The 60,948-nt window shown below is 44.6% G+C and overlaps 2 protein-coding genes across 2 annotated transcripts; both read left to right on the top strand.

Annotated features, from left to right (window-relative positions):
* Positions 1-1,319: 1,319 nt before the first annotated feature.
* On the top strand, positions 1,320-3,733 carry LOC144265772 (disintegrin and metalloproteinase domain-containing protein 20-like). The gene has a single exon (XM_077818742.1). It carries the CDS (start codon positions 1,320-1,322, stop codon positions 3,666-3,668), a length of 2,349 nt encoding a protein of 782 aa, XP_077674868.1. The 3' UTR covers positions 3,669-3,733.
* Positions 3,734-10,279: 6,546 nt separating this feature from the next.
* Positions 10,280-26,021, top strand: SYNJ2BP (synaptojanin 2 binding protein). Its single transcript, XM_077818741.1, has 4 exons — positions 10,280-10,475; positions 18,404-18,540; positions 22,693-22,788; positions 24,174-26,021. Exons 1-4 carry the CDS (start codon positions 10,412-10,414, stop codon positions 24,312-24,314), a joined length of 438 nt encoding a protein of 145 aa, XP_077674867.1. The 5' UTR covers positions 10,280-10,411; the 3' UTR covers positions 24,315-26,021.
* The last annotated feature ends 34,927 nt before the right edge of the window (positions 26,022-60,948 follow it).

Genomic DNA, 60,948 nt, shown 5'->3' with positions numbered 1-60,948 from the left:
ATTAGTAGCAACCACTACAGTTAGTCCAAAGGAGTATCAGGTGTAGATATGGATACATGCATGGGTGGCGGGTATCAGAGGCAAGGATAGGCTGTGCCTTCCCAAACAGCCTAGCGTAGCCCTGCCCACACTCCACCCCCAGGTCAGGCCCCCTCCTGAGGTTTACCGAGCACTGGCTGCTCTGCCTTGGCTGGCCCAGGCTTGTTGGGGCTAGCAGGCCTGCAGGAGTCAGGGCAGCTGGTGCTGGGGCCATGCCGCTGGGAGCACTGCTGCCCGGAGCTGGCTGTGCTGCCCAAGCACCTGTAACACAGTGGTCCAGGAGCACTGCTGCCTGGCACACCGGGGCTGGGCACGACATCTGACCGCCCAGAGCACTGGGGGCTGGGAGAGCTGCTGCCCGGAGCAGTGGACCTGGCCGCACCGCCCGGAGCACTGGCACTGGGGCCTCACCCCGTGGCCACCTGGCGCGCTGGGGACCACGGTGGGGGAGCTCTGGGCTCCTGTGGGGGAAGGCAGAAGGGGGGGCAGATGGGCACAAGGGGAGGGGCCAGGAGCTAGCCTCCCCCAACAGCTGGGTCACCGGCTGCCCATGGATACATCCATGTATGAAGATGTTGGTGCATTGCTGAAGCATCCGTATGTATATGGTGCAGCCCTAGTGTCCAGTTAATGCCTGGTTTAAAACAATTGACCATACTGGAGTTACACTAGGCATTAATTTAGTCCACTAGGTTTTATAGGTGCTGGGGGTGCTGCTGCACCCCCTGGCTTGAAGCGGAGATCATCATATAGAGGGTTTACAGTTTGGTTCAGGCTCTCAGCAACCCCACTATACAAACTGTTCCAGCCCCGCTGCTAGGTTTCTCAGGATCATCTTTTTTCTTTCGCCTGGGGGCGTCGTGTGCTGTCAAGAGCAGCCTCAAGCCCAGGACTGAGCTGGCGGGCAGGGCTAGCCCGCCCGTGCTTGCTGGAATGGGCGGCTGTTATTTAAAGGCTATTTTTATTGGGGGTGGGGGGACGGACCTTTTTCAAACTGCAAATTGCTCCAGCCCCACCAGTGCCGTTTGCGTCTCTACCCGGGCTGCGGGGGTGCGAGCGACGCTGAGGGGCAGAGACAAGGGAGGCGAAGCCGGCTTTGAGGCTTGTTGCTAGCAGGGCCTATTGATGAAAGCGAGGCCAGACCCTAGCTCCATGACAACTGGGTGGGGGCAGGGGCGTGCCTGGCCCCTCCCGCCCGTGCTTTGCCCTCGCCACGCTCCGCGGCCCCCGGCGCTCTTGCCCCGGCTTCAAACGACGCCCTCCTGGTTCTCACCCTCACAATGGGGCGCGCGCGCAGGGGCGTGGCCCGGCCCCGCAGCCGCTTCCCTGAGGAGGCGGGGCCACAGCCGCCCAACGGTGCGATGGGGGCGGGCGGCCCCTGGCTGGTGCTGCTGGGCTTGGGGAGCCTGGTGGGTGGCGCGGTCGGCTCGACCCCACCCGGCGGCCGTGGCAACGCCTCCTACGCAGTGATCGTGCCGCGGCTGCTGGCGCCCCGCGCCGGGCAGGAGCCGCGGGAGGTCTCCTACCTGCTGGAGGTGGAGGGGCGGGGCCGCGTCGTGCACCTGAGGCAGAAACGGCTCTTCGTGCCCGAGCACTTCACCCTCTTCACCTACCGGCCGGGCGGGGCCCTCCAGCGGGACCAGCCCTTCCTGCGCCGCGACTGCTTTTACCGCGGCTACGTGCAGGGCAGCCCCGCCTCCCTGGCCGCCCTCAGCACCTGCTCGGGCGGGCTCCGCGGCCTGCTGCGCACGGCGCAGGCCAGTTACGAAATCGAGCCGGTGCCGGACTCCGCCACCTTCCAGCACTTGTTGCACCGGGTGGAGGAGGGGGCCACCGGCCTGCGGTGCGCCTTAACCGACCAGGAGCTGCAGCGCCAGGCAGCCTTGATCCCTGGCCTAAGGGGCCTGTTGGCCAAGGAAGCGTCCCAGGGCGACTGGTGGACGCATACCCGCTACGTGGAACTCGTCTTCGTGGTGGAGAATGAACGATTCATCAAGTCAGGCAGCAACGAAACCAAAATCCTGCAGCAAATGCTGGACATAATCAATATAGGAGACACCATGTATGATCCGATGGGCGTGCGCTTGTTCCTTGTGGGGCTGGAGATCTGGACACAAAACAACCGTATCCCAATTAATAGTAGTGTAGGTGTGATGCTTGACAGTTTTAACAACTGGAGAAGAGTGGACCTGTATGACCGGCTGCGCCATGATGTAGCTCACTTACTCACATATCAAGGGTATGGAATAACCCTTGGGTTAGCATATATAGGAACTGTGTGTTCTCATCATTGGGCGTCAGCCGTTCTTTCTTTCAGGGCTCTTGGATTGTACTCTTTTTCCATTGTATTTACTCATGAGTTGGGCCATAACCTCGGCATGATACATGATGATCGTTATTGTAAATGTAAACGCAAGGCCTGCATCATGGCAGCGACCCACAGCGTCACTGATCTGTTCAGTAACTGCAGTTATAACAACTATTTCAATTTCATGACTGGCGGTGCACAATGTCTGCTTGATCCTCCAGCACCGGGGAAAGTTTATACACGCAAGTACTGTGGCAACAAGGTGGTGGAAAGTGAAGAGCAGTGTGACTGTGGCTCAAAATTTAATTGTGAAAAGGATCCTTGTTGCCAACCCGATTGTACATTGAGTGCAGGTGCAGCTTGTGCTTTTGGAGAATGCTGTGAAGACTGTCAGATACTTCCAGCAGGAACACTGTGTAGAAAAAGTACTACTGAGTGTGACCTTCCTGAATATTGCAATGGGACTTCACAGTGGTGCCAGAAGGATTTATATGTGCAAGATGGAGCCCCTTGCAAGGATGATGCCTACTGCTATCATGGAAACTGCTCTAGCCATGATCAACAGTGCAAAATGATTTTTGGTAAAAAAGCAAAAGTTGCTCCATTAGTTTGTTTCAGAAAATTGAATACTCAAGGTGACCGTTTTGGCAACTGTGGTCTTAAGAGTGATACTACTAAATATAAGAAATGTCAAGGAGAAGATATCTTATGTGGTAGGGTCCAATGTGAAAATATGAAAAGTGTACCATCTTTGGAGAACCATAGTACCATACTTCAAACTCCAGTTGATAATAACTGGTGCTGGGGTACAGACTATCATCATGGGATGGATATAGCTGATATTGGAGCAGTGAGAGATGGCACATCTTGTGGTCCTGACAAGATTTGTGTTAACACAAGTTGTGTCACTGTGTCACTCCTGAATTATGACTGTAATATAACAAAGTGCCATAAAAGAGGAATATGCAACAGTCATAAAAACTGTCATTGTAATTATGGCTGGGCACCTCCAGACTGTCAACATAAAGGATATGGAGGGAGCATTGACAGTGGACCACCACCTAGGAAGGCCTTCTGGGGCAGTGCTATCGGAATACCAATATTCCTTGCTGTTACTGCTGCTGTTGGGATTGGGCTTTGTGTATATTATAAAGCTGTACTAATGCGATGGCTTAGAAGATCAGTGGCCAGATTCCGCCCAACACAGCAAGCAGATGCTTCCAGTGGGGGAAAGGGAATCCCCAATAGCTCACATGAGACAACTGCTACTGTGTCAAAACCTGTGGTAGAGTCCACGGAGAACGCATGGGATTTTTTGTAATGTTAAATAATGTATAAACAATATATTTACCTCTTTTAAGAATAAATTCAGTCTGTAAGCATTGATACAGCCTTTTAAAATTGTGTCTTGAAGGACTTGGTCTCTGCCTAAGCTCAGGGAGTTAGGAAAATACTAGGAGTATCTATATAGCCCCTTTCATCTCCATGCTCTACAAACTCTCACAATGCCTTGTGAGGTAGGAAAGTATCCCTATTTTACTGATAGGTAAACAGACGCAGCTGTGGTAAAGTAATTTGTGCAAAGTTACGCTTTAAGAGGAGGAAATATTTTGAACACTACCACATGCAACAAAAGATCAAAGGAAAAATTCTTGCCATTTTACATTCATTGTAGTGACTCACTCAGATATGGGTGGGAAGCAGGCCTTCCACTCAGATGCACGTGTATAGGGAGAGGAGAAGGGACCATAAATCCTAACCAGGAGCAGATGCGGAGAAGGAGGAAGATCATGACTGACCAGAGGCGTGTTCTTTGAAGAGTTGGGTAGCCAGCATTCTGCAACAGGAAGTTTTACACTTCATGGGATGGGAGAGACATAACTTCCACGTTCACAGCTGATAAACTTCTGAATGTTTGGAAACTGATCAGTAGCTTAATTGACATCAAGCTTGACATTTCACAAAAATATCCTTTTTTGGGAATGTTCCATTACCTTTTGTGTGTGGCTGGGTCAGAAGCTCTTGGTGCCTTATTTTCAATGGGAGTAACTCTTAATGAGCATGCAAAAGTATAAATGAGAGCAGAATTTGGCTCAAGGTCATTTACCCCATAGGGTATTATAATAGTGGGGCCTGATCCCCCTAAACTCGCCACACGTAGAACTCTCACTGAATTTAACAGAGTTCTATCTACCTAAGTATCTACAGGGGCCCCTTTACTACATAATGTATCCTCAGCACTGTGGTGGGGTAATGAAAGTATTGTAATCTGCATTTTACAAATAATTAAACTGAAGCATAGAGGCCGTGATTTGCCCCAGTTATACAAGCAGTCTGTAGTACCACTAGGAATAGCATCCCAGGGGTCCTATTTTTATTTGTTACTGTATTCTTTATATGACAGTAGTGTCTAGAGCCCATTTTGGAAAAATCCCTGCCACAAAGCACTAACAATATATGTTGAAGACCAGATACAGCAAGTAGTTATAACAAATGGGGTGTGGCATGGGAGGGTTGGGGGGAGGAACAGTAATACAAACTCTTTTTTCCAAAGACTGGCTCTGTGCCCAGTTTGTAGGTATTGGAGGAGAGCTTTATTTCTTATTTTGTTTTTTGGATAAATAAATGTATCAGTAGCAGTATGCCCAGCTGTTGTTTGCTAACAGAATACTACAAACATCGTAGTAGAAACCTATACTCCTGAGACCCAGTTGTGTGCTCTAACCCCTAGACATTTCTATACACTTGAGCTATCCTCAGAGTGAGCTAAATAGTGCCCTCAATTACACTATGCAACTCCACTGATGTCAATATAGTTATAGAGGTATAAATGAGGGCATGATTTAGCCCAGAGTACTTTGTTTAAAGCTAGACTTGAAATGTGAAGCAGACAGGACAAGTAGGTCTGCATTTCTGGTTTCCTTGGTTCCCTTCTCCTTACTCCTCAATATTTTGTGCTTAGAGTCACAACCCATTAAGGTCTTTCAATTAACTTGAATGGATCAGGCCTACAGAGCACATTACTCGTATCCCCATCGTGGGGAATGCACCTGGGGTTTCGTGGACCACAAAGGCTAAGACAGCAGTTATACATGTGAGCCCAACTAACCTATTTGATATTTAATAAAAATTGCGTGCAGCAAGCTATGCCATCATTTTATGGTTTGTGTTCTTGACAATACCAGGGCTTCTGTTTCCACCTCAGTTACAAGTAGCTGGATGTTTCTGGAGGCTCCTCAGAGGCATCACGCTACCACTATGTTTTTTATGATATGAAGGTGTAAGCGTAATTTCTGCCCAGGCTCAACATCAAATTCTGTAGTTTCACTTTCCTGCTCTACTATAATTGAATCTAGGCTAACATTTATTTTAAAAAATGGCTGCCTAATATTAGGTCCCTTAAGTCAGCATTTAGGCACCTAAATAAATGGCCTGTTTTTTGAAAGTGCAGAATACCAAGTGTCATAAGAACCAATGGAAGCTGGGTACTAGGCACTTCTGAAAATCAGGCCGCTTATTTAGGTACTTTAATATGCACAATCGGGTGTACATTTAGGCAGCCTTTTTGGAAAATTTTGGTCCTACTCTACATTTTACTGCTTAGGATTGACACTCTTTTGTCATGAAAAGCTCAAATACAATCATTTTGTCTCGCTAGAGCAAGGCAGTAGTAACCCTGCATATTTCTGCTGTTCCTACAATCCCCTTTTGGTTTTGTGAACACTAAAATAATCCCAACCAATATCAGGGCCTGTTGTACTAAGTATTGCACATACACGTAGGAAGAGACTGTCCCTGCTGCAAAGAGCTTATCAGCTGAATAAGCAAGGCAGACAAGCTGGGAGAAAGGAATTATTACCATCATACCCAGTTTGCAGATGGGGAACTGAGGCACAGAGAGATTAAGTGACTTGTCCAGTCACAAGTGGCATTAGTGGCAGAACTAGAAATTGAACCTAGGCCTACCACGAGACCATCCTGCCTCTCAATATGAATTTGTTGCATGTTAAAGGCTTCAGAGGATTTTCTCATGTGGTTTATTTCACTGGAGTTTCTTTATAGTCTCTTCTCTATGGGGAGGCCTAAAATATGCACATCAGCTGGCCAAGGTAGCTAGCTGTGATCCTAACAGCAGACATTTGCACATGGAGAATTTTTGAATTCAACTTTTTTATTGGACCTGAGATAATTTAAAGTATGAATTAATTCAGTTTTCATGAGGTATTTATTTACCAGCTTGTGACTGTTACAGAGAAGTTGCAAATGTAGGTGAGTCAGAAAAAACTCTGTCTTGCTGTGACAGGGAAGTGGATCTAACTACCACATAGAGCAAGGGTGGCCAACCTATAGCTCTGGAGCCACATGCAGCTCTTCAGAGGGTAATATGCAGTTCCTTGCATAGGCACTGACTCCAGGGCTGGAGCTACAGATGTGAACTTTCCAGTGTGCTGGGGGGAACTCACTGCTCAACCCCCACTCTGCCCCAGGCCCTGCCGCCACACCACCGCTTCCCCCAAGGCCACTGCCCTTCCCCCAAGCCTGCCATGTCCTCGCTCCTCCCCCTCCCCCACAGAGCCTCCTGCAAATGCAAACAGCTGATTGTGCCAGGTAGGAGGCGCTGACTGGTGGGGCTGCTGGCAGGCAGGAAGCACTGGAGGGCGGGAGCTGATGGGGGGCTGCTGACGTATTACTGTGGCTCTTTGGCAATGTACATTGGTAAATTCTGGCTCCTTCTCAGGCTCAGATTGGCTACCCCTGACATAGAGGTTGGGAATGGGAAATTGGTGACATTGATTGGATCTTCTGAAGCAAGCACTCTCCGGGGCAACCTTTGAAAGGAATACTGATGAGAGCTGACTCATCCAATACATCAGACCATTTCCTCTTCTGGGCTCCCTGAGTCAGTGGAGATCCAACTGATTAGATCAACTTGGGAGAGGAAAACAGGGCTCTAGGTGCTGCTACTCTGCCTAAGAGCAATTTTACGCCTACTTCCTTCTTTAGCATCTCTCCTTTGACCTGAATTACCCAGCCTTCAAGGAACATTCATGCCTCAACATTCCATATGATAGCTTCCCAAACAAATCTGTCACAGAGCCTTCAGGCCTCAGCATTACATCCATTAACTCCCCAGTATTGCTCTAATTAGAACCCTGCAGATGGTACATAAACAAAATATGAAACAGTAAAAATGTTATTTACTTTTTCTTTTGCTCATTTCCTTATTGTCCCCTCTCTCATTGGAGCTGGCCAGGAGTGAGGGGGAAAAGAGAAGATTCCAGTCTCTACATTATTTCTGCAATTTTGGACAGAAACCCAAAAACGCTTTTGCCTAAAATAGGGGGATATAAATGGTATACTCTGGTTTAAATGTTTAATGGTCATGAGTTTAGGATGGTTGCAATGCACACAGGTGATAAAATTGAGTGAGTTACACAGAACGTCTCAAGTGCTGCTAACACCTTCATAGCAGACCACATGGTCACCTACTCTCCACATGCCACATATTTTGTACAAGAAAAACTATTTTAGAAGCAATTTAGAGATTTTTTTCATTGTATTTTTTGATTGTATCTGATTTTTTTTATTCTGTCTCTCCACCTGTAAAGTCAGACTGTGTTAACCTCATTAGTACAACTATACAGCCTTCAGAGAGAGAGGAAAAATATAACAAATATAGTTTAGAAAGCTTGATGAGGTATCCAAAAGAGCTTTTCTGTACATTAAAATGTAATTGTAAAATCTGATATCCTGGGACCAAGTTTAACAGGAGCCACTTGCCAATTATCCTGCAAAGAGATGACCCCCCAACCATGGAAACTTGCATAGACTGAGATCTTGGAGTCCATATTCATTTTCAAAATATTTAAGTATAGGTGCTTCTGTGACAACTATTTCTGATTCTCAAAAGTTTATCTCTTGCCACTCATCCCCAGTGCCATTTCATACTGTCTTCAAGCAACATTCTGAGTGGAGCACTTAATTGTAACACATTAAGGATGAATTTACTTAACTATATTAACATTTCCATGGCCGCCTTTTTTATGAGCTGCTCATTTGCATAATTATATACCTCCCTTGGGTCCACTCAAACTCCTACTGTCGTGTATTTGCACAGTGCCTAGCACAGTGGGGTCCCGGTCCATGACAGGGGCTCCTAGACAGCGCAATAATACAAATCAATAATCATTAACAATAGTGGTGATTGGCCCACAATAACAGCCTAAGTAGAACAGAATTGAATAGTGTGGTAAGATTCACAGGACTTAGGGCCTGTGCTGCAGTGAGCTCTGATTTGGGCCTTAAGTGAAAGACAGTCCACGCCCTTTACTCTAACTGGTTGTAAGAGCTGGAGAAAAGCAAACTGAGGTCCAGATTCTGGGGCAGGGATCCACTCATATGCATTCATTTTCAGGATTTAAACCTGACTTTGAAAAGTTTCTTGTTAAAATGAAGGATGTGAGAGCTAATTTCATTTCATTTGGAGCCCATCTGAAAATTATGAGTTGTAAGTTTAGAACAGAACTTGATGTTTTTGAGGTTCAAGTTCTGAGTGGCTCTGGCACTGTTGGAGTTCTGATCTGCATATTTCATTGATGTTTTTTAAATATTTCCATGACATCCCAGAATTTTTTTAAAACAAGTATCTTTACTGTTTTTTAAAAATATCACAGGCTTCAATTTAGATACATATTTTAAAACACATTCCCCTGGGAAAACAATGGTTCAAATTAAGACACTGAAATGTTTGTAAAGCTTGGAAAAAGTCACAAAATCTAAACCCTTTAAAAAACTTGTTTAGCCCCTTCCTGTATAAAATTGCTTAATTCATTGATTTTTGAAAAGTATACAGTAGATATATTTAAAATAATTAATGGGGTTAAAACGAATGTGTATTAGATTTGCAGGATGGGGAAGATTTGGGATAATTTACCACTAAATCCAGAGGCAGATTCATTTTTTCATTTGAAGGTAGTTTAGCTTCGGACCCTGGTATGCCTGTTCATTTACCCCCACAAAACACATGGTTGGGGGCGCTGTGGAAGGAAACCAGCAAGAATGACAGGTTTCAGAGTGGCAGCCATGTTAGTCTGTATCAGCAAAATAAATGAGGAGAACTTGTGGCACCTTAGAGACTAACACATTTATTGCGGCATAAGCTTTTGTGGGCTAAAACCCACTTCATCAGATGCATGCAGTGGAAAATACAGTAGGAAGATATATACACACACAGAACATGAAAAAATGGGTGTTGCCATCCCAACTGTAACGAGACCAATTAATTAAGGTGGGCTATTATCAGCAGGAGAAAAAAAAAGCTTTTATAGTGATAATCAGGATGGCCCATTTCAAACAGTTGACAAGAAAGTGTGAGTAACAGTAGTGTGGGGGGGGAATTAGCATGGGGAAATTTTTTCTCCCTAGTGTTACTCACAGCTTTTCAACTGTTTGAAATGGGCCATCCTGATTATCACTATAAAAGCTTTTTTTTTCTCCTGCTGATAACAGCCCACCTTAATTAATTGGTCTCCTTACAGTTGGGATGGCAACACCCATTTTTTCATGTTCTCTGTGTAGCTATATCTTCCTACTGTATTTTCCACTGCATGCATCCAATGAAGTGGGTTTTAGCCCACGAAAGCTTATGCTCAAATAAATTTGTTAGTCTCTAAGGTGTAGGGTGACCAGACAGCAAGTGTGAAAAATCAGGACAGGGGGTGGGGGGTAATAGGAGCCTATATAAGACAAAGCCCCAAATATCGGGACTGTCCCTATAAAATTGGGACATCTGGTCACCTTACTAATATGCTACAAGTACTCCTCTCTTTTTTCCCAGCAAGAATGAAAGTGAGCGGTAATTCCAGATAAGGACTACAAATCCCAGAGATCTTAGCAGGGTCTCCTCCCGCCCCGTTCAGAGGCTGATGAAACTGAAAGTGCCGCAGTAGCGGCGGCTGCTTCAGGCCCCAGAGATTCTTTCACCTTCAGCAGCCGTGCGGAGAGGAGGGGAACCGGCGGGTGGCGGGAGGCAGACAAAGAGCGTGAGCTTTAAAACAGTGCGACATGAACGGAGGAGTGGATTGTGCCCTCTCGGAGGAAGTGATCGATCTCACCAGAGGACCATCAGGTACAGAGTTAAAGATGGGGGCGGGAGGTTGGTTTGCTGGATGTGTGTACTTGTGATCTGGCGAGGAGCCTGGTCCTGTGTAACTCACTTGGCTTCACAGCTGCCAGGAGAGCTCCGGCCTGAGGCCTGTATAATCCTGGTACTAGTTTCTAGTAGCAAAGTCATTTGCAAATACCTTCGGGGTGGAAGAGAAATCCAGGCAGAAGGAATCTGTCTTGTTTGGTTTTAATAATACCCACAAAACTTTGCTTTTTAAAACGTACTTGCAGCTTCTCTGGATGCTCTGGGGGAGGGGCTAATGGTGCATTGCACTTTGATTCATATGCTTATAAAGAGATTTGCTCATTGCTCAGTTATATTAGCCTTGTACAGTGGTGTTGGCTTGTACTGCAGCTGAAAAGAGTCTATAAATACAGTCCCCACAATTAAAAGGGGCTGGGGCAGGGGAAGAGAATGCAGCTGGATTTTCTTCCATGGAAATACAAGTATGGCTCTGCTTTTTTAAAAGGAAGAACTATGGGGTACTTGAGGTTTAACCAGATACTGACTCTAAACTGCAAAAAGAAAAGGAGTACTAGTGGCACCTTAGAGACTAACCAATTTATTTGCACATAAGCTTTTGTGAGAAATGAGCTCTAGCTCACAAAAGCTTATGCGCAAATAAATTGGTTAGTCTCTAAGGTGCCACTAGTACTCCTTTTCTTTTTACGGATACAGACTAACACGGCTGTTACTCTGAAACCTGACTGTAAACTGTAATAGGGTTCTTCCCCCTCCCCCCCGAGATATATTGTTTGTTTTTATCTCCTAGAAAACAAGGCTGAAAGGGAAGCCCTGGTGTTGAGCAGGCATGTAACTGTGTATTTGTGCTACCAAGCCATTAATGAAGGGGGGAGGAACAATCCTAGAGCTGTAAGATAATGCAGCCAGTAGTGAAGTAGTCCTACCTTGCTTGAAGAGATGAGAGAGATGTTGCTGTTTGTTAATTCTTGGCACTTTGGCCCTGGTTTTTAAAGGTATTTAAGTGTTACTGTACTCAGTGTTATGCCTAACTGATTTAGGAGTCTAAATCTCATTTCCAAAAGGGATTTAGGCACTGTCAATGGGATTCCTAAATGTGTAAGTCATTGGCAAATGAGATTTTAGGCTTCTAAATCAGTTAGCACAACACTGAGTGCAGCAACAGTCAAGTGCGTTTTAAAAATTCAGGCCTTTGGCTTTGTCCAGACAAAGACCTGGTCTATGCTACACAGTTCGGTCAGTGTAAGTTGCCTTGTGTCAATCAAGCTGTGGAACTGTCTTCACTTAAATTTTGCTCCTGCTGATCTAAGTGTCTCTCTATGCCCATTTAGTAACCCCACTTCCACAAGCAGCGTAAAGTCATGGTCGATGTAGTTAGGTCAATGCAGTGTCAATGCCTATGTCGCTTGTTATTGGCTTTCAGGAGCCATCTCACAATGCCCCACACTGACAATACAAGCGCTCTTAGTGCGGACATGCACCGTGGATGCAAGGTGCCAAGTGTGCACACATACAAACAATTTAATAATTGCGGTGGCAATTTTTCCACTCAAAATTGCCCACCAAACTCCTTGCGGTAACCGTACAAAATACCCTCAGACACGCTGACTGTTGGGCTTTTCTTTTTTAAAGCCTTTATTTAAAGAAATTTAATAGTATGGCTGAAGTGTCAATTGCAGACAAATTTACCCGTAACATACTGGTAGCATAAAGAACGTGGTGAATATTGAAGCAAAACATGACTGACATTTCCACAGCAGACAAGGCCCAGAACTTTCAAAAGTGGCCCCTGCTTTTGGGAAAACAACACGGGTTTGTCTCTCAGACGTGCGGCGCACCCCCAGCTCCTGTGGAATTCAGCTGGCTGCACAGTTGCTCTGCATTTCTGAAATGGACACACTGGGCACCCAAAATCAGTGGCCACTTCTGAAAAAGTTGGTCAGGGTGACAATGTACCACACTAGCTGCTTTGTGTTTACTGTTGCTGTTTGGTGGGTTAACTAAGTAGATAGCTAACTGTAGTGTGGGTAGTAAGGGAAGGGACAGGGAGTGGGGTGGAGGATACAGAAAAATTAGCTTTTCTGTTACAGCCCTGGGTGCTATCACTGGGTCAATCAAACTTTTTTTTTTTTTCCCTTCAGAATGATTTTTTTAATTGCATGATCAAAACTGCAGTTAGCTATGTGCCTGACTCAAACTCCTTAATCCAAAGAGTCACAAATATTGGGGGAGTCTTGACTCTGGAACTGGACTGCATGGCTCAGGGCTCATCTTTAATTAACATAAGTATGAATGAAAATCTGCCAGACCTTCAATCCATACCAATGCTGTGTATAGCTAGTGACCAGTTTTGGCTCCAGTCATCCTTTGCAGAGACTGGAACACCCACATCTGTTGCAGGTGTCAGTGTTGTTTTTCATAGTGAATCTAGTTCCAGTGAAAGGTACTGTCTTGAGACCCTGGAGAGATGAAGTCTTCTAGCTATCCCTAGAACAGGTACCACATAAGTAGCAGTAGTGAAAACTTCCCTCATCTTGTCCTTCTGGTATGCTGTGATCCAAAACTGAAGTGACTGACTACAGAAGGTGGTACTTCAGTCTCTGCAGTCAACCCCTCATGAGGGGATCTGAACATTTCAAAATCTTTTTTTCTTGATTTCTCTTGGTGGTACCATCCTACAGCCATAAGAACACTTCATTGTATAGAATTGAAGGGGAACAGAGTTCAGGAAGACTATAGAAAGCAATCATAACTTCTTCATGAATATATCAGAGGGATAAATATGGGAGAGGGAGAGGAAGTATTTAAGCTCCGTACCAACGTGGACACAAGAACAAATGGATATAAACTGGCCACCAAGAAGTTTAGACTTGAAATTAGATGAAGGTTTCTAACCGTCAGAGGAGTGAAGTTTTGGAATAGCTTTCCAAGGGAAGTAGTGGGGGCAAAAGATCTATCTGGCTTTCAGATTAAACTTGATAAGTTTATGGAGGAGATGGTATGATGGGATAACATGGTTTTGGTAATTAAATATTCATGGTAAATATGTCCAATGGCCTGTGATGGGATATTAGATGGGGTGGGATCTGAGTTACTCCAGAAAATTCTTTCCTGGGTATCTGGCTGGTGAATCTTGCCCATATGCACAGGGTTTAGCTGATTGGCATATTTGGGGTCGGGAAGGAATTTTCCTCCAGGACAGATTGGAAGAGGCCCTGGAGGTTTTTTGCCTTCCTCTGTAGCATGGGGCACGGGTCACTTGCTGGAGGATTCTCTGCTCCTTGAAGTCTTTAAACCATGATTTGAGGACTTCAATAGCTCAGGCATAGGTGAGATTTTTCGCAGGAGTGGGTGGGTGAGATTCTGTGGCCTGCGTTGTACAGGAGGTCAGACTAGATGATCATAATGGTCCCTTCTGAGCTAAATATCTATGAAGTTAGTTCATGAGCACCACTATTTTCTGGATTTCCTTAAAGTAGAGGATATATATGTTTTTTGGGATTTGATTTTTGTGTTTTTTAAATGAGAGAGAAAGGGGAAGAGGAAATCTTAGGTTTTTAAACTCCCTACTGAAGGTAGGTATGACCTGAGTCTAACAAGTTTTCACATTGACTTATGGCAACAACTTGTTGTCACTACTAACCTGTCTAATATTTCTGTCCAGGACTTTGTACTCTGCTCATAACATAGTATCTAGGTACCTGACCTTGAATATGGGCAATCTGATGGTCAAAAGATGAAAGACACCATATCTCCAGCTCAATTCAAGTGTGTGAGGCTAGTGTACAGTTGTTAGGCTTCTCCTTATCCTGGTTTTGCTTCAGATGTCTTAGCACTGCTGCTTTGGTGTCGGCATCAGGGCATGATTCAACCTGCTGATCAAATTCTAATTTGCTAGATGTATGCCTTGGGGCTCATGCTGACTTGCAGTTATTCTTGTACATTAGAGAACACTCTGACCTGAATTTATTTGCTAGCACTTGGTGTCTTAGGGCCTCTGGCTCTTAGCTATGATTGTTGATCCATTTATAAGGGATAGATATTTTATAGAGTTAAATAGCAAGATAATCTGTAGGGTCCAAGGTGTCTTCATTTCCTCATAATATCAAAGCACTTATCACATAGTTGATCATTCACTTATTTGGCAAAGTTCAGGTGCCTGTACAGTTTAATCCTTCTCTAAATTTGAATGTTGACTGTGCTTGCAGACTGTTAAGATGGGTACAGTTGCATCTCTGGCAAAAGTTTGTTGAATAGGAAGAAGTAGTTAAAATGGCAGAGCAGTATGTTTACACTGCTCAAAAATCACATTTTATGGAATGCCAAATTATATTCTAGATTCATCTGGAAATATTTTGCCATTTGGTGTCTGTCTTAGCCTGTAGATCAATGTTGAATTTCTCTCCTTTGAAAAGGAAGAATTGTGAAACCTGCACCTGTTATGAATACAGTAGATTCTGCTTAATAGCAACCTGGATATTAACAACTTCCAGTTAATAGCAAAATTTTCTTGTGAACCAGTTCTCTTCCGTTGATTATAATGTTGATGGGATTCAGATACAATAACTTCTCACTTAACATCGTCCCGGTTAACGTTGTTTTGTTATGTTGCTGCTTGTTTAAAGTTGCGCAATGCTCCCTTGTAACGTAGTTTGGCTGCCTGCTTTGCTCACTGCTTGCAGGAGTCTCTGAAAGAGCAGCCTGTCCTCGTGGGGGTTTGGAACCAGGGTGGGCCAGCAGCCCCCCATCAGCTCCTCTAAGTTCCCTGTAAGTAGGTGTGCGGCTGGGCAGGCGCCAGCAGGCTATCCATTGCGGGCAGTTCAGGTGTCCCTCCCCCGCTGCCATGTGCTGCTCCTGCTCTCTATCTTGGAGCAGCTCCCAGGGAGCCTCCTGCTTGCTGTGCAGAGGGGAGAGGGAGGGGGTGCTGATGTCAGGGTGTCCCTCTTCCCCCACTCCTGTACCCCATCTCCACAGAACTGGGGGAGGGCAGGGGACACAACAGGCTGCTGCTTTGTCTGAACATGCTGATCTACTTAAAAGGGCAGCGTACTTAAAGTGGCATCAGCGTACTTAAAGGGGCAATATGTCTCTGTCTCACACACACAGAAAAACACACATGCACCCACTGGCACTTTAGAAAGTCAGCGCCTAGGCAGCTGTGTATATGCTGCCCAGAGGAGGGAGTGGTGCGCTCCAGCAGGATAGCATGGGTTCATCATCCCTTTCAGTTTCCGCAGGGAAGTGTTTGCAGCCACTGCCATGCATCTATTTGTTTCCTCCCTCCTGCCTCACACTATGCTGCCTTGTAGAGCGTAAGGCTACATTAACAACAACGTGTTAAGCCTTGAGGGCTCAGCTGAGTGCTAGTTCATCATTTAGCAGCAAGGCATTCCTTGGGAAATATCCCACCCTGTGACTCCTCCACCTCAACCAAGCTTCACAATCATCATCACTGTGTACAGTATTAAATTGTTTAAAACATATACTGTATATAATGTCTTTTGTATGGCGAAAAAAATTTCCCTGGAACCTAACTCCCCTATTTATACTAATTCTTATGGGGAAATTGACTTAGCTTAACACTGTTTCGCTTAAAGTAGCACTTTTCAGGAACATAACTACAACGTTAAGTGAGGAGTTACTGTACTGGCAACAGCATTCTACTTATTAGCAATTTTTTTTTTTTAAGAAAGGCTCCACCTACAGGCAGGTTTGTGGGGCTGAAGGTAGAGAGGGGAGTGCAGGGAGCACCTGGCTGCCGCCCCACAAACCTGCTTGCTGCTGATGCTCAGCTCATCCCAGCACTTCCTTCTGGGAGAGCAGGCCTGCAAACTTGCCAGCAGATAGCTCTTACCTCCTTTTGTGGTCCCTATGCATGGGCAGGATTGGGGAAGGGAAGCTGTGGGCAAAGGGGGATAGCTGCAGTCCAGATGCTGGAACTGCATGGTACCTCTCTCTGACGCTGTGCTCCCCCAACTGCACCCTGCTGGGGGACTCCATAAGGAGGGAAGTACTGGGATGTGCTGAGCTCCCTCATCTAGAGAGTACATGGAGAAGTATCATGCAGCTCCATGGGCTGCCAGTGCTCCCCATTCCCTGGAAAGCCCTGGCGTTTCAGCTGCATCTCTGCTCCCTGCTGCTGTCCTACTCACAAGCAGGTTTGTGGGGCTGCAACCAGGGAAGGCCTGTCCCAGCACTTTCTTCCCTGGCTACTGCCTCACAAACCTGCTTGCCACTTATTGGCAACTGCTGGTTAATAGCAACTTTTTGCTGGCAACTGAGGAGCTGCTAATAAGTTGAATCCACTGCACTTGTTTCTGGTCACCAAAAATATCCCTCCTCCACATTTCCCAAACTGTGTCCTCTGATAAAAATGAGTCTTCTATATTTTGCCTTGATTGCTGAAAACCTACGAAAATCTCACTTTTTTTTTTTTTGTTCATTTGTGTTTCTGTCACTAGAATGGGATCCTCTGATGTTTCTGGTAAATCTTAACTTCCTCTCAAATTTTCTCGGTCACTGATTTTTCTCTGTTCCCAGATTACTAAGCTTCAAACAAGCTGACAAAGCATTTCCCATGGTTTTTGCCACAAAGTGTGCGGTATCTCATTCAAGTATCTTTTAAACCAGACGTTAGTGCATTAGCAACATCATTGCCTCGCTTCTCCCAAACCCTGCTAGCAATTCCATCCTCTCCCCCATTTGTCTGAAGCTGACAGGAAAGGGAACAAAGACTGGGGAATGTCAAGGCTGCCATTAGTGTTGCTGTATTTATCAGCCTGTAAGGGCACTCTCTGAACACTATGGCTCACCCCAGACCCTCTGATCTCCTATAACTGAGCTAAAAAGCCACTTCCAAGGCAGAACAAGCTAGCTTTTATTTGCCATTCTGTTCACCAGTCTCCTGTCTCCTATTCCTCTACCCAGTGCATCGAGGGAGAAAGCATCAGCCTGGTTAAGTGTGCATCTGGGACTTGGTTTCAGACCATGCTTGGAGTAGCTTCTAAGTAACAGGATCATGTCAGAAGGAGACTGTTTTCTCCCTTTCCTCCCTCAGATGTTTGGTATGTCTGCTCCTGACTTCCCAAGTTTCATGCTGCTGGATCGTCTCTCTCCTTATTTATTTACAAATATTTTGTTGCATTGTGGTACAGACTGTGCTCTAGCAGTCTATGGGGCTCCAGCCTTTGAGTTCAGTCTGTTCTTCTGGATTAGACTAAACAACAAGTCTGAATCTTCCAATGCATTTTAATCTACCACCTGGTTACAGCTAGAGTTCTGTAATCAACTCTATTTTTAACAAACAAACAAAACTCCAAACTGCCTCAATCAGGCCATAATTTCCATTTCAATTTTTTGGTGTGGTTTGTTTTGTTTTGTTTTTTTAATCCCCTAGTCCTTTGAATTGATTTCCTGTCCTGTTTCAGATTCCAGGGACAATACAAAGTGCTTGCACAGTTGCTGCTGATGCTTACATAAAATGTGAAGTGGCTAAGAAGTCTGTCAATTCAGTATGTCCTTGGGTAAAACTCTGCACTCCAATACCCTAGGGCCTGATCCAATGACTTGTAAACATTAAATCATGGTTAAATACAGGACTGTAAGTTGAGTGATCTGGGCTCAGGTAACCTCTTGGTGCCTCAGCTTCCCCATCTATAAAATGGGAATAATACTTCCTCCCTCACAAAGGTGTTGGGAGGCTTGATTCATTATTGCTTGAAGCTAGACCTACAGAAGGGTCTATTGTGAAATGTAGAGTCTTTTTGTTGAAAAACAGTTATTGATGAGAAGGTGTCCTGGGAAGTGAGGACTGGAGAAGGTACTGCTGCATTCCCCTCTTCCCCCCCCCCCCCCAACTACAAGAATGTCTTATCTACTTGACATTCTCTATTTCCTGTGTGTCTCAGGATTGGGCTTTAACATCGTTGGTGGGACAGATCATCGGTACATTGCTAACGACAGTGGCATCTACGTCAGCCGGATCAAAGAAGATGGGGCTGCCGCCCTTGATGGCCGATTACAGGAGGGAGACAAAATTTTAGCGGTAAGTCACTCCCTGGGAGGCATGTGTTTGAGGGATCAGGGAGAGTTTTGGCCAGCAAGGAGATGAGATGGGACATTCTGTGGACCAGAGACCATCCTCATCCTGTTTTGCCAGAAACATTCCTTGGCCTCTAGGCTTGCATAGCTACGTGATGTGCATCTCAGTGTTTTTTTATGGTACTGATGGCCTAATTATTTCCCCCTCTTTCCCCCCCCTCCCCCCATTCTGGTAGTTCAGTACTGTAGCTCCACTGACTTTTCTGGAGTTGCTTGTGATTTATATCTGTGTGGATGGAGAATTCATCTTTCAGTTGCTAGGTTTCTGTCCCTGGCATACTAATCAGTGTTGTTGGGATTATTAACCCCCTTTGCTCAGGAGGAGCTGGGCTTCCTATGAAGGGTTTCACTGTAACCCTGGCTGCTTTCCTTGCCGGCACCATGGTTAAGGTGGATCAAATGTGGTCTGAAGATTTTCTTCTACTATTGTCAGTGATACAAGGTGATAGCACGTTAACAAGCAAAGAAGAACAAAGAATTCGGCTAAAATATGATGCATCCTTTGTATGTTTAATGGATTTTCATTTTTTTTAATTTGTTATGTTCCTGTTTTAGGTTTATATAAATAAACTGAGTGGCTTGTGTAAGTTGGCGCTTGATTGCTGAACCAAAGAGTGATGTATAAGTACTTTATCTTAACAGTGTAATAATTCTGGATAAGCAGTTGAAGGATGTAAATTCCGAGAAAGGGGAGGAATAGTTCAGTGAGATCCAATGGGGTATAACTAGGAGTAATGGGATGAAATTTAGCAAAAAAAAAAAAACTTATGCGAAGTATCAGGAAATACTTCATGATGGTGAAATCCACAAGGCTTTGAAACATTCTTCTGTGAGAAGTAGTAGCAGCCTCATTACTGTAATTATTTGAAACTGGACAGGACAAAGCACCATGGAATATATTGTAGGTAGTAATTTTGCATAGATCCCCTGGTTGGGTTGCTTACCCAGTGGGTCTTATCCATTTTTTCAAACCTTTTTTCCAATAAAAGTGTGTTATCTGTGAAAGCCAATAAAAGGGCCAAGGCATTCAGTAACTGAAGATGCAGGTTTTTATTTCAGATTGCATGTTGAATTTGTTAATCAATATTCATCCATTAAGCATTAATACATCACATGCCACAGCATTTGACAGTAGATTAAGGTCACTGTATAGGGCAACCTGTGCATTCAGTGATCCAGCAAGACCACCTGCTCTCAGGCCTCCAGCTCCCTAGCCATTGCCTTTCTTAAGAGAGACAGGGGTCTCCACCTCCTTCTGACCTAGGTATTTCCAGACTGCATAGTCCCCTGACTATACGTTTCCCAAGCATTCCTGTTTGCTTTCTCTTCAGAGATGGTGGACAGTGTGACTGCCCACAGTTATAGGTACCCCACAGCTCTCTTTGTATAAGCCCACTTGATTCTCCGGATAAGAGCACTAGAGCGAGAACCTACACACATACTAATACACTTACCAGAGATCACCCCAACTCTAACATGGGCTTTGGCTGGAGCAGTCCTTCTAAACCCCACCCAAGGGATTTCCTTGTGCTTCCAAGTTCATCTACAACTCTGAACAACCCCCCGTCTTATGTGGCCTCCATAGGCCTAATCCCTCCAACCCTACCCTAAGGACTGGATCTTTCCATGGGTCCTGTCCATTAGCTGGATCAGGAAGAAGGCCCTGAGCCAATTTAAAACCAGGCTGTTTATCCAAAAACATTTTCTGTGTCTGTGGGTTCCTGGAGAATCCAGTTTCAGCTGGTATGTGTGCATCTCTCCAGGGGGATGGCTTCAAAGGGCTAATTACAGAGGGATTACATTCATATCCCCTTCCTCCTAGAGGAGTTACGTACATTTTTCACATTGTATTTTTAATACACAGGACCCCAAAGATATTAAACCCCATTTAATTAGGTTTAACTTTATTGAATTAAGTTCATTCAGGACACTGCAGGAAATTGTCCGTCACAGGTACGCTAAAAGTGTGCACATTCTAAAATTGGCAAATACTAACACATCTAGTCGACTTTCTTTTTAAAACTGCATATTTATCAAATGTTTAGTGTAAATGTGTATCTTTTGTTTATGCACAAATATCTTTCAATATTTAACTCATTTTTTAAACATGATCTATCTTGGAGGAAATTTTCCAAGAATGGATCTGTCATAAATATAAAGGGAAGGGTAACCACCTTTCTGTATACAGTGCTATAAAATCCCTCCTGGCCAGAGGCAAAACCCTTTCACCTGTAAAGGGTTAAGAAGCTGAGGTAACCTTGCTGGCACCTGACCCAAAATGACCAATGAGGGGACAAGATGCTTTCAAATCTGGAGGGGTTGGAAACAAAGGGTTTGGTCTGTCTGCGTGATGCTTTTGCTGGGAACAGATCAGGAATGCAGCCTTACAACTCCTGTTAAGTTAGTAAGTAAGCTAGCTAGAAAATGCATTAGATTTCCTTTTGTTTAACGGCTTGTAAAATAAGCTGTGCTGGAGGGAATGTATATTCCTGTTTTTTGTGTCTTTTTGCAACTTAAGGTTTTGCCTGGAGGGATTCTCTGTTTTGAATCTGATTACCCTGTAAGGTATTTACCCTCCTGATTTTACAGAGGTGATTCTTTTACCTTTTCTTCAATTAAAATTCTTCTTTTAAGAACCTGATTGATTTTTCATTGTTCTTAAGATCCAAGGGTTTGGGTCTGTGTTCACCTGTACCAATTGGTGAGGATTATTATCAAGCCTTCCCCAGGAAAGGAGGGTGTAGGGCTCGGGGGGGCATATTTTGGGGGAAGACGTCTCCAAGTGGTCTCTTTCCCTGTTTTTGTTTAAAACACTTGGTGGTGGCAGCATACTGTTCAAGGACAAGGCAAAGTTTGTACCTTGGGGAAGCTTTTAACCTAAGCTGGTGGGGACCTGCATGAAAGACCCCCTATCTGTACCCTAGAGTTCAGCGTGGGGAAGGAACCCTGACAGGATCAATGAAGGATAAAATGTGAGGATCAGTCTTAAGGTAAATTAACACATTCTGTTCCAGTTCCTCTTTAAAGGTGTGGTGTTCGTGTGGTGTGGGGTTTTTTTTTAATTTTTCTCCCCCTTTTTTTTTCTTAAGACTTTTTAGAAGGGGGGTGTGTGTGAGAGAGAGAATATGTAGCTTTAAAATACATAACTTTAAAAAAAAAAAAAACGTTAGGCTGTCATTAGATTCATTCCATCATAACCTTCTGTGGTTGGTTGGTTTTTTTTTATTTTGTTTTGTTTTTTCTTTTTTTGCTTCCATATAACTTTTGCCACATCTCTTCTCTTTGGGTTGAAATTTTTCATGCTCCATCTCAAGTCTATGTTCAGGTTATTTGCAAAGGTTGAAGAAAACAGGTTGAACTGTTTTTTTGGTTATGCCAATGTGAAGGAATCTATATTTAAAAAAAAAAAGACTTTGATAACTCAGATTAGCTCTTAAATTTCATACTTGACACGGATTTACTTCTCAGTGTTGACAAGGATTTGTGAAGAAATTGGAGTTACAGGCAGATTCAGAATGACATAGCCAGTCTGTGTTGTACTTCATTTTCAGTAGATCCAGTTCTATTAGTTCCCCTCCCCCCTCAAAATACCATAATTCCTTTGACGTTGCTCTGCTCCTCCAAAAGATTTTTAAAAATCACTTACAGTAGAACCCATTTTATTTCAAGATGTTTCAGACCACTCAGCCTCAAAAACCACTCAAGTAAATACGGGATTGGATAAGACAGGTAAGCAAATGGCAAGTAACTTTATAGCTGGATTGGATAAATGGAATTCTATTGTATTAAGCCCCTGCTTCAACTGTTGTATATCAGAATTAGAGGTAAACCCAAGCTGGAAAAGTTCAGAACCAACTTTGAACTTAGAAAAGTTTTAGCAATGCTTTGATCTGGGGTTTCGGTTTGGGATCCTCTCTAATTAGAATATACTGAGGACCTGCTTAATTGTCCGGTAACGGAAAGTGACTTTAGTGCCCTCTTGCATTTAGAATAATTCTGACTACCTAAACACGTGGCTGTTGTTTTTGTTCTGCAGTGCTGAGAGAGAACTTTTGATCTCACAGCTACTAGTTCTTCTTTTTATTCCTGTGTTTAGATTAACGGCAGGGACCTGAAGAACTTGCTGCACAAGGATGCTGTGGAACTATTCAGGAATGCAGGCTACAACGTTTCTCTGAAAGTTCAACACAGGGTGTGTATTGCCAGCTCCTGGTGGTTGTCCCTGAGGCCCTGCTACCATGGCTTGGGTCAGACTGAAGGAGAATCCTTGTAGATCCCTGTCTGCTTTGAACCTCTGGGAATTCTGCTCTGCTTTCTACAGTGTATATGGTGATGGGGGGTGGATGGGTTAGAGCATTGGTTTTGTATTTATTTAATGAATGCACCTTTCTGCTAGAGTGAACATTCAAGTTAATGAACATCAGCAGTATCCACCCATCATATTTAGTGATGCTCTGGAGGGGGCTGGAAAGTGTAGTATGGTGGAGTCCTGTGATCTTTTCTTTCCCACAAGGAGTTGGAGTGGTATGGTCCTGCCCTCTTATCCAGTCATTTTAACAGGCAAAATATGTCTCACTGGACAGTCAGATGAAGTCCCAAGTTTTCTCCCATACCTTAATCTCTGGTGCCATGTTGTGTGTGGGGGAAGGGATGTAAGATGGTGGGAGAAGAGGCTGGGGCCTTGTGTGACAAGTCCTGATTCAGAATACAGCTCTATAGGTAAGGAGTAAAACCCCTCTAGAGGAGGGCTGGGTTGCACAGAAATTGGTGGTTGGATTCTGAGCCTTTCATGATAGGCCACTGATTCAAATCTGGCCCAGTCACTGGTGGTGGTGACGCTACAATCCGCAGGCTGTTTAGTACCTATGTGAAAAGAGTTACTGGACTCAGTGCAGTTCTAGTGGTCAGGTGTCCATGTGATTAAAAGCCCACCATGCTTGACATTCATTGTTTCCCTTGTTGGCAGTCTCAGCTGAGAGGCAAAAGACTCTCCAAAGGGGGGAGAGAGAGAATGCCCTTCCTATCCCTAGCTGTCCTCTCCAGGGTAGAGGCATATTTGTAGTGTCAGGAAAGAAGCCACTGCTGCTTCTTAAACTGCACTAGTACTAGCTCTGGAGACCGAGGAATCCAAAAGCCACTGCTGTCAGACTGGCACCGCTAGCCATCACTAAAGTTGATTTAAAGGAAGTGCTGAACCATCATTAGGGTAGCTCTTGTGAAATAGTATGTGAACAGGTCATGCTGAATTGTGGTGCGTGTACATATGTGTACCACTACCATCTGCTGCATGGAATCTTACCTGTCCCAAGTGTGTGTTTTCTCTCTAGTGACTGGCTTACAAAGAGGATATGGAAGCATCGATACTACTCCTAGCTAATGGAGGTTTTTCTTTGACTCTAGTTGCAGAGTCACGCCTTTTGGAGCAGAAGGCTTCTGCTCCAAAACCCTCCCAGGCCCCAAGTATACAGTATGCTGATGACCATGTCGTTGTGCGTGTTTCTAGAACCACACATTCCTCACATAAGGTTGCTGTCTGTCTTGCCGCAATTACCACTGATTCTCTTCTTTCTGTTTTAGTTGCAGCCACAGAATGGTCCAGCTGGTCACAGAGGAGATGGAGAACCAGGTGGTATTCCCCTAGCTGTCATTTTGGTGCCAGTGTTGGCCATTGCGGTGGCTGCAGCGTGGGCCTTCCTGAGATATCGACAGCGGATGTGAAACATTCCCCTCTGAAGATCTCTGTGCATATATGTATAATATACACCCACACACAGCTACATTATAATTTAAAGAGAGAATCAACAGTTTTATCGTGGACTAATGCCAGAAAGGATTGTTGCCTCTTATAAAGCTGCTGCTGATGTTCACTATGTTCTGATTTTCTTGTGGGGTTGATGGAGGAAGGAAGTAAATGGGGAGGTGAGATTATCATGTGTAAACAAATGTGCCATTTTCACTGATCCCATGGCATTTTTGCTATCTCCTTTCTTGCACCATGAACTTTCAAATACTTATTCTGTATTTTAAGATGTGACTTTGGGTGTGTTTTAAGAACAAAACTTTTATTTTGAGAATTTCCTTATTCTCCTCTCATTCCTCTTACAACCAATGATCCACCTCTCTGAATCAAGAATGAAGAGGAGTGTGGGGGATAGCTTATCGTTTGGGTAGGGTCGGGAGCGGGCTGGTTAAATAAATGCCTTTGAGAAATGTATACCATCGATTCTGGTTTCACAGTTAAAGTTCCCAGAGGAGCTGCTGATGTAAAACAAATTATGCAATATCAGTGAGGTGTTGTACTGGTCCTGGAAAGGCAGGAGGCCACATCAGGGAGAAAGAGAGAGGAGTAAGGATAGAAGGCTCAGGAATGAAGAACCAAAGAATTGTAACAGGAGGCTTTCAACAAAGTGCTAGGATACTGGAGAGAGACACCCAATAGCATCAGAAATGGCCCAATGAGGGGAGAGAGAGGTCTCTAAAGTAGAGGTGAACCAACAGCATGTTTAGTCTATGGAGCTACCAGAAGCCCATCTGTCAGGTTACAGAATAGTTTTTGGAGGCAGGGGGTGGGAATAGAACACTCATTTTACCCAGACTTATTGCAGCAGCTGACCTGCTATCTGCAGTGTCGTGCAGCCTGGAAGATCTTAGCATGACTTGTTCTGTGGTATGGTCTTGGTCCATCTAAGCCATTGCTTGCTTGCTGAGGCTCTGACATGGCTGCTGGGGAGTTACACCAATGGGTGAACCAGGGGATGGAGGAGGAAGATGCAGGCATTCTGTAGCCACACTAGATTCTTCTTTTTGGGGGGCAGAAGGCAGACAGGGAAGGCTTGGTAAGAAAGGTGAATTGGCAAAAAGTCATGCCTTGCCACAAAGGAGAAAAACACCCCAGTAGGCTTTGTTGAACAGGCTGCTAGTTCTATAGTAATGCTGCAGGAAAATGAGCAATACCATGCTCCTATGAGAGAGTAAAGCTGGCTGGTTTCTAGACTGAAGGAAGCCAGAGTGTCTCTATTGGGGTAGCAGGGAGGAGAATACACACAGGATGTCAGTGCTTCAAGGCACTTTAATCTTTTTGTTTTTTAAATAGGCTGTAGAACAAGCCACTTCTAGGTATTTGATGTGGCCTCTGAACCGTGCTTGTTAGGCCACAGTGCCTGGAAGAAGCGTATGTGCTAGTGTGTTTAGTGAATAAGACTGTGCAGCAGGAGAGCATCTTTTCAAAAGCTGTGATTGAATTTTATCTGCAGGATTGTAACTCCTCGCTCTGTCTGGTTTTAAACACCTCAGTGGAGTAAGACCTGTTTTTCATGTCTCACAGAAAGAATGTATTCTTTTGCAAAAAGAAAAGTGATATGTATTATCTGTATAAATGCCAAAAATCACATATGCAATATATGTATACAAACAAGAGAAACTGAATTGATGGCCCTCTCCACTCTTTACTTCTCTCATCCCTAACCTTCTTCTGTTTTTACAGGACACTTCGTTATACAAATATTTAGAATGCCACAGTATGACTAGCTGGAGATGTTCTCCTATAGTGATTAGATGAAAGCCCATGTGCTGTAGTATTTGACATTCCCATAGCATTGTGAAGGATCCTAGAGTGCTACACCAGCTATATACATAAAGTATCCCTTACTTCCTTGCACTCTCCTCCTTGCTGTGCCTGGAGAACTTTGCCCAAGGTTCCTAAGGTGAACCTCTGCTCTTGCCAAAAGTACTGCGAGATTGATTTTTTTTTTTTTTATTTATTTGTTGGCAGCTGTATGCGCAAAGAAGATGGTTTGTGCCCACAGTTCCATGGTTGATGGCTTGATTATGCATGCAAAGCAGATAAATGTGATTATCCACAAGAAGATGCCCAACTAACTCTTTGTGTGCACAATCAAGGCTGTACATTTTGTGAGTCTAGGTCTCTACTCGAACATTTGGCCACCTATCCATGCAGAGGAAATGGAACCTCTTGTTATAAGGTGACACTTGCTGTCAGAATAACTTGGCCGTTTTGAATTTAACAGTTCTTCAGACAAAAATGTCCACTAGTAACTGGATTGATTTTTATACAGCACCATTTACAAGTAGAAGCTTCCCATGGAAAATGAAACTAGAACATTAAATAAGTTACAAACTCTCACCAGGAAATAGAACCCAACTTTTCGTATTAGATTGAAAAAGCGACAGTTTTATATTTGTGAAACTTGCAGAGAGCATGAATCTATCAACTGGATGTTCAGAAGTTTGGTACTTCCAAGATAGAAATGGAAAAGCAGATGGCAAACCATTGCTGGAACAGAAGAAAATATATGGCCCTGCATCATCTGAAGGTAAGATGGTGTTACAGTCCGTCACTTGCAGGAATTGCAAAATAATTCTTGGTTTGACCGGCATTTGTGTCAGCAGTTAATAGCATAACAAGGATCTAGATCACTAAGGAAATAAGCAAATAAGGAGATTATGTAGAGCAAAGGAGCTCAAAGTGTGACACAATGCCCTTCCTTCTCCTCCCTGTGGCCAAATGTGATCTGTGGAGTCTGAAATATGTCCTATGACTACTCTCCAGTTGTCTATCCAATACATAGACTGGCTTATAGAGAGTAATAGGGCAAGCTGAAGTTACACCAGGCATGAATTGGATCCATGAACAGAGTGCTGTGTACCGCCAGTTCCTGTGGCAGTTGCTCTTTTTCCTTTGGCTATTTTTAGTGAATTCCACCAAAAAGCAATTTCTGTTCATAAAAGACGAAGCAACTAAAAGCAGGTATGGGGGGGTGGGTCTTTAAGTATGTGCCTTTGTCAGTTAGGAGCATCTATCTGGCTCCCAGTTATCTGCTAGGGAGACCTATTCGCTTCTGAATACCCCAGGGGTATGTTTACACTGCAATTAACCTGTGGCTGGCCCATGCCAGCTGACTCAGGCTTGTGGGGCTGCTCAGTTGTGGCTCTGGGACCCTGTGAAGTGGGAGGGTCCCAGAACCTGGGCTGCAGCTCAAACATTTACACTGCAATTAAACAGCCCCTTGGCCTGAGCCCTGTGAGGCTGATTCAGCTGGCACAGGTCAACAATGGGGGTTTGACACCCTGAGAGTCCAAGGTATACATCTTCATGTAGTAGTCAAGAATGCTGACTGACCATCCTGGAGAATAGAATTGCTTGTCTATCCCCCAAAACAATTGCAACATGGATAGTGCTTGTGCAAGCCACACCTCCACTGACCTTTGCCAGTATGTGTCAAGCCAGAACTGTGGGGGAAATCTCTAAAGGGAGCGAGGCCACGAGAGGAAACTGGTTTTATTTTCTGTCAGCCCTTGCCCTCTCTGCTGAGACTGGCTTACAAAAGTCTGAAGTGGTGTCAGTTGTGTTAGGGGTGTTGTGACATGAATGCCTGTCACAGAGGACTGGGTGGAAACCAGCAACTTCTTCTATGGTTGCTTACAAATTGAAGAGGTGTGGACTACATTTAAACTGAGACTGAACAAGCGATTAGTAGGAGCAGTGAAAAAGCAGGCATGTGAAGGTTGTCTGGTATCCTCCCCTCCCCTCCCCTGCATGCGTGCAAACACACAAGGTGAGCTTCAAGACAGTGAGTGTGTGGGAAAGGGCCATGCAGAGTGAGGCACTGAGGGGAGTGTCAATGCTCATTTGATCTAAGTGAGGCACCCAGGGAGCCGATGCTGAGAGAATGTGCCCTGTTTATGTAAATTGTAAAGAATTTTTTTTTATGCTGTGTACAAGGGACTCTGGCAAAATGTAAAGAAAGTGCTGTGTGTATTGATTCACAGAGTTAAAAGGGGTGACGGAAGAATACTTTCTTAAAATGTTTTAAAAACACAAGCAAGAAAGAGGAATTGATTAGGGGAAATCCAAGGGGGCACATCTAGGAGTAATGCCAAGAAACAAGGCAACAGAAAATCTAAGGTTGACTATCATGACCAACATCTCAGTAAGATATATTAGGCTCTGGAATAATCACTCCAGCTGTGGTGGAAACCTGCTGACTGGAGTCATGTGACTTCTCAGACTGGGAGTCACTTTTTCACTTCCTTTATCAGTGAACAGGAATCTTGCTTCTGCCTACCTGGCTGTCAGCTCTAACACCCCCAGCATGTCAGCCCTTGAAGCACTGTCTTTGGGGCTAGGCCAGCCTTTACTTTGCCTTGCAGGTTAACAGTAGGTGCACCCATGTCCCAAAGTCTCTTTGAAGCATTCCCCTGTGATATCCAGCTCCTGGTGCTGGCTTCTCACAGAAGTACCAGACTTCTTGTTCCCAAAGGAACAGTGTACACACCAGCTTCTGAGATTCAGCTGAAGCACTTATCTTAACACCACAGCACTGAGTTATATTAATAGTAAAAACAAATTTATTATCAAAGTCTAGAGTCAGGAGATAGTAAAGAGATTGAAAACAAGTGGCTGCCTATAAAACAAAATCACTCTTTCCAGAGAGTAAACATAACTAACAGGTTAACTTTTTGTATAAAGATTATCTCACCCAAAGTCCTTTTCAGCATTTTCAATCAAGGTTGAGATTCTTTTTTTCATGAAGGTAAATGCACTGCCCATTTACTTCGTAGATGAAGGATAAGGGGGTGTAGTCTTTGTCTCTTATTACGGCCCCCCCGCCCCCAAGTTCATTGTACTCAGACAGGATAACCACTCATAGCTCGTTTTTTTTGGGTGGTTTGCTAATATCTGACTTAATATGTAAATTCTTTGGTGAACGAGCATGTGCAGACCGGTATTGGGATATTCCTGTAACCTCCCTTGCCAGCTGGCATTAAGGGCCTATTGGGTCACATCATTTAAAATGACGGCACAAAGCACTGGAGCAGGTTGCAGGACCATTTTACCTCTGCCTCTAGTGGAATAACCCCCCCCTCTCTCTCTGTAGAGTTGCAGCCAGCTTCCTTTAACTTCCCTCCATCCATCCAAGCATGACTGTCTGTTACTGAAGCCAGTGGAAGAGGTGACAGAATAATTTTATCTCCATCCAAACTGGAGACCGCTGCTTTCACAGAAGTGAAAGGAAACACTCTGAGCAGGACAAGTTATTGCTCTACACGCTCTTTGTCCATGTTTCTCCACTGCCTACAGGGGAATTCAGCCCTGTGCCAGCAATAAGGCTGACCAAAGGACAGAGGGAAGGTGGCTTGTGCTTCCACCACTTAGGGGCAGTCTCAGCCCCAAGTGGCCTAGAGCAGCCCTCAGGGCTCTCCGAACTGGGCCTGTGCTGCAGTGCAGAAGCACTGGAACGCAGCACTGCTTCAGCCACTCCTCCTCCCACTTACATGAGCCTCCAAAAGCCCTCTGCCCCAGCACACCCTGCAGGAGAGAGGGTGTGGTGCTGGCTCAGGCCTCTTACACTGGGAATTTTCCCTGTGTCTCTGGGTAGCTGTTTTGTGGCCCCTTAGCTGGTGCAAAGGAGCTTCAGGGCCACCATCAATGGGATTCCCTGAAGGAAAATGTGCACAGATTTATAGTTCAGACTCAAAAAGTTACCCAGGAAGCTTGATGCAGAGCTGGGAACTGATTCTCAAGGATGGTGTAGGCTGGCAGGCTGTTTTACCACCCAGGGAAAGGAAGTAAACTCCATGGCCAAGTCCTCTTTAAAAGCCCTTTCCTCTGAGCCAGGTTTATTATTTATAACAAAGGAAAGAAACAGCTCAACTGAAAAGATGGTAGTCACAATCCCCAGAAGCTTTTCCTGGTCATAAAGAGCTGAGGAGGGAAGAGGTATCCTCTCCCCTGGACCCAGCTTCCTCTGTTTTTATATACCCCACCCAGCCATGTGATAGGCAGGGATCCCTTAACCCTTTCCAGGCTACTGCTTTACTTTGTCTCGTTTATATATTACTCAGAGCATAGAGCTTCTCAGATACCTCAGTTCAAATCTCTACATCATTTACCCAACTCTAGAATGGGGATAGTAACGCTCAAGGTCCTTTGTCAAGTACTTTGATATCTATAAATAACCACTATTGAACTCCAAAGCACTCCAAACTCCATTTTTGTTTGTTTGTTTTGTTTGTTGTATTTTTAGAAGCGGCACTTGGGGTATTAGAGCTGTGTAGCGAAAGCTAATTCTGTCTCATGTAGGATTTTGGAATTAGATTTCACTCTGATTATGAAGGGAACTCTCTAAATTTTGAATTTCTCCATTAAAGGGAATGGAGCCCTGGCTCGGGGATGGTCTGAGTGGCTGGCTGCTCCAGGGCTACGTACCCTTGAAGCCTGGGCTACCAAGGAGCTGGGTGCACAAACTGGCAGCAAACCAGGCAGGGTTCTGTCAGAGCTTTTAGCAAAACTAGGAGTGGCTACAAAATGGCCCGAATAAAGCAATGCTCTGTTAGAAATTTTCTGTTCACCTTTAGTAATCAAGGTTCAGAGAGGTTCAGTGGCTTGGAGGAGATGCACTATGGCTTTGGAACCAAGAAATCTGGACTGTAGATTCAGCTCAGAGGTTTACTCGGGGTTTATTTTCTGCACTTTTTACCAACACTTAAAAGTGAAGCTAGATTGTGCATGTATAGCAAAGTTTTGTGTAGAGACCACATATATTTTTGTCAAGCTGTGCAGGGATCATGATTAGCTTAGGCCCTGCTGCTCATGCCTGTGATTGTTTGTTACTCTGGTGACCTGTTCATCCAGTGGTGTGTAGGTTGTCCTTTGTTTGTTTGTTTTTTTTAAGTATATGTTTACTGATCCTCACTAAATAAAAAAACAAGATGAACAGATAAACTTTGAAATCCCAACACAAACTTGGCTTCAAAAGCCAGTTAAGGTTGGTAAGGCACTTTTGCCAGGATAGCTTATTCCAATACAGAACCACACAACACTATAAAAAACAGAAATGATGTAGACAAATGCAAGTCATACATATAATTGTATTATAAGCTGATGTGTTAAACTACTTGTGATATAACTGAAAGCCCTTGCATGGGTGTAATTTATAAAGTTTTATATATGGAAAAGTCTAAAAATTGGGCAGTAACAGACTGCAGATCTCAGGGATGACTGAAGCGGTGATATTCTAAACAAAAAGAGCTCTCCACCATGCTCAGGGCTGTTTTCTTCACTTCAGGCTGACTCTATGGATGTTCCAAGCTTCATAGTGACACATAGACCAAATCCTGGAATGTTCTTATATAGCATCTCATGAAATAGCAATTGATAAATAGGATATATCAAGGGTTACCATAGTCGCTTAAGAAAATATTTAGATAGTATAAAGCAAGCCCCATAATTGGTGAGACAGTTGTGCTGTGATAAAATATAAATTTCTTGATGAGCATAAAAGCTAGGAAAGGAATAAATTAAGGACATCAGATTTTAAGTGATTGAGTTTTGTAAATAATGCTTGCGACGGATTCGGTCAGAGACCCTCTTGGGACTGCCACCTGATGTGCTGAGACTAACTCTGAGCCCTTTTCTTGGCCAGTTTGGGCCTCCAGAACCCTGTCTTGCTGAGCCAGACACACCAGTCTGCTCCAACACAGACCCAAGGTCTGAACCACACACCCCAAAGCTGCGGACTTAACTGAAAACAGCTTAAGAAGTGCTCCTGTCTCCAGCACCCAGATACCCAGCTCCCAATGGGGTCCAAACCCCAAATAAATCCATTTTACTCTGTATAAAGCTTATACAGGGTAAACTCATAAATTGTCCACCCTCTATAACACTGATAGAGAGCTGTGCACAGCTGTTTGTTCCTCCAGGTATTGATTACTTACTTTGGGTTAATTAATAAGCAAAAAGATTTTATTTAAGTATAAAAAGTAGGATTTAAATGGTTCCAAATAATAACAGACAGAACAAAGTAAGTTACCAAGCAAAATGAAACAAAACATGCAAGTCTAAGCCTAATACATTAAGAAACTGCATACAGTAAATCTCACCCTCAGAGATGTTCCAATAGTCTTCTTTCATAGACTAGACTCCTTTCTAGGCTGGGCCCAATCCTTTCCCCTGGTACAGTCCTTGTTCCAGGTCAGGTGGTAGCGAGGGGATTTCCTCACGACTGCCAGCCCCTTTGTTCTGTACCACCCCCTTATATAGCTTTGGCAGAAGGTGGGAATATTGTGTCTCTCTGGGTCCCCGCCCCACCTAAATAGAAAAGCTTCAGGTTTTAGATGGATTCCAGTACCAGGTGACATGGTCATGTATCCTGTGAGACCCGAAGCCTTCATTCTTCCTGGCCTGACTCACAGGAAGGCTTGCAAGTAAACAGAGCCATTTGTCATTATGCAAGGCACTGCATTTAGCCGTATGGAGTGGAAATCTAGCAACTGCATGAAAAAACTTGTACAGATACAGACAGACATCATCTTCCTTTCCAAATGCAAACAGATGGACATAGTACCAAAAGGACTGAAGGTAAAAAAATCCATTACAATCTACATACCACACAGACTATGCTGACAGCTTGCGCCACACGCTCTCAAAGAAACTGCAGAACGACCTGATCAACATCCTCTACAGCAAACAGGGAAAGATAAAGAATGAGCTCTCAAAAATGGATACTCTCATAAAAAAACAACCTTCCACACAAACTTCCTCGTGGCTGTATTTTACTAAAACTAGACAAGCCATTTACAACACACACTTTGCTTTTCTACAAAAGAAAAAGGATTCTAAACTACTACATGCCACAAGGGGCCACAGCAATGGTTCCCTCAACCCACCCAGCAATATTGTTAACCTATCCAACTATACTCTTAGCCCAGCAGAAGCAGCTGTCCTATCTCGGGACATCTCCTTCTGCCCCTCCACCCCCACGAACGTGATACAGTTCTGTGGTGACCTAGAATCCTGTTTTCGACTCAAGGAATATTTCCAAGACACCTCTGAACAACATACTAATCCACAGAGACCTCCCTACCAACACTACAAAAAGAAGGATTCTAGGTGGACTCCTCCTGAAGGTCGAGACAGCAGACTGGACTTCTACATAGAGTGCTTCCGCTTACGTGCACAGGCTGAAATTGTGGAAAAGCAGCATCACTTGCCCCATAACCTCAGCCGTGCAGAACACAATGCCATCCACAGCCTCAGAAACAACTCTGACATCATAATCAAAAAGGCTGACAAAGGAGGTGCTGTTGTTCATATTCCGACCTATTCATGATGACAAGAGGCTGCTAGGCAGCTCTCCAACACCACTTTCTACAGGCCATTACCCTCTGATCCCACTGAGAGTTACCAAAAGAAACTACAGCATTTGCTCAAGAAACTCCCTGAAAAAGCACAAGATCAAATCCGCACAGACACACCCCTGGAACCCCGACCTGGGATATTCTATCTACTACCCAAGATCCATAAACCTGGAAATCCTGGGCACCCCATCATCTCAGGCATTGGCACCCTGACAGCAGGATTGTCTGGCTATGTAGACTCCCTCCTCAGGCCCTACGCTACCAGCACTCCCAGCTACCTTCGAGACACCACTGACTTCCTGAGGAAACTACAATCCATCGGTGATCTTCCTGATAACACCATCCTGGCCACTATGGGTGTAGAGGGCTTCTAGACTAACATTCCACACAAAGATGGACTACAAGTCATCAACACTATCCCCAATAATGTCACGGCTAACCTGGTGGCTGAACTTTGACTTTGTCCTTACCCATAACTATTTCACATTTGGGGACGATGTATACCTTCAGATCAGCGGCACTGCTATGGGTACCCGCATGGCCCCACAGTATGCCAACATTTTTATGGCTGACTTAGAACAATGCTTCCTCAGCTCTCGTCCCCTAACGCCCCCACTCTACTTGCGCTGTATTGATGACATCATCATCTGGACCCATGGAAAAGAAGCCCTTGAGGAATTCCACCATGATTTCAACAATTTCCATCCCACCATCAACCTCAGCCTGGTCCAGTCCACACAAGAGATCCACTTCCTGGACACTACAGTGCTAATAAACGATGGCCACATAAACACCACCCTATACTGGAAACCTACTGATCGCTATTCCTACCTACATTCGCCTCCAGCTTTCACCCTGACCACACCACACGATCCATTGTCTACAGCCAAACTCTGCGATACAACAGCATTTGCTCCAACCCCTCAGACAGAGGCAAACACCTACAAGATCTCTATCAAGCATTCTTACAACTACAGTACCCACCTGCAGAAGTGAAGAAACGGATTGACAGAGCCAGAAGAGTACCCAGAAGTCACCTACTGCAGGACAGGCCTAACAAAGAAAATAACAGAACGCCACTAGCCGTCACCTTCAGCCCCCAACTAAACCCCCCCCCCCCAATGCATTATTAAGGATCTAGAACCTATCCTGAAGGATGACCCAACACCCTCACAAATCTTGGGAGACAGGCCAGTCCTTGCCTACAGACAGCCCCCCAGCCTGAAGCAAATACTCACCAGCAACCACATACCACACAACAGAACCACTAACCCAGGAACCTATCCTTGCAACAAAGCCCGTTGCCAACTGTGCCCACATATCTATTCAGGGGACACCATCACAGGGCCTAATAACATCAGCCACACTATCAGAGGCTCGTTCACCTGCACATCCACCAATGTGATATATGCCATCATGTGCCAGCAATGCCCCTCTGCCATGTACATTGGTCAAACTGGACAGTCTCTACGTAAAAGTATAAATGGACACAAATCAGATGTCAAGAATTATAACATTCATAAACCAGTCGGAGAACACTTCAATCTCTCTGGTCACGTGATTACAGACATGAAAGTTGTGATATTACAACAGAAAAACTTCAAAACCAGACTCCAGCGAGAGACTGTTGAATTGGAATTCATTTGCAAATTGGATACAATTAACTTAGGTTACCTTGCATAATGACTTGGCCACTCCCAGTCTCTATTCAAGCCTATTTCCCCTTGTTTTTTCCTACCCCCCCCCCCGACGTTCTTGTTAAACCCTGGATTTGTGCTAGAAATGGCCCAACTTGATTATCATACACATTGTAAGGAGAGTGATCACTTTAGATAAGCTGTTACCAGCAGGAGAGTGGGGTGGGGGAGAGAAACTTTTGTAGTGGTAAACACCCATTTTTTTTTTCATGGTTTGTGTGTATAAAAAGATCTTGTGTACTTTCCACAGTACAGATAAAGTGCATCCGATAAAAAGAGCTGTAGCTCACGAAAGCTTATGCTCAAATAAATTGGTTAGTCTCTAAGGTGCCACAAGTACTCCTTTTTCTATTTGCAACAAATTGTCCCAGTTGATGGGAGCCATCAAGATTCCAAACCACCTTAATGGCCCACGCTTTGCATTATTACAATAAGACCTCAGTTATTTGGTGTTTCTAGTTTGATACAAGAATGATACATTTAGTAGATTATAAGCTTTGTAATGATACCTTACAAGAGACCTTTTGCATGAAGCATATTCCAGTTATATTATATTCACTCATTAGCATATTTTAATAAAATCATATGGAATGCAACATCACAATGCTACCTTGTTTTCATTTATCAACTTTACCTGTGTGTGTGTGTGTGTGTGTGTGTGTGTTTGTTAAGGTCTATGTTGTGGAAAGAAATCTAGACATGAAAACGCCTCTTAGTTTTCTAGGCAATCCTCTGCTAACTGAACCATTATTCTCTACTGGGAAGGCTAATAGAGAGTATATCCGGCTGTAGGACCCTAAACAATCTGCTCCAGAGGTAGTTTCTATTCTGAGAGAGAGTCAGAAGTTTAACATCAGACCCTGTGGGTGGCTGCTGCTATGTAAGGGCATATCTATACTAAAAAGGGGTGTGGTTCCCAGCTGGAGGAGACATAACCACCCTAGCTCTCATCAAGCTAGTGGACTAAAAATAGTGCAACCATGGTGGTGTGAGTGACTTGCTGCCCTGAGTACATGACAAGAATGGGGGCGGGTGAGTCTTCCAGCTGTCTGTTACTCTGCTAAACATTCTTTCCCCTGCCTAATATGTGTGCTTGACCTACATTTTTTCACTATGTTACAAAAGCAGTTGCCTTTGGAAAGCTGCTGCTGTTTTTGTTACTTGTCAGCAGATCATGATTTTCATTCATTCAGCTCTGTTCCCCCAATGGGTTAGAGGCCGATCAAATGAAGGTGGTGGATTCCCAACCCATACTCTCAATAGGCTGCCAAACTTGTTGTCTCTAGTTTCTTCCTTTTTAGTCTTCCCCTTTGGAATGTACAAATGGGTTTGGCACTCTCTGCTTTCACACGAGCTAGGCTACATTTAGCTTTAATCAGTTATTAAATGACCACTTGAAAGGCATGAGTTCAGTGCAGCTGCACTCTGGGGCTAGGTCTACACTAAAACATTTTGCCAGCACAGCTGTGTCAGGAGGGATGTGGGGAAAAAAAACTGCTTTCCAGCCAACACAGCTATGCTGGCAAAGCCATCGTGGATTTGCTGCTTATACCGGCAAAAGAGCCTTTTGCCAGTATATGCTCAGTCTCCACTAGCATAGCTGTGCTGGTACAGCGTTTGTAGTTTAGATTAGCCCCTAGTCCATTTAGGACCAAGCCTGAGGCTACTTCATCATTATTAGACAATCAGTCTTCTCTGGAAGGCCTCATCCTTATTATAAACTTATACATGGTGGTGGCAGAGATCCACTTTCCCTGGGCTAGGTGGCTGCCAAGGCATGGAATGTTTTAGGCCACAGCCCCAGAGAAGTCATGGTCATGTGTTTGATGCCGCCTGACTAGTGCTCTGGTGATGGGCCTGGAGCGAGTTCAGTGGCTTTGGGTAAAGATGATGGATCCAAGTAGTATGGAGGAAGTGGGGCTTTAGAAAGGTGACTGCCCTGCTCCTTTCTTCTACCACCTGCAGGACTGCGGTAAGGGCTATCCAGTGTTCTTGGATATTTGCCAGTCCTTATATGTTAGAGGATGAAAACCAAATAGTGAGAACCATGGAATTCAACAGGCTTATAACTGAGCGGAGTTTGAGATATACCAGAAACGATAAAGTGGCAGCTGCTGCTAACTGCCCCTAGGCCTCCTGAGACCAGCCTCCTGATGGTTACTGACCTTGGAGAAATTGGGGAGGAGTATAAGTAGCTCTTATTTGCACCAGCCGTGACTGCTGGTCCTGGGATTCCTGCGAGTCGCCAACATCTGCTTTGCGAGATGTGGAGAAAGCTTAAGTACCTGTGTCCACTTCTTCCAGCCTAATCATTGAAATGGAAATGATGTGCAGGAAGTGAGGGTAAGGGGAAATGACAAGTATTTTGAAAAGTTTCAGAGTAGCAGCTGTGTTAGTCTGTATTCGCAAAAAGAAAAGGAGTACTTGTGGCACCTTAGTGACTAACCAATTTATTTGAGCATAAGAAAGGATATCTTTGTAAACATTTGATCCTCCACTTCCTTTCACCTTGAATAATCACTTACAGCAGTGCAGAATGTATAACTCAAGCCAGTCAAAAGGGCAGTAGTTTCAAATACCCACTTTCAGATGTAAATCAGCATGTAAGGTATAAGGCAATGAAGAGTAGGACTTGCACCGGGCAGGTTAGCAACTCTTTTAGGTAGGATAATTGAGATATTAGGAAATCTGGCATTCAGCAGTTGTGAGTATTGGGGATTACAAGAAGGAACTGAAGATCACGTTAAAGAAATTCCTATCTTAACTGATGAAATGTTTATTAAACATATAACTTCAGTACAAAGAATATTTTGGATCCCAAAACAGCAAGATTAATTAGTAGGGTATCAGCAATGCAAAATAATTTTACACATTAATTATGTCTTGTAATGTTGTAGGGAAGTGTTTTCCCCCCCCATATGGTGAAAAGAGGGAGAATTAAAAAAATTGTATTTTCAAGGCATTGTGTCCATCTTTCTAAATGTGCAAATGCAACACAAAATAGAGACTGTTATGGGGAACTCATTGAAAAAGGAATGTAATTTAATTGATATTCCATGACCATAATGGTTGATGTCTTTTACTATGCAAATTTACACTCAAGCTGTGACAGTAAATGTGATATCTTCTTTGATTTTGATGAAAGAAAGCAATGTTTAGATCTAAGATGCTCTGAGGCTAGATCCTGTGGTTTAGCCAAGATCTGGGCAAAGGAACAATTTGGGATGGGAAAACAAAGGTCCCTAGTGTAATTAGAGCAGCCTTCAGACTGCTCTATTTATGCTGTGCTGCTTCACTGAGATCAGGGGCATACAGTAGCATCCTGGTCCTGCCACTTTTACTAGCCCTACTCCCTGTGGCAGAGGCGGTGATGCAGGACCACCTTAGCAGCTCCTGTACTTATGCTGCTCAGTTCCATAGGGTATATAGCTGCTTTGCACCAACAAACCTACATAAAACAGTGTGTCTGAGAGTCCGGCCCTTGATGCTCAAGAAGAAGAGGGGAGAGTACCTTTTCATTCTTGCAGAATTAGTACAAAATTCAAATCTGCCACAGCTGAATGATTGTGTCCTTTTTCCTCTCTGAGTTTGTATTTTCTCTAGATGCTATGTCAATCTTGTGATTTAATTAGCGGTGATGGATGAAAATTCTTTGTTTAAATTATTTTAAGGGATATGATCAAATTGTACACTTCTTCCCACTAACTTTAATTAAATCGGAATGGAGTTGAATCTGTTTATAGTGAAATGATATCTTGTGAGGGTCCATGATCTCCCTTGTATCTTTCTTCTAATGTGTAAATATTTTAAAAATCCATTAACATGAGATATGAGAGCACCATAGAGTTGAGTTAGATCAAAAACTCAATTCTGAAGTTGCCCCCTGAAACTAGAAGGTAAAAATCATAGACTCACTCTCCCGCAGCACACACACTCTCTCCCCTCACCCCTGCTCCTTGTCACACACTTGCTCCTCCCTCCACTTCAGTTGAAAAGCGGCTGGCAATCTAGTAGGATGCCCATGGAACAATGGGATTGAGAAACCTGCATCATGGGATGCTATACCTGCCCCATGAGGCATTGCAAACCCTTTGCACCCTGTGGCTAGTTTCGTAGTGGGATAGCTACCCACAGCACACTGCTCTCTATTCCTATGCAAGAGCTGCTAGTGTGGGTGCACTCTGCCAACACAAGGAGCATGGTGTGAACACGCACCAGCACTTTAAGTAAAACGCTTTAATTTAAATGGCATAACTTCTGGTGACAAAACTCTGCAGTGTAGATTAAACAATCTGAATGAAATGATGTTGCTCAGCCATATTATGATATGCTGACAGCTGTTATTGTTGGAGGAGCCGTTTCCTAAATGCTAGCTAGCACAGGTGCTTGCTTTCTCCCGGCCCCTGGGGTGCTCAACCCCCTGCCCCCCACTTTGTCCCAGGTCTCACCCCCTTTCCCCCAAGTCCCCACCCTGTGGCTTCCTGGCCAGTTTTGCCCCCTCCCCTGAGTGGGCTCCATCCCTGCTCCTCCCTCCCCCTCCCAGTGCCTCCTGTATGCCACGGAACAGCTGATGGGAATGGGTGGTAGGTGCTGGGAGGGAGGGGGAAAACTGGCTGCTGGTGAGTGTTAAGCACCCTCTAATTTTTTTCCATGGCTGCTCCAGGGCTGGAGCACCCATGAAGTCGGTGCCTATGGTGGCTCATGCAATTAAGGGCTATCATTTGAAGGCCCTTTTCTTTAGCCACAGGTTTTCACAATGCAAACTGTTCAGTAGTGGAAGATCATTGCCATTCATTCACAGCTGCCAATACCCATTGCAATGAAAGGGACACAAGTGACGGGTCACTAAGCCAGCATGCAGTGATGAGCTCTGTTGTTTTCCATTGGCCTAGCTGATTCATATGAAGTAATACAACTCTATCTAAAAGAATAGATGATGCAAGAATAAGTGAGACCAAAGTGTTTGAGTATCTTATCATTCATATATCTGCAGCTTTGCATCAAAATTCTCTTTCCTCTTCTCACCCAGCCTCCACTATGGCACTTAGGCTGTGTCTATACTGCAGAGAGTATACCAGTCAATATGCTGGAGCTTAGATGCAGCCTGCTCTGACAGAAGGAGTTTTTCCATCAGTGTAGGAACACCACCTCCCCCCTTCCCCCACCCAAATTAGCTATGTTGACATTCTTCTATACTGGGGTTAATCAACACAGCTGTGTCAGTCAGGGAGGAGGGCTTTTTACACCCATGACTGAAGTAGTTATGTCAACCTAACTTTTAAGTGTAGATCAGCCTAAGATACCATGGTGATGGGCCTATTAGAAATAGCCAATTGGCAACACCGTAGTGAAAATCCACTGGTCTCTAAGCTATTTTATTTTCAGGGGAGGGAGGATTCCTCTCTGTCCCCCTTCCCTCAGAATTTAAACAAATTTTAAATAAAATTTCTCCCCCTCTGAAGGGCCTGTATTGGGCTGATCAACCTCTCAAGCAGAAGAGGACTAGCTGTGGCAATTCTCTCAGTAGGAACTGGTGGAGAGGACAACTGCAAAATAGAGATTTGGGTTCAAACTCTGCCCAAGTTCAGGTATATTTGGATCCAGGGTTTTGGTCAAACCCATCACTAAACTGAATAAAAACTTTAAAAAACTAAATAATGCTTCCAAACTGTAGCCTGGAAAAAAAAATGTTTTTGACCAAAACTATTTGGTAAATTTCTGTCAATTTGCAAATAGTTTGTTGACTTCCAATTGCATTTTTGGCAAATTAATTGTTTGTCCAAAAAATGTCTCCCAACTGATTTGGAGGTTTCTTGTGTCAGGCAGGACACTGGAAACTCTACTTCTGGGCAATCACAATAAAAAGCTGATCAAGTAGCCCTTTAGAAGCTGCACTAAGAGAACCTATGCCCAAGAGGACAGAGATTTAAACGTGTCCTTCTAGAGCCCATCTCTGGGGTGGGAACCCTACCACAATAGCAAGTATTATGTATTGAATCTGGGGAACATCTTCAGGCAAGTTCTACAGTACGAAATTTCTACTAGATACTTGCAGGTCATTCTCATTAACAACGTAGGCTTTAAGAAGACTCCTGACGGGCCAAGAACTTATGTTGTCTGCTGAAGTCAAATTATGAAATACATCAGACACCATGAACTTCTCTATTTCATTTCCCCAATGAGGAAAACAAACCCTAGATTTTTCAGGCGTTGGAGGCACAAATTGGCCGTAGAATCAAACCAGAGTATTGCTACTAGATAGGCTAGCTACAGAAAGCTGTTCTCCAGTGAGACTAACCAATTTATTTGAGCATGAGCTTTCGTGAGCTACAGCTCATCCGATGAAGTGAGCTGTAGCTCACGAAAGCTCATGCTCAAATAAATTGGTTAGTCTCTAAGGTGCCACAAGTACTCCTTTTCTTACTGTGGTATATGTTGCTATGACACTGAAAGGAACATAGGATTTGCTATACTGGATGAGACCAGTCGTTCAACAGTGGCTAGTACCTGATGCTTCAGACGAAGATTCAGGGTCCCCTGCTGTAGGTAGCTGTGGGATAATCTTCCTCAGGGATGTTTCCTCCTACTCCCCAAAAGGTAGAGGTTGTTTTATGCTCTGAAGCATGAGGGCCCTACTACAGATCCTCAAAGTCTTTTCCAGGATTGACCTACATAACTTTGTGTCATCTGCAAATTTTGCTACCTCAGTGCTCATCCCCTCTTCCAGATCATTAATTAATACATTAAATGCCACTTGACCTGATGTGGAAAGTTGAGGCACCCCACTATTAGCTTTTTTCCATGATGACAATTAACCATTTATTTCTATTCTTTGTTTTCTGTCCTTAGACGGTTTCTGATCCATGATGATACTTTGCCTCTGGCATCATAACTAACTACTTAGTAACATTAGTAGTCTCTTATGAGGGAATTTGTCAAAGACCTTCTAAAAATCTAAATAAATTATATCAACCAGTTCTCCTTTATTCATTGTTTTTTATTGAGACAGTCAAAGAATTGTAATAGATTAGAGAGGCATGATTTTCCTGTGCAGAAGCTGTGCAGGTTAGACCCTTTTCTATCATGATCTAAGTGTTTTATAAGTCTATTTTTAATTATCAGTTCGACCAGTTTATTAGGAAGATAAGTCAGGCTCATTGGCCTGCAGTTCCCCAAATCACTTCTAGAGCCTTTTTAAAATAATGGGTACATTTTCTACTCTCCAAGCCTCTTGAACAATAGATGATTTTAATGAGATTGCATATTTCTACTACCAGCTCAGCCACTTCATACTTGAGTTTTTTCTGAAATCTTGGATGTATAAAATCTGGGCCTGCTGACTTGTTGCTTTTTAAATGATCAGTTCATTCCAGGACCTTCTTTTTTGGTAGCTCAATCTCTGATAGTACTGTCTCTCTGTTGTTGAGCTTGATGTTAGCTCAATTTATCATGTCTCATGAAATGAAATATCTTCTCTTGGTTGAGAGTGCTGGTCTCTCCCCCTATGAAGATCTGCTCCCGCTTGAGATTTGTGATCCCTTCTTCTCTCCCTGAATGCCTCCACTTGCTGGGAATCCTCTTCTGCCTGCTTTTGGTTGAAGTACTGAAGGAGGAGAACCTATAATGTCAGGAACTATATTTTGACATTTTATTGTATGTCAGGAGTAAGATCAAAAAAGTCCCCCTCTGAAAGTCAGCGTGTTTCTTTTTAAGGGACTCTTTTGAGCGGCTGGCAGTGATCACAGTGTGAGATCACAGATCGGTTTTGTGTGACTCTGTCAGCCTCTTGCAACTGTATTGCAGTCAAAAACATCCTTTTATAATTGACAGTGCCTGCAAAAGCCCAGTAAAATGCAATCTAATAATCTCACAAAGAAGGGAGTGGAATAACTCCCATCCTAATAGCTTGTGCTTTGCCTACACAGGTGTCAAGGTTCCTTTCCCAGTCTGAACTCTAGGACGCAGATGTGGGGACCTGCATGAAAGACCCCCTAAGCTTATTCTTACCAGCTTAGGTTAAAAACTTCCCCAAGGTACAAACTTTGCCTTGTCCTTGAACCATATGCTGCCACCACCAAGCGTTTTAAACAAAGAACAGGGAAAGAGACCACTTGGAGACGTCTTCCCTCAAAATATCCCCCCAAGCCCTACACCCCCCTTTCCTGGGGAAGGCTTGGTAATAATCCTCACCAATTGGTACAGGTGAGCACAGACCCAAACCTTTGGATCTTAAGAACAATGAAAAATCAATCAGATTCTTAAAAGAAGAATTTTAATTAAAGAAAAGGTAAAAATCACCTCTGTAAAATCAGGAGGGTAAATACCTTACAGGGTAATCAGATTCAAAACAGAGAATCCCTCCAGGCAAAACCTTAAGTTACAAAAAGACACAAAAACAGGAATATACATTCCCTCCAGCACAGCTTATTTTACAATTTTATTTTATTTTATATATTTTTATTTATTTTATTGGGGCCGGCGACTTAAAAGGGCCCGGGGCTCCGGATGCCGCTGCCACTATGGCAGCAGCGGCGTCCGGAGCCCCAGGCCCTTTAAATCAACATGGGAGCCCTGGGCAGCGCGGGCCAGCCGGACTGGAAGGGCTGGCCGGGGGACGCTGACCCCCCCAGCCCTGCCCCTTCCACCCAAGGTCCCGCCCCTTCTGGGGGCCAGAGCCACCCCGTACCGGTAGGTGGCCTCAGTTACTTTCCCCCTGCCTCTAGGCAAAACCTTAAGTTACAAAAACAGGAATATACATTCCCTTCCGCACATCTTATTTTACCAGCCGTTAAACAAAAGGAAATCTAACGCATTTCTAGCTAGATTACTTACTAACTTAACAGGAGTTGTGAGGCTGCATTTCTGATCTGTTCCCGGCAAAAGCATCACACAGACAGACCAAAGCCTTTGTTCCCCGCCTCCAGATTGGAAAGAAACTTGTCCCCTCATTGGCCATTTTAGGTCAGGTGCCAGTGAGGTTACCTTAGCTTCTTAACCCTTTACAGGTGAAAGGATTTTGCCTCTGGCCAGGAGGGGTTTTATAGCACTGTATACAGAAAGGTGAGGTTACCCTTCCCTTTATATTTATGACAACAGGTAATTTAAAAAAGCCATAATAATACTGTAGCAAAAGGGGTCTGGAACCCATTACAGGTACTGTAATCTGTTATGAACACAGAGCATGAAGTAATTGGGGCCAATCTGGTTATCTCCCCTCTCTTAAGATTGTTCCATTATCGTCCCCAGTGCAAGGGAGGAGAGTATTTAAAGATAGTGGCATATAAAATCCTTTTATCCACAGAATGTCCTCTCATATTCCTTGACTCAATCTATCCCTCTTTCAAATATCAAAAGTCGTGGTCATGGGAAGGCTGGAGGAAAATAAGCAGCTGGTAACCTTCCTAATGGGCAGGAATGCACACTGAAGTCTCCATTGAATTCAGCAGCGCTGTGGAAGCTTGCACTCGAATTGATAACATTTGTGTAGAGTACAGTTTGAGCTTATAGTGTAGCTGGATTTAATGATGTGAGATATTACTCATGCTAAATTCTCTATCAACACCAAACAGTGTGGTGCATATACACCAGGACTAGTTTTTAAATGGGCTTCACTCATTCTTAAAAAAAAAAAATCATGTCCAAGCAAAGACATTGATAGAGACGGGCCTGAGCTGCAAAATTTAGGCATAAGTACCAATGGGGGTTTGGGGATTCTAGTTGGCTCACACATAAAGTGAGGCCCTAATTGTAAAACTTGGATCTGGATTCAGGTCCAGTTTGTAAAACTTAGATCTGGGTCAGGATTTCAGACTTCCCAAGAACTGAGGGGAGTTTGGATATGAATATATTTGTTTCAGGGCTTGGTTGCAAACTCTCCTCCATTTCGGTTGCTTTGGGATTCTGTGTCAAACCCAGGACCCTCTCTGGATATAACAGCTGGTTTTTCAGAAGGCAAGCTGCATTATGTTATAACACATCTGTTAGTGTAACTACTGAGAGCATCTTCGTTTTGGATTGATCGCAATTTTGTTGTGTATATATAATGTTTTACAGACAGTAAGCTAATATAGTGGAAATATTTGGTATCCTGTCAAGATGTTTTTAGCCCCAAATTTAGGTTTTGTTAAAATGAACAGGATCTGAGAAAAGTTATTCATGATGTAATTTTACTAACTTTGATAGAAAGAATGAGGCCTTATATGATTTTGTGAGTATGGCACAATCCAAAAATCTGATCCTAATCCCAATTTTTGCCTGAAATGTAGGGGAAGTTTGGATCTGGATTTGAATCCAAACTCTCTTGTTTGGCTTTATCTGTCTAATAGTCTTGAAGGAGACCCTGAATCCAAATACCTCCACATTTGGGGAATTTCAGATCTGAACTTCAAGGCCTTCTCTAATTATTGACAAGATTTTAATGAAATAAAAAAAACAAAGCTGCATGACTACAATAACTTGAATTAACTCCTAGACTACTTAGTAGTGATGTTAGTCAGCTGAGATCTATGCTGGACGTGAAATGCTTTGAGTTCTCCGTTTTCATACAGGGTGAGTGGGATGGGAGCCATTTTTTCCCCTTCTTTTTTAGTAAAAGTTAAGTTTGGAGGAATACTAATTAAAGACCACAATTTCAGACTCTGTCTGAAAGCACAGCCTGCAGCAGAGCCAATCTCTGCCTCCGAGCCTGATTGGCTACAGGACCCGAATGACTGGAAGAGTCAGCAGACCAGCTCTTAAGTCCAGCAGCAGAGGCGATTCAGCAGCTGCTTGAAGCATTTGCCCATGACTGGGATAGCGCTGTCTCCTATGCCTGCTTATTCCAACCTCTCCTCTGTGTTGCCTCACTCCAGGTAACCCAGGTCTGACCCTCAGCTGTGAATCCTGACTTTGGCTCTGATGCTGGTTCAGGCTCTAGTACCTGACTACCAACTCCTGCTCCAACCATTGGGCATGACTCCTGCTCTAACTAGTGGGCATGACCATCCACATCCTAGTCACGGGCTGATGTTTGCCTTGCCTCTATTTGCATGCACACAATTTACATGTAAAGCTGGCTTGCATCTGCAAAGAGCAGGTGCACACAGTATAAAAAGAAAAGGAGTACTTGTGGCACCTTAGAGACTAACCAGTTTATTTGAGCATGAGCTTTCGTGAGCTACAGCTCACTTCATCAGATACATACCGTGGAAACTGCAGCAGACTTTATATATACACAGAGAATATGAAACAATACCTCCTCCCACCCCACTGTCCTGCTGGTAATAGCTTATCTAAAGTAATCGTCAGGTTAGGCCATTTCCAGCACAAATCCAGGTTTTCTCACCCTCCACCCCCTCACACAAATTCACTCTCCTGCTGGTGATAGCCCATCCAAAGTGACAACTCTTTACACAATGTGCATGATAATGAAGTTAGGCCATTTCCTGCACAAATCCAGGTTCTCTCACTCCCTCACTCCCCTCCAAAAACCCACCCCCATACACACACAGACTCACTCTCCTGCTGGTAATAGCTCGTCCAAACTGACCACTCTCCAAGTTTAAATCCAAGTTAAACCAGAACATCTGGGGGGAGGAAAAAACAAGAGGAAATAGGCTACCTTGCATAATGACTTAGCCACTCCCAGTCTCTATTTAAGCCTAAATTAATAGTATCCAATTTGCAAATGAATTCCAATTCAGCAGTTTCTCGCTGGAGTCTGGATTTGAAGTTTTTTTGTTTTAAGATAGCGACCTTCATGTCTGTGATTGCGTGACCAGAGAGATTGAAGTGTTCTCCGACTGGTTTATGAATGTTATAATTCTTGACATCTGATTTGTGTCCATTTATTCTTTTACGTAGAGACTGTCCAGTTTGACCAATGTACATGGCAGAGGGGCATTGCTGGCACATGATGGCATAAATCACATTGGTGGATGTGCAGGTGAACGAGCCTCTGATAGTGTGGCTGATGTTATTAGGCCCTGTGATGGTGTCCCCTGAATAGATATGTGGGCACAATTGGCAACGGGCTTTGTTGCAAGGATAAGTTCCTGGGTTAGTGGTTCTGTTGTGTGGTATGTGGTTGTTGGTGAGTATTTGCTTCAGGTTGCGGGGCTGTCTGTAGGCAAGGACTGGCCTGTCTCCCAAGATTTGTGAGAGTGTTGGGTCATCCTTTAGGATAGGTTGTAGATCCTTAATAATGCGTTGGAGGGGTTTTAGTTGGGGGCTGAAGGTGACGGCTAGTGGCGTTCTGTTATTTTCTTTGTTAGGCCTGTCCTGTAGTAGGTAACTTCTGGGAACTCTTCTGGCTCTATCAATCTGTTTCTTTACTTCCGCAGGTGGGTATTGTAGTTGTAAGAAAGCTTGACAGAGATCTTGTAGGTGTTTGTCTCTGTCTGAGGGGTTGGAGCAAATGCGGTTGTATCGCAGAGCTTGGCTGTAGACGATGGATCGTGTGGTGTGGTCAGGGTGAAAGCTGGAGGCATGCAGGTAGGAATAGCGGTCAGTAGGTTTCCGGTATAGGGTGGTGTTTATGTGACCATTGTTTATTAGCACTGTAGTGTCCAGGAAGTGGATCTCTTGTGTGGACTGGACCAGGCTGAGGTTGATGGTGGGATGGAAATTGTTGAAATCATGGTGGAATTCCTCAAGGGCTTCTTTTCCATGGGTCCAGATGATGAAGATGTCATCAATATAGCGCAAGTAGAGTAGGGGCTTTAGGGGACGAGAGCTGAGGAAGCGTTGTTCTAAATCAGCCATAAAAATGTTGGCATACTGTGGGGCCATGCGGGTACCCATAGCAGTGCCGCTGATCTGAAGGTATACATTGTCCCCAAATGTGAAATAGTTATGGGTAAGGACAAAGTCACAAAGTTCAGCCACCAGGTTAGCCGTGACATTATCGGGGATAGTGTTCCTGACGGCTTGTAGTCCATCTTTGTGTGGAATGTTGGTGTAGAGGGCTTCTACATCCATAGTGGCCAGGATGGTGTTATCAGGAAGATCACCGATGGATTGAAGTTTCCTCAGGAAGTCAGTGGTGTCTCGAAGGTAGCTGGGAGTGCTGGTAGCGTAGGGCCTGAGGAGGGAGTCTACATAGCCAGACAATCCTGCTGTCAGGGTGCCAATGCCTGAAATGATGGGGCGCCCAGGATTTCCAGGTTTATGGATCTTGGGTAGTAGATAGAATATCCCAGGTCGGGGTTCCAGGGGTGTGTCTGTGCGGATTTGATCTTGTGCTTTTTCAGGAAGTTTCTTGAGCATATGCTGTAGTTGCTTTTGGTAACTCTCAGTGGGATCATAGGGTAATGGCTTGTAGAAACTCGTGTTGGAGAGCTGCCGAGCAGCCTCTTGTTCATATTCCGACCTATTCATGATGACAACAGCACCTCCTTTGTCAGCCTTTTTGATTATGATGTCAGAGTTGTTTCTGAGGCTGTGGATGGCATTGCGTTCCGCATGGCTGAGGTTATGGGGCAAGTGATGCTGCTTTTCCACAATTTCAGCCCGTGCACGTCGGCGGAAGCACTCTATGTAGAAGTCCAGTCTGCTGTTTTGACCTTCAGGAGGAGTCCACCTAGAATCCTTCTTTCTGTAGTGTTGGTAGGGAGACCTCTGTGGATTAGTATGTTGTTCAGAGGTATTTTGGAAATATTCCTTGAGTCGGAGACGTCGAAAATAGGATTCTAGGTCACCACAGAACTGTATCATGTTCCTGAAAAAGCACAAGATCAAATCCGCACAGACACACCCCTGGAACCCCGACCTGGGATATTCTATCTACTACCCAAGATCCATAAACCTGGAAATCCTGGGCGCCCCATCATTTCAGGCATTGGCACCCTGACAGCAGGATTGTCTGGCTATGTAGACTCCCTCCTCAGGCCCTACGCTACCAGCACTCCCAGCTACCTTCGAGACACCACTGACTTCCTGAGGAAACTTCAATCCATCGGTGATCTTCCTGATAACACCATCCTGGCCACTATGGATGTAGAAGCCCTCTACACCAACATTCCACACAAAGATGGACTACAAGCCGTCAGGAACACTATCCCCGATAATGTCACGGCTAACCTGGTGGCTGAACTTTGTGACTTTGTCCTTACCCATAACTATTTCACATTTGGGGACAATGTATACCTTCAGATCAGCGGCACTGCTATGGGTACCCGCATGGCCCCACAGTATGCCAACATTTTTATGGCTGATTTAGAACAACGCTTCCTCAGCTCTCGTCCCCTAAAGCCCCTACTCTACTTGCGCTATATTGATGACATCTTCATCATCTGGACCCATGGAAAAGAAGCCCTTGAGGAATTCCACCATGATTTCAACAATTTCCATCCCACCATCAACCTCAGCCTGGTCCAGTCCACACAAGAGATCCACTTCCTGGACACTACAGTGCTAATAAACAATGGTCACATAAACACCACCCTATACCGGAAACCTACTGACCGCTATTCCTACCTGCATGCCTCCAGCTTTCACCCTGACCACACCACACGATCCATCGTCTACAGCCAAGCTCTGCGATACAACCGCATTTGCTCCAACCCCTCAGACAGAGACAAACACCTACAAGATCTCTGTCAAGCTTTCTTACAACTACAATACCCACCTGCGGAAGTAAAGAAACAGATTGATAGAGCCAGAAGAGTTCCCAGAAGTTACCTACTACAGGACAGGCCTAACAAAGAAAATAACAGAACGCCACTAGCCGTCACCTTCAGCCCCCAACTAAAACCCCTCCAACGCATTATTAAGGATCTACAACCTATCCTAAAGGATGACCCAACACTCTCACAAATCTTGGGAGACAGGCCAGTCCTTGCCTACAGACAGCCCCGCAACCTGAAGCAAATACTCACCAACAACCACATACCACACAACAGAACCACTAACCCAGGAACTTATCCTTGCAACAAAGCCCGTTGCCAATTGTGCCCACATATCTATTCAGGGGACACCATCACAGGGCCTAATAACATCAGCCACACTATCAGAGGCTCGTTCACCTGCACATCCACCAATGTGATTTATGCCATCATGTGCCAGCAATGCCCCTCTGCCATGTACATTGGTCAAACTGGACAGTCTCTACGTAAAAGAATAAATGGACACAAATCAGATGTCAAGAATTATAACATTCATAAACCAGTCGGAGAACACTTCAATCTCTCTGGTCACGCAATCACAGACATGAAGGTCGCTATCTTAAAACAAAAAAACTTCAAATCCAGACTCCAGCGAGAAACTGCTGAATTGGAATTCATTTGCAAATTGGATACTATTAATTTAGGCTTAAATAGAGACTGGGAGTGGCTAAGTCATTATGCAAGGTAGCCTATTTCCTCTTGTTTTTTCCTCCCCCCAGATGTTCTGGTTTAACTTGGATTTAAACTTGGAGAGTGGTCAGTTTGGACGAGCTATTACCAGCAGGAGAGTGAGTCTGTGTGTGTATGGGGGTGGGTTTTTGGAGGGGAGTGAGGGAGTGAGAGAACCTGGATTTGTGCAGGAAATGGCCTAACTTCATTATCATGCACATTGTGTAAAGAGTTGTCACTTTGGATGGGCTATCACCAGCAGGAGAGTGAATTTGTGTGAGGGGGTGGAGGGTGAGAAAACCTGGATTTGTGCTGGAAATGGCCTAACCTGACGATTACTTTAGATAAGCTATTACCAGCAGGACAGTGGGGTGGGAGGAGGTATTGTTTCATATTCTCTGTGTATATATAAAGTCTGCTGCAGTTTCCACGGTATGTATCTGATGAAGTGAGCTGTAGCTCACGAAAGCTCATGCTCAAATAAACTGGTTAGTCTCTAAGGTGCCACAAGTACTCCTTTTCTTTTTGCGAATACAGACTAACACGGCTGTTACTCTGAAACCTGACAGTATAAAAATAGTAACACCTCTGTGCACCAGTTGCAATTTGTACCTGCAACCTCCATTTGTCTGAGAATTGTTCCAATCAAGGTATTAGCATGGGCACAATGTGGGAGCAAGAGAGCGTGGGGGTATAGGCATGTGTGCACATAGAGTTTTGCAGTTGCACCAGTGGAAGCTGCAGGACATGGATTTAACCCTAAAGCCATATTCATGCTGCAGTTAGACCCATGATTTGTGTAACTGCTTGTGGACATGACCAGCTTAACTGGCTTCCAGTTATATGGCTTGGTTTGTGTCAACAGAACAGCTCTTCTGCCATCACAACACCTAGTACTCTGCCTAATTGTATTTTTTTAAGAATACATTCTGGGCAGCTTTCCCGGAGTGCCCCAGGAGCTCTTGTCAGCAGTAAGGGCTATGGGCATTTTAGCAGGCTCCTTCTGCCTCTGATCGGAGGACTTCTTACTCCAAACCCATAATCCCCCGTGCTGCAGGAGTCACAGTGGCCATCTGGTATCATGGATCCTTCCTTCAGCAGGAGTTTGCCTGGGACTGGTAAGCATCCGAGTGTGTGTTTGTTTGCTTGCTGAGGAAGTATCCGAGCCTGTGTTTGCTGGGAGGGCAGTGTGACAGCCTGAGTGAGTGTCTGATTGGCTGCTAGCCTGCAGGGGGCGGGCATTAGGGTGTCTGTTTGTTTGCGTCAGGGAAGCCTGGCTGTTTAAAAATAGCCAGAGCTTCGCGAACCAGCTGAGCGGCGGCGAACCAGCAGAGCAGCTCACAGCAGGAGTTTGCCTGGGAGTTCACCTGGAGTGAGCCCAGTGAGGCTTACGTCTTGCAAACTGCTCTGAGGAAGCTCATAGTAGGAAGGTGATATGGAAGGGGGGGGTTCAGCTGTTGTGACCTGCACTGGATGTGCAATGTTTGTCTTTCTTCCACAGGACAGAAGCGACTTTGTCTGTACAAAGTGCAAGCTGGTCTCCATATTGGAAGAGAAGATTGAAGGTCTGGAGCAACAGATAACGACCCTGCGTTGCATACGAGAAACTGAGGATTTTCTAGACAAAACTCAGGATAGGCTTCTAGGGGCACAAAGCTCTAAAGATATAGAACAGGTTGCACAGAGGAGCCAAGAGGCCAGTGAAGAAGCTTGGCAACATGTGACCTCCAGAAGAGGTAAGCGAAATGTCCGGGTTCCAGTAACACAGACACAGGTAACTAACCGCTTTCATGTTCTCTCCGCAGGTACCGTTGCGGAGAGTGGACCAGATGATATGTCTGGGGCGAGAAAGCAGAAGGAGACTCCGCTGGTTGGAAGGCATGAGATGCGATGTCCTGAGGTTGGTGGTTCCACGACCACCACTCCCAAGAGGAGAAGGCGGGTGGTGGTGGTCGGGGACTCTCTCCTCCGGGGGACTGAGTCATCTATCTGCCGCCCTGACCGGGAAAACCGAGAAGTCTGCTGCTTGCCGGGGGCTAAGATTCGCGATGTGACGGAGAGACTGCCGAGACTCATCAAGCCCTCGGATCGCTACCCCTTCCTGCTTCTCCACGTGGGCACCAATGATACTGCCAAGAATGACCTTGAGCGGATCACTGCGGACTACGTGGCTCTGGGAAGAAGGATAAAGGAGTTTGAGGCGCAAGTGGTGTTCTCGTCCATCCTCCCCGTGGAAGGAAAAGGCTTGGGTAGGGACCGTCGAATCGTGGAAGTCAACGAATGGCTACGCAGGTGGTGTCGGAGAGAAGGCTTTGGATTCTTTGACCATGGGATGGTGTTCCATGAAGGAGGAGTGCTGGGCAGAGACGGGCTCCATCTTACGAAGAGAGGGAAGAGCATCTTTGCCAGCAGGCTGGCTAACCTAGTGAGGAGGGCTTTAAACTAGGTTCACCGGGGGAAGGAGACCAAAGCCCTGAGGTAAGTGGGAAAGAGGGATACCGGGAGGAAGCACAGGCAGAAATGTCTGTGAGGGGAGGGCTCCTGCCTCATACTGGGAATGAGGGGCAATCAACAGGTTATCTCAAGTGCTTATATACGAATGCACAAAGCCTTGGAAACAAGCAGGGAGAACTGGAGGTCCTGGTGATGTCAAGGAACTATGATGTGATTGGAATCACAGAGACTTGGTGGGATAACTCACATGACTGGAGTACTGTCATGGATGGTTATAAACTGTTCAGGAAGGACAGGCAGGGCAGAAAAGGTGGGGGAGTAGCACTGTATGTAAGGGAGCAGTATGACTGCTCAGAGCTCCGGTACGAAACTGTAGAAAAACCTGAGTGTCTCTGGATTAAGTTTAGAAGTGTGTGCAACAAGAGTGATGTAGTGGTGGGAGTCTGCTATAGACCACCAGACCAGGGGGATGAGGTAGATGAGGCTTTCTTCCGGCAGCTCACGGAAGCTACTAGATCGCATGCCCTGATTCTCATGGGTGACTTTAATTTTCCTGATATCTGCTGGGAAAGCAATACTGCGGTGCATAGACAATCCAGGAAGTTTTTGGAAAGCGTAGGGGACAATTTCCTGGTGCAAGTGCTAGAGGAGCCAACTAGGGGGGGCGCTTTTCTTGACCTGCTGCTCACAAACCGGGTAGAATTAGTGGGGGAAGCAAAAGTGGATGGGAATCTGGGAGGCAGTGACCATGAGTTGGTTGAGTTCAGGATCCTGACGCAGGGAAGAAAGGTAAGCAGCAGGATACGGACCCTGGACTTCAGGAAAGCAGACTTCGACTCCCTCAGGGAACGGATGGCCAGGATCCCCTGGGGGACTAACTTGAAGGGGAAAGGAGTCCAGGAGAGCTGGCTGTATTTCAAGGAATCCCTGTTGAGGTTACAGGGACAAACCATCCCAATGAGTCGAAAGAATAGTAAATATGGCAGGTGACCAGCTTGGCTTAACGGTGAAATCCTAGCGGATCTTAAACATAAAAAAGAAGCTTACAAGAAGTGGAAGGTTAGACATATGACCAGGGAAAAGTATAAAAATATTGCTCGGGCATGTAGGAATGAAATCAGGAGGGCCAAATCGCACCTGAAGCTGCAGCTAGCGAGAGATGTCAAGAGTAACAAGAAGGGTTTCTTCAGGTATGTTGGCAACAAGAAGAAAGCCAAGGAAAGTGTGGGCCCCTTACTGAATGAGGGAGGCAACCTAGTGACAGAGGATGTGGAAAAAGCTAATGTACTCAATGCTTTTTTTGCCTCTGTTTTCACTAACAAGGTCAGCTCCCAGACTGCTACGCTGGGCATCACAAAATGGGGAAGAGATGGCCAGCCCTCTGTGGAGATAGAGGTGGTTAGGGACTATTTAGAAAAGCTAGACGTGCACAAGTCCATGGGGCCGGACGAGTTGCATCCGAGAGTGCTGAAGGAATTGGCGGCTGTGATTGCAGAGCCATTGGCCATTATCTTTGAAAACTTGTGGCGAACCGGGGAAGTCCCGGATGACTGGAAAAAGGCTAATGTAGTGCCAATCTTTAAAAAAGGGAAGAAGGAGGATCCTGGGAACTACAGGCCAGTCAGCCTCACCTCAGTCCCTGGAAAAATCATGGAGCAGGTCCTCAAAGAATCAATCTTGAAGTACTTGCATGAGAGGAAAGTGATCAGGAACAGCCAGCATGGATTCACCAAGGGAAGGTCATGCCTGACTAATCTAATCGCCTTTTATCATGAGATTACTGGTTCTGTGGATGAAGGGAAAGCAGTGGATGTATTGTTTCTTGACTTTAGCAAAGCTTTTGACACGGTCTCCCACAGTATTCTTGTCAGCAAGTTAAGGAAGTATGGGCTGGATGAATGCACTATAGGGTGGGTAGAAAGCTGGCTAGATTGTCGGGCTCAACGGGTAGTGATCAATGGCTCCATGTCTAGTTGGCAGCCGGTGTCAAGTGGAGTGCCCCAGGGGTCGGTCCTGGGGCCGGTTTTGTTCAATATCTTCATAAATGATCTGGAGGATGGTGTGGATTGCACTCTCAGCAAATTTGCGGACGATACTAAACTGGGAGGAGTGGTAGATACGCTGGAGGGGAGGGATAGGATACAGAAGGACCTAGACAAATTGGAGGATTGGGCCAAAAGAAATCTGATGAGGTTCAACAAGGATAAGTGCAGGGTCCTGCACTTAGGACGGAAGAATCCAATGCACCGCTACAGACTAGGGACCGAATGGCTAGGCAGCAGTTCTGTGGAAAAGGACCTAGGGGTGACAGTGGACGAGAAGCTGGATATGAGTCAGCAGTGTGCCCTTGTTGCCAAGAAGGCCAATGGCATTTTGGGATGTATAAGTAGGGGCATAGCGAGCAGATCGAGGGACGTGATCGTCCCCCTCTATTCGACATTGGTGAGGCCTCATCTGGAGTACTGTGTCCAGTTTTGGGCCCCACACTACAAGAAGGATGTGGATAAATTGGAGAGAGTCCAGCGAAGGGCAACAAAAATGATTAGGGGTCTAGAACACATGACTTATGAGGAGAGGCTGAGGGAGCTGGGATTGTTTAGCCTGCAGAAGAGAAGAATGAGGGGGGATTTGATAGCTGCTTTCAACTACCTGAAAGGGGGTTCCAAAGAGGATGGCTCTAGACTGTTCTCAATGGTAGCAGATGACAGAACGAGGAGTAATGGCCTCAAGTTGCAGTGGGGGAGGTTTAGATTGGATATTAGGAAAAACTTTTTCACTAAGAGGGTGGTGAAACACTGGAATGCGTTGCCTAGGGAGGTGGTGGAATCTCCTTCCTTGGAAGTTTTTAAGGTCAGGCTTGACAAAGCCCTGGCTGGGATGATTTAACTGGGAATTGGTCCTGCTTCGAGCAGGGGGTTGGACTAGATGACCTTCAGGGGTCCCTTCCAACCCTGATATTCTATGATTCTATGATTCCTGTCACTGCAGGTTGTCTCCAGCTTATCGATTTTCATGCTTGACAGTCTGGAAGCAGAGCAGGGCAGAAAAGGTAACAGCCTTCAGAGCACTCTGAGGTGAGACCTGAAAAGGAGATTGAAGTTTGTGCCTGATTCAACCTGAACTGTGAGAAGTCCAGACTCTGGGCCTGGCCAAGTTCCCTCCACTCGTGGGACAAAGTTGGGGTTGTCTGGGGACCAGTGTGCAATCAGTGAAGCTTTTACCAAGTGGGGTTTCCTTGGTTTTCTATAGAAAGAGCTGTTACCATACAACAGGGGGGATAAACATTTCAAAATAATTAATAACATTTTTAAATTGCACAAACTGGTCCAAAAAGCTGGGTCAAAGTGCAGCTATGCTGCTTGCCTACAGCTGATGGGTCCCAATTGGTGGTGGTTCTCACTGCGCTCAAAGTACCAACAGGAAGCAGATTTGTGATTTTGGGGCTGGTAAGAGCCACCAGTTTGGGACATGAGGAAATAGAAATCATTGCTATTGCACAGGGGGTGCTGGTGACAGGAGATAGGGCTAGAATGCAGCCTTGCATCTGTGGCCTTGGACCAAATGGTGCCAATGTCTCCAACACCACTTGCATTGTATAAGCTGGGAACAAATGGTCATGCTGCTAACACCCCAGCCAAATTACCTAAATACATTAATTGACTGTATAACAGTGTCCTTATAGATTTTGAATACTCTATTTGTATGAGCCGTAATGAGGAAATGGGTCATATGCATTTGTAGGGTTGAAGGGCCCTAATTTATCATCCTTGTTGGCGGAAAGGTGAAGGATTAAGTGGGTAACAGTGAGAACTCCCTCTTGCTCCTTGGGAGTATTCCTCCAAGTTAAGGTTGAGTCACGTTGTGGTGCTACTGTGGAAGGGAAGCTTGCAGAGTTGTTGCTTGGTCTGTGGACTTCCTTTTATGCAGCTATCACTCCAGCTTCTTTCCTGGCAACTGAATTCACATTTAGTAATTAACACCCAGAAACTTTTAATACGTGAATTATACCCTATTTTTTTGATTTGCAAAGCCTTATTATTACCCATGCCAGAGGTGCTATGAACTTGTACATTACATCAAAGCTTCAGTCTACCAGCAAAACAATCACGTTTTTTTTTCCACGGCTGTAAATGTGGCACAAAAAATGTCCCTTCAAAAACGAACAAAAAAATAAACAAACAAAACTTGCAAGTGGTCTTCGTTGTAGGTAAGATCGTTTCAGACAAAGTCAGTAAGAAGAATTTACAAAAATATCTTTAAATCCGGCTCCATGCTTCAAAAGGATTTGGTAAGTAACTCCAGAGCTGTTGGTTAACTCAGGGTATAGACTCTTTTCCCCCGCACGTTAAAGGGGTCTGAAAAAGTAGGTGGTTCTACCGCTTTCGATAGAAATGAAAGCGACCTCAGTTCTGTCCCCAGCTCTGAGATTAGTTCTGCCCCCTCAGCCTTCCCTCCGCTCCTCCTGCAGCCCCTAGGGCTCTTTGTCCCCTTTTCCCAGCCCCAGGGGCTGGGGCTGCAGCAGGGTGCCCTGGGAGACACAGAGGTTCTCTGCTGTCTCTGTTCCTCACAGGAGGGGAGGAGGGAGCTGTTGTGCTCTTTCTGCTCCCCCCACCCCTCCTGTGAGAATGGTGTGGGCTCCTAAAGGGATGCGGGGAGAGCTCTGCCTGCCTCCTGCAGCAGCCCTGATTGGCTGCTTTCCCCCACTGCTGCACCTCTTTGGGAAGAGCAGCCAGTTGGGGTTTTCCCTCAGACAAGGCCAAAATGTGCACCCCTCAGTGACTTGGACTAGAGTCATATAAATGTTACTTGCTGGTCTGTGACCCCTTTTGACCCGGCGCTTTTTGAGCACGACCTTTCCCAATATCCTTTTCCACAAATATACAGGCTGGTGGTGATCCAGCTTTTCATAGTGGGAGCAGTGCCATTGCAATTACCCAGGTGCCATGGAGAGCCGTGGCTGAGACTGGTTAACTGAAGGAGTGTTCAAAGTAATTAAGAGGCATTGAGGACATGACCCTATTTCTGATAACTGGGGGTTTCAGGGAACTGCTGTTTAGAAAATCAAGGTTGTATTAATCAAGTGACATTGATTTGCTTTGATATGATGTTGTGCAATGTATAGTACCATAATTGTAGCCTGAGTAGGATCACTTTATGATTGCAATGAGGAGTTGATTGAGGGAACAGAAGTCTAGAAAAAGCAAATCACACAAAAACGTTTTAAAAATATGAAATGTGCAGAATACTGTGGATTTTAGGGGTGGAATGTGAATTTGTGTAACCCAACATAACCCAATCTGCTCAGCATCACTCAGCTAACAGATCATCTCCTGGTGTACAAAAATCACATTTGAAAAATAAACACCCTAAGCGAAGAAAGATGGTGGCATAGGATGCAGTCTTTAGTCTTATGTTTTGCCTCCAAGGGTAGGTATTCAATGATTTCTGGGTGGGGAGTCTTTTGTGAGTTGTTTTAAAAGAAATGTATTAAAGGAGTATATGTGCCCGAGATTTCAGTGATCAGGAGCTTGATGTTGCAAGGTGCTCAGTACCTCCTGACAGATGGTGAGTGTTCTCAGCTCCCTCTGAGGGGTCCTCAGTACTTTGCAGAATTGGACCCCTGAGGCATCTTGGGCCTGATCTTAGACTCATAGACTGTAAGGTCAGAAGGGACCATCATGATCATCTAGTCTGACCTCCTGCACCTTGCAGGCCACAGAACTTCACCCACCCACTCCTGTAATAGACCCCTAACTTTTGTCTGCCCCAAATCATGATTTAAAGACTTGTACCACTGTAGTCAGTGTTGGTTTTGTCATTCACTTTGAGTACTGCAAGATTGGGCCTTTAAATTTAAAAAGAAAATAAAGATCAGGGGCTACAATCAAGTAGAAAAAAGATAGTTAAAAATGTTACTATTTCATAGGGTTGCCAACTCTCCAGGATTGGCATGGAGTCTCCTGGAATTGACATTGATCTCCCAGTGACTATTGAAAGCAATACGAGAAATTTTAATAGGATATTTTAAGAAAATATTACGTCATGTTGGGGGGGGAGGGATCTCCCGGAACAGCTTCAGTCAGAGTTGGCAACCCTACTATTTTCATTATTAAATACTTTAAAGCTATAGATATAAAAATAAGTATGAATATAATTTTTTTTAAAAAAACCCCAAAGCATAAGTAAACTAAGCACCTTAACTATAAATAAGTGCTTGTGCACTAGAAGCATGCTTCCGTCTGATATGACATTTATTTTTTACTCCTGAGGAGACAGGTGATGAATCACTCATGATTTTTCCCCTTGTGAGGTACGTATAAGTCTCCTCATGAGTGAAGGTAAATGTTACAGACACTGTGTTGGAACAAGATACAAGTATTTTGTCTGGTGGGTATGGCTGATTCAGGAAATAGGCCTGTATGTGGTACACACACACAAAATCTACTCTGCTCCTTTTAACGCATCAGTTCCTTGGGTCCCAGTCCTACAGGGGGAGTGGCTAAATATCCTCATCTCTCATTGAGATCCAGGGTGTTTACTTGGGGGTTAGAAGTGGACACCCTACATTTGGCTCTCTGTCAGCAAACTGAGGTAGAAAAACACCTTTCTCGTTTCACCTCCAAAGGTTCAGAGGCACAATGTGAGCTGTTAGAATTCAGCTGCCCCAGGCAAAGGGTTTGTGAATATCCCCTGCTCTAGGACCAAAGGGGAAAGAGATTCTTAAAAGAGATGGCTACAGAAATGAGCATGTATCATTATCACCATAATTAAAACTCTAGGTGTGGAGTGTGGTGGCTTTAGTGTTTCATGATTACAATGGGGAACTGATAGAAATGGTAAGCTTCCCCATGTCTCTTAAGCCATTCAACTCCAGTCTCTTCTTCTGTGTCTGATCTGGCCCTCTGAAGGCTGATTTTTCACCCACAACTTAACACCCACAACTCTAATGAAAGTCAGTGGGAACTGTGGGGGATCAGCATCTCTGAAAAGCAGGCCCATCTTGACTACTCATTTGGGACTGAGCTTTCAAAATCACAAAGTAAATTATGTGAGTAGGCCCACTGATTTTTCAATGGGATTAAGTATGAGAGTAAAGTTACTTGTGGGTGTATGTGTGTGTTTTTTGTAGGATTTGGCATCTTTTGTACCTTTAATGTATCCACTAGTTTTTTGTTAAGAACACCAAACTCACTTCATTCATCCTCATAACAAAAAGCTAGTCCATTAGCCTATAGTGCCATCTAGCCTCCTTGTCTTCTCATCTTTTGGAAATTTCGTAAGTGTGGTATGAATATTTGGGAAGAAACATCTGATGATATTCATGGGGCCATTTCTTTCTTAATGAAAATATATTTATTAGTGCTAGTAAAAAAAATGTTTTATCAATATTTTGAAAAATATTGATGCTCTATTAGCTGGTTGAAAAACAGGAAAAAAAGTGAGAAATTTACTTCAAAACTTTGAAATTTCTTGAGGAGCTCCTGTAATTCTCAAACTCCACAAATCTGAGCAAACTATAAGGAAGAAAGCGGACAAGGTGTATGACTATTTTATATTTCCAGTATGATTAATTCCTAAGTGCTTTACAAATGTGATAGGAATCACATCAGAAGCATCCATCTCTGGAGTGGAATGGTGCAGTTGTTAGTACTATACAACCATATTTCATAGCTCTTAATAACAAAAAAAAGCAGAATAATATTATATGTGAGTTAAAGTGAAGGGAGAATG

This window comes from Eretmochelys imbricata, chromosome 6 (genome assembly GCF_965152235.1).
Source record: "Eretmochelys imbricata isolate rEreImb1 chromosome 6, rEreImb1.hap1, whole genome shotgun sequence".
In the NCBI taxonomy this organism is placed as follows: Eukaryota; Metazoa; Chordata; order Testudines; family Cheloniidae; genus Eretmochelys; species Eretmochelys imbricata.
This window is presented reverse-complemented; position numbering and strand designations above follow the sequence as displayed.

Coding starts and splice junctions, on each gene's coding strand:
- LOC144265772 (XM_077818742.1), top strand. CDS start 1,320: ATGGGGCGCGCGCGCAGGGGCGTGGCCCGGCCCCGCAGCCGCTTCCCT.
- SYNJ2BP (XM_077818741.1), top strand. CDS start 10,412: ATGAACGGAGGAGTGGATTGTGCCCTCTCGGAGGAAGTGATCGATCTC. Junction 10,476..18,403: donor TCTCACCAGAGGACCATCAG/GTACAGAGTTAA, acceptor TGTGTGTCTCAG/GATTGGGCTTTAACATCGTT. Junction 22,789..24,173: donor CTCTGAAAGTTCAACACAGG/GTGTGTATTGCC, acceptor TTTCTGTTTTAG/TTGCAGCCACAGAATGGTCC.